General features: G+C 41.2%; 1 long non-coding RNA gene across 1 annotated transcript; it reads left to right on the top strand.

Moving 5' to 3' along the window:
• The first annotated feature begins 21639 nt into the window (after window positions 1-21639).
• On the top strand, window positions 21640-24652 carry LOC109201462 (uncharacterized). Its single transcript, XR_002061516.2, has 3 exons — window positions 21640-21811; window positions 21954-22030; window positions 24392-24652. It is a non-coding gene; the product is annotated as an uncharacterized LOC109201462 (long non-coding RNA).
• Window positions 24653-60948: the final 36296 nt, after the last annotated feature.

The following is a 60948-nucleotide window of genomic DNA, read 5'->3' as shown; positions in this document are numbered from 1 at the left end:
AAACACAATTAAAATTCCTTAAATATCACTTGTATAATCTGCATTGTTCACACTAACATTTGTTAAAGACTGAAGAATAACTCTTTGAGTTGGTTTAACTTGAGCCCAAAACACTTTCCCTCACACACAGCTTTTCATAAACAATTTAAATATATTACTTTTATTCTGCCCCTCCCCAAACTGTGGAAACATCTGAATCTAATTTAGATTCATTCATTTATATTTTGACAGTTTATGATCCCTGGTAACATATATCGGATGCCGAATTTCCACTTTAACAGCTCAATACCATGAAAATACACAGACACACAGATCATCTTACTTCCTGTTGCCTACACTGGTTTATTTTTTATTCTTTACATGGTGAAGATTATTTGAGTTTGTCCATCCTCAATTTCTTCCTCTCCTGTTCTGGTTTTCAAGTTCTTCACTTCAAGTGAAGTGAGCTCTTTCTGTCATGGTCATGGCTCAGTGACCCAGTGTTTCTGTTTGTATTGTTATTCCTTGATTTCATGTGTCATTGTGAGTCTCTTGGTTTTGGTTTCAGTATTAAGCATTCATAGCTCCTTAGCTCTTTAGTTTTTACTGAGTTCTAGTTCTTAGGTTTTGGTTCCATGTTTACCATGTGTGTATATTGTTGTGTGAGTTCTTGTGCCGTGTTTATTCTTGTGTTTGTGCCGTTATGTTTATCTGCCCCCCCCCAGCTCCTCTGTGCACTAGTCTTAAAAGTCAGTGCACTCAATTTTGCATCCTCCTTTCTCATCATGGTAAATGGTAAATGGCCTGTATTTATATAGAACCTTTACTAGTCCCTAAGGACCCCAAAGCGCTTTACATATCCAGTCATTCACCCATTCACGCACACATTCACACATTGGTGATGGCAAGCTACGTTGTAGCCACAGCCACCCTGGGGCGCACTGACAGAGGCGAGGCTGCCGGACACTGGCGTCACCGGGCCCTCTGACCACCACCAGTGGGCAACGGGTGAAGTGTCTTGCCCAAGGACACAACGACCGAGACTGTCCGAGTCGGGGCTCGAACCGGCAACCTTCTGATTACAAGGCGAACTCCCAACTCTTGAGCCACGATGCCATGGGTTTTGGGGCATCAAAAACACATGGCATCATGTGTAATTATCCTCAGCTGTGTCTCCCAGCTTCTCCCTCTTTGCCCTGTTGACCTCCTGTATTTATTGTCTGTGCTTGCCTCTGTGCTTTGTCGCATCATTAACATTCTTGCCCTCAGACCTGCCTGTGTGTTTTGGTTCTAGTTCAGTTTCTAGCCCTCCTCGTTTTGTTCTGTTTTTGACTTATGCCTGCAGTAAAGCAGTGGTCCTTGAGTTTAAGTTCTTCCTCCACAAGTTTGCATGTTGGGTCCTTTTCCTGCCTGCACACGGTCATAACACTTTCATTTCTCTCCCTGTCAAATACAGCAGCTGGACCTTTAGCTACAACACACTGTGAGACAAACTGTTTGTGTGTTTGATGATCTTTGAGTGTTGAACATTTGTTGAAACGTTACATTTGAAAGAACTTGTCATTTAAAAAATGCTACTCCCTTTATGCTCACACCTCTTCAGTCACTCTAGCCAGATGCTGAAATGTCAGCAACAACTTATGGGCAGTTTGGTACAGATTATTATTTTGATTTTTGATTTTATGTATTAATAATGAATGGTGCTGATGCTGTCTGTAAACATTTAATTTATCTGCATCCTCACCAACATCAGCTACTTCCTCCTGTTGTTTTCAGTGAGCTGACATATGAAGCTAAACTGGGATCTCTCATCACTGATGCTGATGATCGTGTGTGTATCTAGTGTGACAAAATGTGTGTTTGTTTTTTACCTTTTGGTAAAATGTATGTTCTTTTTTTCTCCTACTGTTAATAAACAGTGACCAAATATAACCAGACCACCTATTTTTCCAAAATAGAAAAAAGGTGACGATCACATCATCTTTTTCCTACATGAGAACAATAACTTTTAACACACATCCTGTACACTAACAGTGTATTTATAAGTTGTAGCATATGCAGTGATGTCCTCTGTGTGTGTTTTACTGTACAGAAAGTCATCCAGCTGTTGTCCTCTCAGCCCTGAGAACTGAAGACATCAGTTATGGACAAACAGCTGTGTGACCGAACAGGCCCTGAGGTACAGCTGCTCTTTATTCACTAATAACAAACTAAATACTTATATTTTATGTCTCCGTCTCACTGTCTAAACACTCAACAACAAGTTTCTTTTTATAACCAAGTCACTGTAATTCATTCTGCTGACACTCTCTGTGATACAAACTACCAAACTAAACTCTTTTAATTTGAATGTTGCGCTGAACAACATCAAACTGTTTGCTGTTTGATGTTTTTCAGGGAGCAGTGGGACAGCTGACGTCGCTCTTCTGATCAATTATTGATTCAGGAAACAGCAAAGCATGAAACTGAGTTTATGTCTGGAAGATGTCAGATACATAAACTTCTCCTTAACATAAAGATTTAATTTTATTCTTCTTCAGACTTTAACTGTGATGCTCTGATACTTTCACTAACATTCTCCTGTTGTCTTCATTTACTTTACATAAACATGAGTTTACAGAGCTGCTTATTCTTCTCATGTTGAACTGTGTGTGTTTGTGTTCAGACTTTAAACCAGAGCCAGACGTCGTCTACTCCTCACTGAAGTAGTCCACCAGTCCAACCACTGACATCCAGCTGCTGGTCTCTAACTGGTCCACACAGCCACACAATGTTGATTTGCATATATTCTGTAGTGTCTTCTCATTATAATATACACACTCAGTGTTTGTATGAGTGTATATAGTATAACTAAAATATAAATGTCATCTGTACAGCAGTGTCCTGCCTTCTCTGCAGCATCAATAAACTTTGCTGTCACATGTTGTTCCTGTCGTGTGGTTCTGTGGGTTTCAGAAGTATTGCTGATGGAAAATGTGAGTTGTGTTTCTAACTGATACACACCTCTATTCAGAGCAGATAACAAAGAACAGACAAACAACTTAACCTCAACCACAGATTAAAAACAGCAGGAACATCTTTCAGTGGCTGAAATGACTCTGAACAAATCGTTTGTCTGAAGAGTTGAGTATCAATTTGTGTAAAGTTAATCAAATTGGTAAGATTTTACTTCACCAAGATGTTGAATTAGTTTTAATCCTAAACAGGCACTTTTTCTGTTCACAGCTTTTCTATTTGGGGTTTCTAATGAATGTTAATCAAATCAAAACCTCAACACTAGATTAAATTTCAATCAGTGAGCTTCCTTCATGTACAGTCTGAGGGATTTTCTCATGTGTAAAATTACTCACTCTGTGACTCACACCTGTTTGTGCTAAAGTGCCCACTAGTGGAAAGTTGCTTGGCATGACATTGTTCTTTAAACATGGCTGCACAAAGGTGGTTTTCTTAGCTTTATTTGTTTGCTCAAGGCATCTTACAACAGGAATGGTCTGGAGTACAGACTTCATCTTTAAAAAGTTACTAAAATATTTTTAATGTTATTGGTGTTTAAATGTATTTAGTGAGAAAACTTTAACAAATTAAAAAAATGATTTTTTATTCCTTTCAGTGCTCTTTTACCCTGAATAAAAGCTTAAGATTTGTGTTGGCATATGTTTACATTTCTGTCATAAATGGTTTCAGGCTGCTCTCTTTCCCAGTATGTCATTTAGTGCGGCTCTACCAAAACTGCCGTCATGGCTCATTTACATTTAAGGTTTCCTTTGCGTTCCTTGACCTGAGGGGGATCCAAACTTGTTGTTTGTCAGTGAACAATGTGACTGTTGTTAAGAAATTTGTTTTAACCTAAACAACTTTTTCTAAATTTAACCAAAACCTGGTGCCAAATCCTTCTAGAGGTAAAAGAAAAAGAAAAAATGAAATATAGAACAAAAAGTTTGCATGTGCATGTAAACCATGGTCTCTTTGTTGTTAAGCCTAACACATATGCACAATGTGTGCATATAGTTATTTTTTCATCATTTGTGTGACCATCATTCTAACTAACTCCTTTAACGTTGTGTGAGAAGCAGAAACAATAAAAAGTCACACTTGTAGCTTCATAATAAAGAAAACATTAGTAAATGGAACTCTTTCACTTTCTTTTTTATTGAATGGTTACTGGAACACAGAACCAGCATGCCTACCACAGCATTCTGCAGCGACATGCCAGCCCATCCAGTTTGTGTTTAGTTGGACCATCTTTTTTTTTTCAGCAGGACAATGACCTCAAACACACCTCCAGGCTGAAGGAGAGAGATGGAGTGCTTCACCAGATGGCCTTGTTGCTTTGTTGCTGTGGCTCCCACTCCCACTTTCCATAAATACAACTTACAGTTGATCATGGACTTAGCAAACTATTATAGTTACACACTCAAATTCAGTGAGCAACCTACAGATACAGGCGTTTAGAATTGCTGCTTCCAACTGGCTGATGGTTTCCAGTTGCTGGGAGTCTCCTCTCCAATTGTAGAGTGTTACCAAGAGATGGCGCTTTCTTCACAGCAACTTTGTCTTGGACATTTACTTATACAAGTATCTAGTGCTTGCTCATTGAGGGTTATCTGACTGTTGTAATTTCTAGGGTAGGTGACTTTTGTTGTGATTTGGTGCTTTAAATTAAATTGAGTTAAGTAAATTTAAGGGAATTTCACATTTTTTTAACAGGGTTCATTTTTAAATATTTTCAACTGTTTAAAGATAAAAACTTCAACCATTCAGACATTTTGCAGTGGCTATAATGTCACCATGGATACAATGAAAGTTTTTGTTTTCTTAATAAACTAATAACAGTTTCATGAGCTAACATTAAACATAATGGTAACTTTCACTAAATTACAATAATAAGAAAGAAATCCTAAAAACAAGCTATGTACAGTAACCACTGCGGTCTGAGGACACAATTTTTATTCTTCAGTATCAAAGTAATCCACTGACAGTTACCAGTGCACCCAGCGGTATAAAGCAAAAAACAAAAAAGTTAATATTCATTCAGTGTTCTTTGTTTTCGAAACTTTACAGTATCCTTCCTCATTTCGCTCAGTGTTACCAAAACAGAGCTCAAAGAAAGTCCACATTTCGGTATCTCTTTACTCCTTCTCTGCATGACCGCTAGAGGTCACTTAATTTCAAAACATGGTTTAGTCATGAAAACGCTGGAACAGCTGGTTTAGAGATACTTTTTTTTCTTTAGGGAACAGTCTGGTGTTAAAACTTCTTTTCACTGTCTTGTGAAACTGTTAAATTATTTTGTAAAAATCCACCTACCTATATCAGAATAGGCACAAAAACAAAAATAAGCACACAGAGCCAGAGGGCAGGGATTAATTTTCTTTGTCCAGCCGACACTGTAAATGAGAAAACATCACATTACTGAGAGGAACGATGAAGGAAACATCTCTGCATTGTCTGCTCTGTAAGTAAAAGACCTCTTTAAATTACGTAAAGTTTATTTTTACAGACTTTTTGGTTGCTGATTGATGACAGATGAAAGAAAATGACATAAACAGTGAAACAGAATTTAAAGCAAGTTTAAAAAACAAAGAAGACCAATTTCAGCTGTAAAGAGAAGTTTGTGCATCTTACACACACAAAAATAACAGGATGTGAAAAACTGAATTTAGCAATTTAGTGATTTCAAAAACAGAACTATACAGTGGATATACATTTGCTATTACTTGTGATGTCTTTTAGAGAGTACATACAACAAGTCTTTAGGATGAAAACAAAGTAGAACGATATTAACAAAAATGAAAAATCTTGCTTGTTTAACAACAATCCAAAAACTCCTCCCTCCAAAAACTCCTCAGTGTTGTGGCTCCAGTCCAGTTTATTATTCAGGTGAACACCCAGGTACCTATAAGAGTCCACTATCTCAATGTCCACTCCCTGGATGTTCAGTGTGGTGGATCTGCATCTCCGGAAGTCCACCACCAACTCCTTGGTTTTCCCGGCGTTGATCAGCAGGTGGTTCTGCTGACACCAGTCAACAAAGTCCAGAGTCCACTGTCTGTACTCTGAGTCGTCCTCACCTGTGATGAGGCCAACTATGGCAGAGTCGTCAGAGAACTTCTGTAGGTGGCAGCGTGGGGAGTTGATGGAGAAGTCTGCAGTGTAGAGGGTGAAGAGGAACGGTGCCAGCACAGTTCCCTGTGGGGCCCCCGTACTGCAGACCAGCGTGTCAGAGACACAGCCCTGTGACCTCACATACTGTGGACGTTCTGTGAGGTCGTCCAGTATCCACTGGGACATGTGGTGGTCCACTCCCGATAGCTCCAGCTTGTCTCTCAGAAGTCGTGGCTGGATGGTGTTGAAAGCACTGGAGAAATCAAAGAACATGATCCTCACAGTGCTTCCAGGCTTCTCCAGGTGAGTCAGAGCTCGGTGCAGGAGGTAGATGATGGCGTCCTCCACCCCGATGCCAGGCTGGTAAGCAAACTGCAGCGGATCCAATGAAGACCTCACCAGGGGGCGCAGATGGTTTAGAACCAACGTCTCGAGCTGAGATGTTAGACTTTAACACAATCAGACAAACTCACTTCAGAGCCTGATTTTAATTTGACATCAGTTATTTACTTCTATTTACTACTTCTAATTCTAACCACTCAGCCTGAAAAGCTTGGGATATAGTTGTCAGCCCACCAGGTGGTCAGGTGTTGGGCAGGACACCCAACTTTATGAGCACTATAACTCAAGGAGGTCATGTAAGATTTCTTAATCCTATACCATAGGTGTAGTTAGTGAGGAAGAATATCACATAGGCTTCGCATACTAATAGATTAGCTGCATCTATTGATAATCTCTGACAATCTGGAATTTGGCAACTTTGACACAATGCATCATGATTTATTTTGCAGGTTTTTCAGTTGTGCAGTATAATATGTAGCTATACTAGCAGCACTGTTTCAATCTTTGACAAAATAACATTCAAAACTTTTTACCAGTTTACATTCAGTGAATTTCCAAAATGATAATAATCCTCCTGCTGGAACTGGATGGTGTCATGACTGTGTGAAGGCAGGCTGGAAAGGTGGACCCAAGAGACGGGACTCATGGAGGCATAGGTGAACTCAAAACGCTCGGCTTTATTCTGGGATTGCAGACTGAACAACGAACTAGTGATGTGTTCTGTGTGTCAAAGCTTTAAAGCCTGTGTTGGGTAATCTCAGGGGCGTTTTTGTGAAGCGCGTATCGAAGCTTGCTTTGATTAGGTATGCAGTGACATTCGAGGCCTCGCGGGCAGTCCGTACCACGATTCAGGAAATGGTTTGCCGGTTTGTGTCAGATTCCAAATAAAATGGGCAGCAAAACACAGCTGATTTCCCCATCACATTGTGTTGTTGAATTGGATTACGTATGTGCTACATAGTTACTTGAGCATTTCCTCCCTCGATGGAACCAGCAAGGAAAAGAAAATTTTCCCCGGTCTGGCAACATTTTGATCTCATCTCTCCTAATAAGGTATACACACAGTAATAAATATCACACATGATAAGTACCATAATATAAATAAACGACACCACAGATCCTATAATCGTATTTCTGTCTTTTAGTTTATTAAAAGGTGAAGTCTGTGCAGTTTGCTGTGCTCCAAAGAACTTGGATTCAGCAACAACACCTCATCTATGCTGAGGCATTACAGAGCCCTGCATGAGAACAAGGAGACTAACCAAGGTGGACCAAGCTCAGGTGAGTTTTTTTAGGTTTTAAGGATACAGTTATTTGATACATTTATATTCCCCATGTCATTCGTTTATATTTGGGTTGTAATTACTGATATCTGTAATTTCTTTTTTTTTTTTTTTCTTTTTTTTTATCAGGGGAGAGGAATGATGTGGATGAGGCCTTGCTCAACATGGTAATAGAGGATTCCCAGCCCTTCACTATTGTGGAGGACAGTGGGTTTAGGAAGCTTGTTAAAGCTTTGAACCCTAACTATGTTCTCCCCACAAGGCAGGTGTGTATCTTAAAATATGAAGGATGTTTCCATTTTGCCTTTATTTCCATATTAAGTACAGTACTTTCTTTTGTTTAGGCTTTGAAAGCTATGGTGGACCAAAGATACAAAGAGTCCAAACAAAAAGAAAAACTGACTGTGGCCAAGGCGTCTGCAGTTAGTTTGACATCTGATATGTGGACCTCCATTAACACAGAGCCTAGCCGTCACCTGCCATTTCATCGATTCAAACACTGCATTGCATTATGTAGTGTTAGGTGTTCAGCACTTCCCTCAAGCACATACTGCTGTCAATTTGTCACAAGTAACAGAAGCGCTCATGTCAGAGTGGGGCATTACAGACAAAGTTACATGATGGAGCAGCAAACATGGGTGCTTGTGCTAAGGAGCTTAGTTTGCGTCACAGTAATTGTGTGGCGCATACATTGAACCTAATGGTCAAAAAAGCTCTTGATCAACACACCGCGCTGTCTGAGATCCAGACCACCTCAAGAGAAGTATAACTGCTAATGTTTGTTCCATTATTTCATTACTGCTTTAAGGTGCTGCTGTAGTAACACAGCTTGAATTAATCAGTTTGTGTTGGCTGTTTTCTTAGGAGAGGCTGACAGAGGTGCAGGAGGAAATGGGCCGACCTGCACTGAAGTTAATTCAAGAGTTGGATACACATTGGAACAGCACATTCCAAATGCTTCAATGTGTTCATGAGCTCAGGGAACCTATTGGAGCATCGTTAGCTGGCCTGCACACTGATATTTGCCCACTATCCTCTGAACAGTATGAGCTTATGGTAAATGGCCTGTATTTGTATAGCGCTTTACTAGTCCCTAAGGACCCCAAAGCGCTTTACACATTCAGTCATCCACCCATTCACACACTGGTGATAGCAAACTATATTGTAGCCGCAGTCACCCTGGGGCGCACTGACAGAGGCGAGGCTGCCGGACACTGGCGCCACTGGGCCCTCTGACCACCACCAGTTGGCAACGGGTGAAGTGTTGAAGTGAAGCTTATGGCAGAATGTCTCAAAATACTCTCCCCATTTAATGATGCCACCACTGAGCTGTCAGAGGAAAAGCGAGTGTCTGGATCCAAAGTAATTCCACTTCTAACAATGTTGCACCATGCACTAAATGAAGAGGAAATGGGAGTTGTCCTAACTCCAGAGAGCTCCACCATGGTTGAGTGTCTAAGGAGACAATTAAAGGAGAAGCTCTACACATTGCAGTCAATGAGCATCATGTCACTGGCAACATTGCTGGATCCAAGGTTAAAAAAAAATAGGCTTCTTAAGCGCCAATAAAGCAATGGATGCCGAGAAGAGACTCATTTTTGAATGTGCTGCTATTTTGCGGCACTTGGCTCCCTCATCAGCAGCCTCATCATCAAAAGCTTCTCAGCCTGTGACTCAATGTATATGAGCACATTTTGATTGTTAAATTGTATTTAGTTACTTACATTCTGTTTGTTTTAGGTAGCAAACTGTGACATCGTTTGGACACCACTGTTATGGAGACAAAGACCCCAAATGCTACTGGTGTTGCAACAGCTGAAGTGCAGAAATACCTCCATGAACCAAACATCGGCAGACTGGAGAATCCGCTGGAGTACTGGGCTGGACACAAATTTCTTTATCCACACTTGTATAAACTTGCTGTGGTTTTTCTTGCAACCCCTGCTTCATCTGTGCCCTGTGAGAGGATATTTTCAAAAGCAGGAGAAATCCTCTCAAAAAAGAGGAACCGTCTTCAGCACTGTGGAAAAGCTGCTATTTTTGAATAAAAAACAAATGAGAACTTCTCCCTAGTGTCATAAGCACTGTTATAAAGTCACAAGCACATTCACATCACAACCCCCTCCCCTTTGTTTCCATGTACATTCCTGTGTTCAGCTGCCAATGTATTATACACAAACATTAATATAATATTAAATATAACTAATTTTAAGAGTTTAGTTATTTGTGTCATGAACAACAGTAATTTCTCTATTTATTCCACTTGAGGCGCCACACACTAGTTTGTGTCATTATTCAGATGTACATAAGCATGATTACACAGTTACACAATCATACCAAACTCTGTCCTGATAGTTTCCACTTTCTTTTTTGTATCAGACATCTTGAGACAATATCCGGGCTAAATAACCATAAAAACAATTTATTTATTCAGTTTATAGGTTTACACATCACATCATCAGAACATTAATCATAATACAGAAATATACCAAAATGATGATCGAAGCGATGGGGAGGGCCGTGAGTACTCAGACTGTACTCATTGAACACAATATGGATAAGATCTTGGAGAAGCTCACAGCTCTTCAATGGGAAATTGATAGACTTGGTGACCAGTGACAGACACTCGCTCTAAACAAAAACAACCATCATCCTCATGCGTCCTCTGTGTGTGTTTTACTGTCCAGATGGTCATCCAGTTGTTGTCCACTCAACCCTGAGAACTGAAGACATCATTGATGGATAAACAGCTGTCTGACCGAACAGGCCCAGAGATACAGCTGCTCTTTATTCACTAAAGAGTTTCGCCTGTAATAAAAATCAGGTGGATGGTGGCGGAAGGGAGGGACGTCTCCCTGGTACACAATGAAAAATATATACAAAAAATAAAACTGCTGTGTCTGTGTGCATCACAGCTCTGATGAAGGACCTTAAGATTTAAGATTCTTGTTCACCCTTTTCCAGATTTCCACACCTCTGAATATGTGAAAATTACATATTTCCGTAACTTAACAGTTACAAATACAGATATCAGTGTCACAGCAAACATCACCCTAACCTGATCTGGAAATGAATTTAACTGCTATATCAAGGCAGGAGAAAAAGCTCTTCATTTCTTCCATCTCCTCACTGAAGGTGGAAGCTGCTCTGTTTTGGTTCTCTCCTCTCCACCTCATCTAAAAACAGACTCAATGTAATGTATGTGAATCAGCACCTGAAATCTAAAGCTTACCTTTGATTTGAGATCATGTTCCTGTGGAAAGGTGAATGAGAAACTTAAACAAGTAAAATAAGTTTTGTCTCTCATCCTTGTTGAATTGATGATGTTTTTGAGCTTTTCCACCTCATAGCTGCAGATCACCCAAAAGCATGTGCAAAGATTCACTGAACCTCATAAATCTCTTTACATGCCTTTCTTATAAGAAACTTTACTCACGGTTATATATCTGTAAAAGACAAATTCACTGGGATGCAGCACTCAAAACGAGAGGACCTAATCCTTCCTGCTTGTTTCTGGTTGAGGGGCTTCAGTCACTGTAGCTTTTGCAAAGATGCAGATGAGGCTGAGATGCAGGAGCTGATGTGCATTCAAAGCTGTCCCCAAGCAGCTTCCAGTATGTTTTTGTATGAGTGTAGCTTACTCGTAAAGTGAGATACAAATGCACAGGGATAAAGAGCACAGCATTGTTGAGAAACAAAGAAAAATCAAAAAAGAGAAAATCCATATTTCCATGTTTCGTCGACATCTCCCAAAGAAAGTGGAACGCATTATTGGAACGCCATTTCGTGCATGAAAGCTCGAGGGTGGATAATTTTAAAAGGTGGTTATTTTTTATGAAAAGGTGCTTGCTCTGGGGACATTTTTTAAAGGAAGTTTCATTGTATTGCTTATTTTTTTCTTTCTTTAACAAGAAAGGTGGATTTAAAAATAATCCACCAAACTGTTTCAGAATAGATATAGAAAAAAGGATCCAGTCATAAAGAAAGACAGCGGGGATTCACTTTCTGCAAATGAAAAAAAACAAAACAAAAAAACGTTACTTCTCTGAGAGAAGCGATGAAGGAAGTTTGCTCACTAAGTAAAAGCCCTCTGTAAGTTACCTAAAGTTTATTTTTTACAGACTTTTTGGTAGCTGATTGATAACAAATAAAGGAAAATAACATGAACAAAAAGTGAAACAGAATTTAAAGCAAGTTTAAAACACAAAGAAGACGCATTTAGGATGTGAAGAGGAAGTTTGAGCTTTCTACCACAAAAAACAGGATGTGAAAAAGTGAATCTAGCAAATTCGTGATTTTAAAAAACAGAACTATATAGTGGAGAAGACAAAGTAGAAAGATGTTAACAAAAATGAAAAATCTTGGCTGTTTGACAACAATCCAAAAACTCCTCCCTCCCCAGATTAAGATAACAGTGTTTAAGTTCTGCTTGATTTTGCTCAGAAGCAGACAAATTAAATATCTACTGATAACATCAGCAGCATTCATTAATAATACAGAAATATCAAAATAATAATCTGTACCAAATTGTATGTTGCACTATTCTTTCTACACAAAGATAAATGTAAGACTGGAATCATTGATTTCAGATACATTGTTCTAAAAACGATTGAAGTTAAAGTTTAATATTAGTAGCAGACCTGCCCGGTCTCTCCATTTGTAAGTGTGCAGTACTGTGTCAGCTGCAGATGGTTTTTCTTTCAGCTGCTCGTTAATGCTTTCATCATTACTCAGGCTTTGTTGATGGTGTTGATTTAGCTCAGCAACTTTGATGAACAAAGTTTAACTAGGTTTTGTTTATGTATCCATTAGAAATCCTCTGGTTCTGATAGTCCTAAACTCTCTGCTGAGCTACACAGGTGCTGAGGCAGGTGCAACCCAGTACCAGCAAGGTGTTCCTAATACAGCGGCCAGCTGGTGTTTGCATGGTGTATAAAGACATCAGTCACAATAAGAGCCAGTAGGTGGCAGCAGAGAAGCTTCAGTTTGCCCAACATGTGATGATTTTCATCTGACCTTTGACCTTCACAGCATCTCCTCTCAGGATTGACTACTCCCTGCTTGATATGCCTGCTGCTTGTGTCTGATTTCCTTGCTGACTTGATGTAGTATTACTTATATTCTGTGTACATTCCTTGAGCCAGTATAGAAAGCACAGCTCATTTAGTTCACACAGTTTCACTCAAAAGACACACAATAGCTTTTCCACTCAAAATTATGTTGACTGAAACTAAATCTTGTATATTAAATGGACATATAAGGTAACCTAAGATTAGCATGTTAAGAATGAGATAAAATATATCGAGTGGAAGTCTGCTGACCTCTACTGGTAATGCAGGTGTACTACAGTAGAGCTGCAGATTTGTATGACAATAAGAAACTTGGAAATGATTTAAAAGTGTCCAAAATATAATATAAAAGGGTAATCATTAAATGAAATTAAAGTTACTAATAATGTTAGGTATTATTGATCTTTATTATTATATTTTTATTTATTATCTGCTATTATTATTTTACACCAAAACGTATAGCATACTTAAGGTAATAGGGAAATACGGAACCGTAGGGAAATATTATTGTTCTAATTACCATGACATTACATTGTACTTAAAACTACTTATTATATTACTTATGGTGCATCTCCTTTCAAGTAATATACTCGTAATGTCAAGTGAATTGCATTGGAATGACATTTAATTGCAGTGTAATTACGACTTGTTCACAAGCTGGGTTTTTTTGTTTGTTTTTTAAGTATAAAATGTACATGAATCACTCTCAGTCAGGAGCTTGATGCAAGATCTTGACTCATGGGGAGGTTTGCATTTGATATGAAGGCAATTAGGACCACAGTCAAACAAACACAACCAAAAACATAATGACGGTGAAGTAATGGTTAAGGAGAAACACTTTTAGGTCATGGAGTGGCCAGTTCCCAGACCTCACTGCTGTAAAAAATCTGTTGAGGGAGCTGAACCATTGAGACGCCAAACGGCAGCCAAGAAACCTAAAGAAGTAAAACAGTTTTTATAAAGAGAAGTGGGTCTAAGAAATGCCTCACCATCTGCTTGAAGAACAAATTCTTAATTCACTCAATGACTCAATTGTTTTTCTTCTTTTTTCTTGGATTTCTCACTGCAAGTGAGCAAAAATACAAAGAGGATCAAATAATTATTCCCCCCACTGTATACAGTATAAGGGCACATATGTATAAACACATGAATGAGAGAGTAGGAAGGAGAACGAAAATTTCATTTGTATTCCCTTTTTTAGTTTTTTTTGAATTAATTTTCTAAATTTACTGATTATTTAGTATCCACTAATAATACTACAAGCATTAAACATAATACATAACCTTATGTTTAATGCTTTTAGTACTATAACCAGTACTTATAAATAGAAAAATGATAATAAATACCATAAGAATAATAGCATTTATACCAATATTGTCATTACAAAATAAATTATATTAAATGAATAAATCTATACACTAATATCTAAATTAAACAGGTGCTGGGATCAGAACAGAATATTAAGATGCAGTTAGTGGAAAGAAAGTGCTTACATCTGCATGCGTATACCTCTGTTTGTAAGTTTATACAGTTTGAAGTCAAATGAAATGGTAAATGGCCTGTATTTGTATAGAGCTTTACACTACATTCAGTCATTCACCCATTCACACACACATTCACGCACTGGTGATGGCAAGCTGAACATTAAAAAAATTAAAACAGTGCAAAGCTATACACAGTCATGTGGTGGTTAATGGCTTTGCTTCACAGGAAGAAAGTCCTTGTTTTAAATCCAATGGCTGGCTGAGGTCCTTCTGTGTGGGGTCTGCATAGTTCTCCCTAAGCTAATGGCATCAGTGGTTGATTGCAGGTATGATTTTTTTGTCTGGCTGTGTTTACCCTGTGTACCCTGCCTGATGCACTGCGGCATTTGGGTCATGCTCCAGTAACAATATCTTGATGGTACATTTCTAAACAAGAACTGGGGGGGAAAAGAAAAAGCGAAAACAATAACTTGTTCATAAATTTATCTTGTCAGGCTTAAAATTCGTCTACTAAGCGTTGGTCCTCAGAGTTGGATGTCCTGATGTCCTGCAAAGAAAAAAAAAAGAAATATGAACACAATTATGCAATTAAATTAAACAGCATGATTTTGCATTTATGTAATCTAGATTTTGGTTTAGTTTATACTTTCTGTTGTAGATTCAGTTTACACTATATATGCTTCCCCTGGGGAGTATCATTAAATGGGATTTCATAGATTTTCAGTACTATGCAGGTGATACCCAGCTTTATCCATCACAATGCTTCATGTTGCAAGATAAAGAGTCGATAATAGTGACTGCAAACACAGATTACAAGTTTTTCAAGCTTACAAACAAACTGATTGTAGAACCGTACAGAACTAACAGAAGATTGTACAGTTCCTGTACTGAATCAGTGGGGGCTGAGAAAGACATGACACGACAAATGCTCCGAACTGGCTTAAAGTTGTGTCTGTGCAGGGATGTCATTCATTAAACCAAAAGTTGCGCAAAAGAAATTTGAAAGTATCCTAAAATCCATGAATCATTTTCACCTATTTAACTTTTTAAATATGTATTATTTCTAATTTAATTTCTAATAAATTCAAATTAAAGAAAATGCACATATTTGACTCAGTTTAAAGAATGAATTTAGGAACAAAAATGTGATTATCTTATCTTTATTTTCTTGCTTAAGGCATGTAACAACATGAATGTTCTGAAGTACAGACTTTATCTTTATAAAGTTAAATTAAGGTTCTTATTTTAAGTCCGTTATATTTAGTGGGAAAACTTTTACAAATAAAAAAAAATCTCATAATTTTCCTTTTCTTTTATTCACACTGAATGAAAGCTTAAGATCTGTGTTGGCATATGTTTACAATTCTGTATTAAATGGTTCCAGCCTGCTCTCTTCCTTTAGTGCATGAAGAGAGCAGGCTGGCTCGATAAGAAAGCTTTTGACATCCGTGACCTGACCGAGTGGGTTATACTGTTAGTGAGTGGTAGTGAGTTGGATTTAAACATGTCATCTATCAGTGAGCAGCATTACTGTTGTGAAGAAGTTTGTTTTAACCTAAACAATGTTTTTCTAAATCTAACCAAAACCTAGTACCAGAGTTCTTCCAGAATGAGTGTAAAATTAATTATAAGTATGTGCATGTGAAGCACCGTCTCTTTGTTGCTAAGCCTAACACACATGGAAAAAGAGTTCATGTAGTTATTTTTTGACATTTTTGTGTCCATCATTCAACTCACTCCTTCTTCTTCATCTGTCTCTGAGTTTAACATGCACGAAAGGGAAGCTTTCAGCAATAAAAATCCCCACCTGCAGACTTCATTCTCAACAAATATTAGTAATGCAACTCTTTCACTTTCTTTTTTTATCGAATGTCTTCTGGAAAACATTTGAGCTTTGTAAGATTCCACTGTCTTTGTTTCGACTTGTTCCCTTATTGTGATATCTACCTCAGAGTTTTCTGTTGACCAAGAGTCAACAGAAAAACAAATATCAAAACCAAAACATAAAAAATGCATTACATTCGAAACCAAAACCACTGCAGAAAAGATCCAACATTAATATATATATATATATATATATATATGTATAAAAATTAGTGTCCAACACTGTATTACATCTAAAGAAAATGTTATTTTTATGTCATGGCTCCAATTTGTCCTGATAATGTTAATGCTAGAGGAAGTCTGGAATCGTTCTTGAGCGTTGGCAACTTTCACACACTATGTGCATCAGCGTTTCGCAACCCTGCTGTGAAACTTTATGTGGTCTTTGTTGCTGTGGCTCCTACACTTCCACTTTGCAGTTCATCATGGACTTGGGTAAACTATTATAGTACCATACTCAAATTCAGTGAGGAGCCTATAGATACGGTCATTTAGAATTGCTGCTTCCAGCTTGCTGATGGTTTCCAGCTGCTGGGAGTCCCCCCTCCAATCGTAGAGTGTCACCAAGAGATTTTCTTCAAAATGTCCTGAAGAAAGCTGCACATGTTGTTTCATGTTTCATTTGACACAAAGTGACTAAAACAGAGTGGAGAAAATCCAGATTTCCAACCATCCTGAAGAACATGTTATTCAAATCTCTTTTGGTGCATGACTGCTAGAGATCATTTGATTTTAAAATGTTGGTTTTGTTATGAAAACGTGTTTGCACAGGTAGTTTCAATATTTTTTTAAAAAACAAGAAAAAAAAGCCCAAAAGAAATAGCAGGAGTGCAGAGAGAAAGAGGGCGGGGATTCATTTTTTTGTAAATGTCAAAAACGTCACATCACTGAGAGGAACGATGAAGGAAACATCTCTGCAATGTCTGCTCAGTAAGTAAAAACCTCTTAGGGTTACCTAAAGTTTATTTTTACAGATTTTTCGAATGTTGATTGATGACAGATGAAAGAAAATGACATAAGCAACAAGTGAAACAGAATTTAAATAAAGTTTAAAATACAAAGAAGACACATTTCAGCTGTGAAGAGGAAGTTTGAGCATCTTACACAAAAAAGGATGTGAAAAACTGAATTTAGCAATTTAGTGATTTTAAAAACAGAACTGTACTGTGGACATACATTTACTATTACTTGTGATGTCTTTTTGACAATGCATACAGAAAGTCTACAGCACGAAAACAAAGTAGAACGATATTAAAAAAGATGAAAAATTGCTTGTTTGCCTGTTTGACAATAATACAAAAATTCATCCATCCTCAGATTAAGATCAAGACTGCTTGTTTCTGTTGTCTTTGTTATAAAAATAATTGAAGTTAAAGACTTTGTCTGATCTTGAAAATAAACCTGTTTTATGTGAAGTTTTTTTTTCTGTCAGTGTTTGTGTTTATGTCTGTGGACGTGATTCATGTCTGACCAAGGTTATTATCGTTAACGAAAACTAACGAAATAACGAAAACTAGAAGTGAAAAAACATTTTCGTTAACGGAAATAAAAATAAAAACAAAAAAAGGAAACTAACTAAAACTGTAATGAGTGTTCACAAAACTAACTAAAATTAACTGAATTTATTGCAAAAATGCGTTTAGTTTTCGTTGATGTGTGCGTGTCATACACAGTGTTGGGTAAGTTACTTTAAATTAGTAACTTAGTTACATTACTAGTTACTTCTCTAAAAAAGTAACTCAGTTACTTCAAGTTACTCGTTACTTTCAAAGTAACTAGTTACTAGGGAAAGTAACTTTGGTTTTACTCAGAATTCTCTTGTTAATGTGTTGCTTCCGTAACTGGATACCCAGCAAGATTGCCAGTCTTCTAGCTTGCTTACTTGCCACAAGTGCACTGTGCCACCTACCAACAGAAAGGAAAAAATAATGTGCACATTTCCACGAGAGAAATCCCACGCCTGGACCGTCGTTGACCGCCGCCATGATTCTAGCCTGCTTTTTACATCCAACACAAAAACTGCAGTCGTGGTGCTTTTGATTGTACTCAGAACTTGGAAATTCTGCCTTCTGAATAGGAAGATGTAGGTAACACCAGACTGCAGATGAGCTGCATACAGAGCTGGACTGGGACAAAACAATCGTCCCGGGCATTTTGACTAGAGACCGGCCCACCATTATAGGAAAAATCATAAAGCCTTTGAATGAAAATAAACACTGTTGTGACAGTGATGTACACTGTTCTGATGGTATATATGTATCAATCTATCAATTGTTTGTTGTAAGACTCAGATAATTATTTTTTTTAAAGCGAGACATTTTAAATGAGAATAATAAAGAAAAGTATTTCCTTGTCCCCCCCCTTTCCCTGTTAATGCCCTACCTGGCACCCTGGCAACACTTTGCTAGACCCGCCCCTGCACAGTTACCAGCTGTCAGCTACGTAGAAAAGGATGCTGGTGTTATTTGTCTCTCAGAAACAGTTCATAACTTCCCTTCAACTCATTCATGTCACCTAAAAGGTAAACCTGTTTCTCCATCACCTGTTCAGCTCTGATGATTCAGTAAGGACATCTCCTGGTTTCATCTGCATGTTTCCCTCTCACCAGATAACCAAACCGATATCATGACCAGCAGCTTTACAGCTGTGGCTCCAGCAAACATCAGCTGATACTAGAAATTAATATTAAATAAATTCTAACAACAGCTGATCAAGCTTAAACGTGCTGCTGTTGTTTAACGCGACCTCCGCTGGTTTCCTCTTTCTGGCGCAAAGTGGGCGATAAATAAACAACAGAGAAAAGCCGATCAGCTGATCATTGATCAGTTTCGTGATTGAAGTAGAAACGGGAGAGGAGAGAATGAGAGAAGAAGAGGCAGCTGTGCAGCTTCAGCTTTGTGTCTTTTTCATTGTAGCTGAAGTCCGGGACAAACTGTGTTCCTTTTCACCTCAGTACGAAACGCGTAATATTTTCACTGAAAACGAGACGATTCTGTTTTTTAGGGGACGGTTGGCAACTCTAATAATTAACCGTATGAACAAAATAAAGTTCAGCATCAGTAACATAGCACCCACCCAGCTGTATAGAAACTCCGTCATGCTAGCACGCAGTACGAAAATGTCAGCATACCGAAAATAAACTCCACCTAAACTTGGTTTATATCTGACTCAGATAGACTGCAGGTCATAACTTCTTACCTGAAGTTCAGTTCACCTGACACGCGGACCAGCGGCCGCTTCGGGTCTCTCCTCTTGCCTCCCTTTTCCTTCATCCACCTGCTGGCCTCCACCACTTGTTAATGTTATTGAATCTGTGGAAGCTCCGCGATATCCACCACACGAAGTAACGAGTAACGAGCCTATCTAAATCCCAGTAACGAGTAACGCGTTCCTGGTTTTGGCATAATAACTAGTTACCGTGCTCGTTACCACAATAATAACGTAGTTACTGTAACGCGTTACTTAATAACGCGTTAGTCCCAACACTGGTCATACAATAGTCAAGGGTAAAAATGAAGTTTAGTTTCCAGGTTTTTTTCTTGCTGTGTCTCATTATGCCAGCAGGTGGCAGTACGTTAGTCGAGTCGTCTGTGTCGCTGCTCCGTCCACGCGCAGAATCATGTCAGGAAAAGTCTGGAGAAAGCACCAGCTTCCAATTTGGGATTACTTTGAATATGACTGTGTTTTGGATAAAGCAAGTGTCTTGTAGTGGAAAGAGACAAATTATGAGGGACATTTCTAAAAGGAAAAAAATCCCACAAACCTTAAAGTGCACTTGAAAAGCTCACACAAGAAGGCTAACCTAGCTTACCTGGAGAAGGTAAGGGAGCACGCCCAACCCTCATGCCCAGAAACAGAAGCTAACACCAGGCAAGGCAGCGTGATGCATCCCGAGACAACAGGACTGGGATATCTACATAACTGTGTGAGTCAATTGCCTTAACACCCGGTGCTGCAAGAGTTAATAGTCTCATTGGGGCCAAGATATACATTTTATAGTTGCCTGGTATCAATGGTTGTTCATCTGCCTTTATTTATTTATTTAAAGAACCCATAGGTGGGAATGTGAGTTGTCTGTCTCTGCGTGTTAGCCCTGCGACAGACAGGCGACCTGTCCAGGGTGCAGGGTATGGTAGCTGGAATAGCAACATACCCAAGGATAAGCAGAAGAGAATGACTGATATGATGAAACTGGGATTTTGTTACACTTTATTGCAAACACAACTAAAACTATAACTGAAACTAATCAAAACTAAACTGAAACTAAGGATTTTCCAAAAAATAAAAACTAAACTAAACTAGCAAACAATTAGTAAAAACTAATTAAAACTGATATAAAATTGAAAATCTGAAGTCAAAACGAAATAAAAATAAAAACTAATGAAAATTGCAAAACTATTAAAACCCTTTGTCTGACTGCAGTCAGCACATTTGACAAATCACAAGTTTCAAATTTTGACATGAAACATAAATCAGACTTTAGAGGAACATTTTAATCAATACTGACACCACAGAATCTCTTCTCTTTATTGGACACAGCAGTACAGAAGAAAATATGACTTATGACGTCACTAATTGACTGATTGATGACAAATTGATTTGTTTGTGAAAACTCAAACCAACCTTTTCTCTTTAGTTCTGATCTCACTGCTGAGCTGCACAACACACCAAGGTCAGTAACCTTCTTCTGTCACAGTTTAAACCTGATAAATGCTCACTGATATGACCTGATTGGGTTCATGTTTCAGAATGGAAAATACAACAGATCATCAGTTTTTCCTTTTAACCCTCACAGCTCGTCTGACTGTGAGTCCCAGCAGCTCTCAGTTCTTTGAAGGAGACTTTGTGTCTCTGAGCTGTGAGGAGGACGACAGCTCTGCTGGATGGACTCTGAGGAGAAACACAAGCAAACAACAGAGGACTCAGTGTGGAGATGGGTGGGGGAAACCAGCTGGTTCTTCCTGTAGCATCACTGTTTTCCTACTGGACAGTGGAGTTTACTGGTGTGAGTCCAGAGAGGGTCCCATCAGTAACATGGTTAACCTGACAGTCACTGGTAAGCTGAGTGTGTGGAGTTAGTGTTGATGAAGCTGTGTGTAAATGGATGAAATGCTGTAGTTTGTCTCTGTGTTGAGGTGGATCAGTGATCCTGCAGAGTCCTGTCCTCCCTGTGATGGAGGGAGATGACGTCACTCTGCTCTGTAAAACAAAGACCACTCCCTCCAACCTCCCAGCTGCTTTCTATAAAGATGGCTCCCTCATCAGGAAGCAGCCTACAGGTCACATGACCATCCAGCATGTTTCCAGGTCTGATGAAGGCCTCTACAAGTGTGACATCAGCGGTCATGGAGAGTCTCCATCCAGCTGGATCACTGTCACAGGTGACACACTCACCTGTCTGTGTTTCTGCAGCTTTCAACATTCACAATGTGACGACAACTTAATGACTGTGTTTGCTTTATTTTAGGGGAAGACACCACCACACCTCCTCCACCTACATCCACACCTCCACCTGCATCCACCTCTCCTCCTGACTTCTCCTGTGTCCCTCTATCACTCTTTTCTCTTGTCCTCACTGTGTCAGTTATTAGTTCAGTCTGTGTTTTGGTTCTACTGGTGTTACTGGTTCTGCTGGTGAGACAACAAGTTCAAAGGAAAACTGAAAGTGAGTCTGAGACGTTTCTCTTTCAGCTTTAGTTTCTCAGAGTAAAGTTCTGTAAATTATTTTAACGTCATATTCACAAATTATTTAAACTGTTTCCTGCTGTGATTATGAAACAGTGAATTGCTTTGCTGTTATCTGACAGGGGAGGAGTTGGAGATGATGACATCACGTACAGCAAAGGCTCAAGTCATCAACAACAGCCAATCAGAGGAAGCAGAGGTAGTTTTTAATGTGCTGTGTGTTGAGGATTCATGTTGATATTCAAAGGAAATATAAAAATTGGTTAAATGAACTCTGTGAACTGATCTTAAACTAATGTGTTAAACACAATTAAAATTCCTTAAATATCACTTGTATAATATGCATTGTTCACACTAACATTTGTTAAAGACTGAAGAATAACTCTTTGAGTTGGTTTAACTTGAGCCCAAAACACTTTCCCTCACACACAGCTTTTCATAAACAATTTAAATACATTACTTTTATTCTGCCCCTCCCCAGAACTGTGGAAACATCTGAATCTAATTTAGATTCATTCATTTATATTTTGACAGTTTGTGATCCAGAGCAACATAAATCGGATGCCGAATTTCCACTTTAACAGCTTTTTACCATTAAAATACACACACACACACACACACACACACACACATACACATCATCTTACTTCCTGTTGCCTACACTGGTTTATTTTTAATTCTTTAAACAGTCAACATTATTTGAGTTTGTCCATCCTCAATTTCTTCCTTTCAGTCTAACCTCTCTTCCTCTCCTGTTCTGGTGTTTCCAAGTGAAGAAAGCTTTTTCTGTCACGGTCCAGGCTCAGTGACCCAGTGTTTCTGTTTGTATTGTTATTCCTTGATTTCATGTGTCATTGTGGTTCTCTTTGTTTTGGTTTCAGTATTAAGCATTCCTAGCTCCTTAGTTCTTTAGTTTTTACTGAGTTCTAGTTCTTAGGTTTTCGTTCCATGTTTACCATGTGTGTATATTGTTGTGTGAGTTCTTGTGCTGTTATGTTTATCTGCCCCCCAGCTCCTCTGTGCACTAGTCTTAATAGTCAGTGTGCTCAGTTTTGCATCCTCCTTTCTCGTCATGTGTAATTATCCTCAGCCGTGTCTCCCAGCTTCTCCCTTTTTGCCCTGTTGACCTTCTGTATTTATTGTCTGTGCTTGCCTCTGTGCTTTGCCGCATCATTAACATTCTTGCCCTCAGACCTGCCTGTGTGTTTTGGTTCTAGTTCAGTTTCTAGCCCTCCTAGTTGGTTCTGTTTTTGACTTATGCCTGCCTGCACATGGTCATAACACTTTCATTTCTCTCCCTGTCAAATACAGCAGCTGAACCTTTAGCTACAACACACTGTGAGACAAACTGTTTGTGTGTTTGATGATCGTTGAGTGTTGAACGTTTGTTGAAATGTTACATTAGAAAGAAATTGTCATTTAAAAAAATCCTACTCACTTTATGTTCACACCTCTTCAGTCACACTAGCCCAGGGGTGGGCAATCTCAGGCCCCAAGGGCCGGTGTCCCTGCAGGTTTTAGATGTGTCCTCGAACCAACACAGCTGATTTAAATGGCTAAATTAGCTCCTCGACATGTCCTGAAGTTCTCCAGAGGCCTGGTAACGAACTAATCATGTGATTCAGGTGTGTTGACCCAGGGTGAGATCTAAAACCTGCAGGGACACCGGCCCTCGTGGACTGAGATTGCCCACCCCTGCACTAGCCAGATGCTGAAATATCAGCAACAACTTATGGGCAGTTTGGTACAGATTATTATTTTGATTTTTGATTTTATGTATTAATAATGAATGGTGCTGATGCTGTCTGTAAACATTTAATTTATCTGCATCCTCACCAACATCAGCTACTTCCTCCTGTTGTTTTCAGTGAGCTGACATATGAAGTTAAACTGGGATGTCTCATCACAGTGCTGATGATCGTGTGTTTCAAAGTGTGGGGCTGTTTTGTACCTTGTGGTAAAATTAGTTTTTTTTTCCTCTACTAGTGTTAATAACCAGTGACCAAATATAACTAGTGGGTGAGAAAAAAAGATGATGATCACATCATCTTTGTGCTACATGAGAACAATAACTGTTCTTTTAACACACATCCTGAACACTAACTATAAATACTTATATTTTATGTCTCCGTCTCACTGTCTAAACACTCAACAACAAGTTTCTTTCTATTACCAAGTCACTGTAATTCATTCTGCTGACACTCTCTGTGATACAAACTACCAAACTAAACTCTTTTAATTTGAATGTTGTCCTGAACAACATCAAACTGTTCGCTGTTTGATGTTTTTCAGGGAGCAGTGGGACAGCTGACGTCGCTCTTCTGATCAATTATTGATTCAGGAAACAGCAAAGCATGAAACTGAGTTTATGTCTGGAAGATGTCAGATACATAAACTTCTCCTTAACATAAAGATTTTATTTTATTCTTCTTCAGACTTTAACTGTGATGCTCTGATACTTTCACTAACATTCTCCTGTTGTGTTCATTTACTTTACATAAACATGAGTTTACAGAGCTGCTTATTCTTCTCATGTTGAACTGTGTGTGTTTGTGTTCAGACTTTAAACCAGAGCCAGACGTCGTCTACTCCTCACTGAAGTAGTCCACCAGTCCAACCACTGACGTCCAGCTGCTGGTCTCTAACTGGTCCACACAGCCACACAATGTTGATTTGCATTTATTCTGTAGTGTCTTCTCATTATAATATACACACTCAGTGTTTGTATGAGTGTATGTTGTATAACTAAAATATCAATGTCATCTGTACAGCGTTGTCCTGCCTTCTCTGCAGCATCAATAAACTTTGCTGTCACATGTTGTTCCTGTCGTGTGGTTCTGTGGGTTTCAGAAGTATTGCTGATGGAAAATGTGAATTGTGTTTCTAACTGATACACACCTCTATTCAGAGCAGATAACAAAGAACAGACAAACAACTTAACCTCAACCACAGATTAAAAACAGCAGGAACATCATTGAGTGGCTGAAATCACTCAGAAAAAGTGTTTGGCTGAAGAGTTGTGTATCAATTTGTGTAAAGTTAATCAAATTGGTAAGATTTTACTTCATTAAGACTAATGTTGAATTAGTTTTAATCCTAAACAGGCACTTTTTCTGTTCACAGCTTTTCTATTTGGGGTTTCTAATGAATGTTAATCAAATCAAAACCTCAACACTAGATTAAATTTCAATCAGTGAGCTGCCTTCATGTACAGTCTGAGGGATTTTCTCATATGTAAAATTGCTGAAACTGTCTCCTCACTCTGAGTCACACCTCTTTGTGCTAAAGTGCCCACTAGTGGAAAGTTGCTTGGCATGACATTGTTCTTTAAACATGGCTGCGTGCTGACAGTGCCATTATGCTGGACGAGTCGCTTGTGTCGTGGATGTCGCAAGCCAATTTTGACGTCCCATCCTGTGTCAAGTAACACTATCTTTGTGGCACATTGGCTGGTTGTCACTTCTGGATTTTTATAATTTGGCATGTTGAGCTGCGGTCGCTACAGCTGTGTTTAACTCACAAGTGTGCAACCATGTATGTGTTTACCATAATGTTTTATGATATTACACTACAGGGGGTCAGAGACATGCAGACATACAAAAGTTTGAAAATGGGAAGAAAACATCTTCTCCTAAAGCAGTGCTAAAGTGGCGATATTGTCTTAATGGCAACACCCATTGTTTAGGAGAATACAGCTTCCTTCACCATAACGACAAGTGTCTGTGAAACAAGTTTGCTGCAGTGACCATTACAGCGAGTATACTGAGGCTTGAGACCTTAGAGGTGTGAGAGGGAGGCAGGCGATGAGATCCCGGTGAGTTTCACAAGTTTTTATTCTAGTTATGCCATATTTATTTATTTTAGCTGCTGAGATATTAGATGAAAACAATAAAATATAAATATCCAGTCTGTATTCCCAAGATAGGTATCCCACGCAAATCAAGCCTACCTCAGTTAGTGAGAGACATATAACTGAAGCCACTGAGGTACAAGGAAGCACTGATGAAAAGTAGGTTGCTGGAACAAGAAGGCACAAGTGGGCAAGGGATGAGAATGGGACACTTGTTGGGTGCTACTACACAGAAAATCCCAAAGGAAGGTGTTACATGAAGAATGTGAGGATCTATGGAATCTTTGATACTCAACATCTAGACCAGAGGTATTAAACTAAAATTTGAGGAGGTCCAGTAGGAGAAAATCTTCTCAAACAGACATCATAATGTCTAACTTATGTTATGATTGTGATAGAGAAGCAGCCTTTTTTTAATTAATATCTGAACGTATGAAAAATAGACTGTCAAATCAATGAAAATACAAGTTAAAAACATTTCAACAAAATTTATTGTTAACACTGAAGCACACAGTAGGCCTACATTAGATACAGGGCTGCTGTTTAAAATGAATTAGAGAAAATAAATAAAATAGATAAATTGTGCATCTTAAAACAAAGTGCTTAATTTCAGAAAAACATAACAGCAGCTTGAGTTTCCCTTTTTCTTTACCTTTAACATCTCGACTTGACAGTCTCAATACATTTTCAACAGATAACATGAAAACGTTTAAAAAGTTTTTACATTTTCTCTTTCTTTCACCCCCTTATATTCCACTTCACCACTTTCTGTTGTTCAATGAAATAACTGAGCTTTAGTTTGCTCTACTAGGATTTTAAATCTAGGCTGGAATGGTGTCAGGGCCATTCTCATACACATGTGTAGGTGCTCATTGGTGAGCCTGGAACAATATTTAGTTTTTATTATGTTCATTGTGGAGAAAGCTGCCTCACAGCTGTATGTGAAGCCTAACATGGTCAAGATGTACAGGGCTACTTTCCTCAGATTTGGGAAAGCTGTCTCAGAGACCATTTGGAGCCAGAAAGTGGCAGGTTCAGTTCTTCCAAACTGCTCTTTCAGGGCCACATCTGCTTGGAGATCAACCAGTTCCATTTGAAGAGGCCCAGCATTTGCCCACTTGAAGTGCTGTGTGACTTCCTTTGAGAACCCTCTGACATCAGTGATGAGAAATGGGTTCTTTATGAACATGGTGAGCTGCTGTCCAAAGCTGAAGCTATCAAAACGTTTGCTGAAGTTTTCAGTCAGCTTATCAACAAAGTCAACAAAAGAGGAAACATCTCTCTGTCCCTGAACCTGTTCCTTCACTGTTGGGAAGTGTGCATAGTCTCCTTGCACGTCTTCTTTGAACACTTCAAGTTTCCTCTGAAAGGAGCGGACAGCTGTCATCAGTTCACAAATTGAATTGTCCTTGCCCTGCAGCTTCAGTTCATTCAGGTGTGAAGTGATATCAACCAAAAAGGCCACAAAATCCATGTTTTTCCCATCATTTAAAAAGAGAGAAAAGTTTGTTGCTTTCTGACTTTCCAGCTCTTCCAAGAAAGCTGCTACTTCACTTCTGATGGACCAAAATCGCTCCAATGCCCTGCCTTTGCTGAGCCATCTCACATTGTTGTGAAGCAGAAGATCATCAGCGTGTGCATCAACTTCTCTGAGAAATTCCCTGAGCATGCGATGCTGACAAGAAGAAGATGCCCTGAGAAAATTTATCATTTTCATCATTGTTTTCATCACCTCAGCATACTCATCTGACAGGGTGGAGCATAACACAGACTGATGAATAATGCAATGGTAAGAGATTAGCTCAGGATTGTCCTCTTTCATTCTTGCTGCAGCTCCTTTCTCTCTCCCCATCATAGCAGGGCTCCATCTGTGGTTATTGAAACCACTTGGTTTGGCTCTATTCCTCGCTTTGTTAACATTTCCTTAATGACCAATAAATATCCTCTTGTAGTGCTGTGAAGGGAAGTTACACCTAGCAGGTCTTCACAGAACTCGTTCTTATCATTATTGAAGAACCTTACATAAACTAACAGCTGAGCATTGTCAGACACATCAGTGGACTCATCTACAGCCAAACCTACACATGGTGTCTTATGAATAGCTTCTTCCAGCTGGGACATCCTGAGCTAATATTTCACTTCTCTTTGTGGCTGTTGACGCTGACATAGGTATTTGCTTTATTTTGTCACAAAGCTCTTTTGTTTACCCTCAAGTAATGTTTCTGCTACTGCACTCTTTGACAACACCTGCATCTGTGAAGGGCTTTTTGTGTTGACCTAAAATCCAAGCAACTCTGAGGGAACATTCATGAGCACGTTGCTGGCCGGAGAAAGAACTGGTTAAGATGCTTGTGGATTGATCATATTGGGCTCTGAGACTGCTAATTTTCTGGGACCTGAGTTCAGACTTGGGTGGGTGTGATTGTTCAAAGGCTTTGTGCTTTGTCTCATAGTGGCGTTTGACATTGCCACTTTTAATCAGTGCCACGGTTTCTGAACATATGAGACACACTGGTTTGCTGCTTGCGGCCGGAAGAATGAACATATATGCGTCAGTCCATTCAGTCTTGAAAGTTCTATTTTCGGGGTCTACTTTTTTCTTTTTTTGAAAGCGCCATAGTTGTTTTATCTCTTGTGACTCCCACTCACGTCTTGTCTCACTGTATCGTTAATCGTCTCGCTGTCATTCACCTCTCACCGTCTCTTTCCTCTGTCTGTCTGTGTCTCCATTCAGCGTCGCGATCGCCTTTAATGCACAGATTTGATTGGCTAAGTAGTGTCACGTGGTTGGCTTACCTTGCACACAATTGGTTTGTATGTTCCCTTGTCTAATATAATGTAACGTTACCGTTATTAAATATAATTTAATATTTTGTCCATATAGGATGGCGTCTGGGTCCGGACTTGGACCCCGGTCCGCCTGTTAGTGACCCCTGTATAGACTAATGGTGAAAAAACTAGTAAATTAGTGTTCCAACATTTTAGCACAAATGAACCATCAGCTAATAAATGGGGCACGTCTAAATTGGCTAACTGAAGCCCGGACAGTCCTAATCCCCACAGATTGCTAGAAGGGAACGGTCCAATCCAACAACCGGCTAATAACCTGGAAGCTACGATGTCAGGCATCATAGTGGCCGAGATGAACAGACACATGGTTCAGTACATGAGCTCAGATTGAAAAATTATTATTTTCCAATCTGAGCTGCAGCAGCTCATGTGTTGGATTAGACTACACAGGCCAACATTTGCTCCCCACATGCATCAGTGAGCCTTGATGACCCTGTTGCTGATTCATCACTGTTGCTTCTCGAACCACTTTTGACATACACTGACCTCTAAACACTGGGAACACTACACAAAGAAAGAGTACAACACACAAATGTATTCTTTCTTGTCTGGAAAACCAGCAGTAAGCCCTGACTTCTTGATCCTTAAAGTGTGTTAAACTTAGACCATATGGGCACAAAATGAGCATCTCTGAGCCCAGCTCTGAACATGTGAAAATTACACATTTGCATAACTTAACAATTACAAATACAGATATCAGTGTCACAGGCAAAGCCCCCCTAACCTGCTTTGGAAATGAATTTGGTTGCGATGGCAAGGCAAGAGAAAAAGCTCTTCCATCTCCTTACTGAAGGCGAAAGCTGATGTTTTGGTTCTCACCTCTCCACCTGATCAAGAAACAGACTCAATATAATGTGTGTGAATCAGCACAGCAAATCTAAAGCGGTCAATAAAATTACCTTAGATTTGATTAAATGTTCCTGTGGAAAGGTGAATAAGAAACTTAAACACATGAAATCTCTTTACATGCCTTTCGTACATATGAAATATTACTCATGGCTATATATCTGTAAAAGACAAATTCACTGGCAATTACTGGAATGCAGCACTGAACATGAGAGGACCTAATCTCAAAATATGTGAACCAACCTTCCAGTTGCTCTCTGGTCTAGAGTCACTGTAAATTTTTGCAAAGAGTCAGATGAGGCAGAGACGCAGGAGCTGTTGTGCATTCAAAGCTGTATCCGAGCAGCTTCCAATATAATTTTGTATGAGAGTAGCTTACTGAGAGGTAAGATAGAAATGCAGAGGGATGAACGGCACAACACAGCTGAGAAACAAAGAAAAATAATAATACCCCAAAAAAATGAGAAAATCCATATTTCCATATTTCTTCGACATTTACCGACGAAACATGAACATGTAATTTACATGTCCTTTCCTCTGTGACCGCTAGAGGCCGCTTAATTTCAAAACGTAGGTTCGGTCATGGAAACCTGCTGGAGCAGCTGATTTAGAGATAGTTTTTCTTCTTCTTTTTTCTTTTAAGGAGGACAAACTGGTTTTATAAAGTATTTTCCAGGCGTTGTTATATGATTAAAAAATATTTTCCGTTTTCGTTTTTTCCACCCACCTACATCGGAAAAGGTTTTGAAAAAAGGGGGGGGGGCACACAGAGCAAGAGGGAGGGGATTATGTTTCTCGTGTCTTCAGACTGTAAGTGAAAAACATGTCACACCACTGAACGATGAAATAAACTTCTCTGGGCTGTCTGCTCAGTAAGTAAAAGACGTATTTAAATTGTTTAATTGTTTAATTTTTGTTTAAATTATTTAAATTGTAGATATTTCTTTATCTTTCATTATTTTTATCCTTTACCTTTTTTTTTTATTTCATCTCGCTCTTTTAACCCTTGCCTAACTTTGTATTTGTGTATGGACAGCAAAGGAAGAATTTCATTGCACGTACAAATGGCAATCAACGTTCTGAATATTGAATCTTGAAATTTTTTATAACGGATGAAAGAAAATGACATAAACAAGAAAGTGAAATAGAATTTAAAGCAATTTTAAAACACAAAGCAGACGCATTTAAGCCGTGAAGAGCAGGTTTAGCCGTCTTAACACAAACAAACAATTTGTGAAAAACTGAATTGAGCAATTTAAAAAAGGACTGCACAGTGAACATACATTTATTAATATACATGCTGTCTTTTAGACAATGCATACAAAAAAGGCTACAGCATGAAAACAAATTAGAACAATGCAAAAACTCAAAATCTTTCCTGCTTAACAATAAACCAAAAATTCCTCTCTCCCCAGATTAAGATATAAAAGTTTCACATTTTGACATGAAGCATAAACCTACGGAGCCCCGCAGGGGACATGGGAGAAAAAAAAATTAAGACGGACTTTTGCGAGATCTCGCAAAAGTAACTCGGGATCTCGCAAAAGTAACTCGGGATCTCGCAAAACCTTTGCGAAATCTCGCAAAAGTTTTAGCTGCATTCGGAGGCCGCCAGCTCGAAGCCGACCAGGAGGTCGAGGCACGATGTGCTGGGAGAGCGGTGTTCCTCCCGGCTGTAGTAGGTCTCGACCTCCCGTTAGCTTCGAGATGGTGGGTGTCAGATCTCCGAAAACATCGGAGCACTTTTGCAAATATGTGATGTCTTGTAAACCGAGCAGATATTTGACATTTGCACAGCTACATTCACGCCTCAAAATATCTTAAAAGTTTATTTTGTGACCCAGAAAGAGTAATATTACAACTAAGTAGCTGCCGCCATTGTTGGAATTCAGCAAAAGTTTTGCGAGATCCTAGCTGTGTCCCAAAACGTCGGCTGCATCCTTCGGAGGATCTTCGCGGTCTACGTGGGCCGGGTCCTTCGAAGACCGAGAAGGCCGGAAGTGCGAGGCTGTGAAATGGGACGGTCTAGCCTTCAGATCTGCGTCACCGCTGTGTCGGTGGAGTTTAATAAACTCGGTCGTCTGCTCCTTGCGATCTAAAATATAACAGGACACTGGCGTAAATTCTCGACCGTCTCACACTTCTGTTTAATCAGTTTTCTTTTTGACGTTTATTCAGCTGTGTGAAAATCCCGGAGGAACCCACCCGATGGATTAATAAAGTTTTATTTAATCTAATAATATAATAACTTTGATCTCAGCCAACCCGATTTACTCACGAACAAATAAAACACCGAAATAAGGCAAACAATTACATTTTTAAGTTATCCGAGTGACTTATATATCATGTTTAACCTGAGTAGCGAAAGAGCGGGGGTCTGAAAACGATGACGCCGGGAGTCCGCTGCTCTCGCCGGCTCGAGCGACCATTGAATCCCCCGGTTTGCTATCGAGCGGGTGGGTAACATACGTCTCCGAAAACGTCGGCGCACTTTTGCAAATATGCGATGTCTTGATAAACCAAGCAGATATTTGAAATTTACACCGCCACTTTCTCGCCTGAAAATATGTTAAAAGTTTATTTTGTGACCCAGAAAGATTAATAAGACTAATTTTAAAACTTAGTAGCAGCCGCCATTGTTGGCAGCTGAAATTTGGCTGGACCGCGCTATGAATTCTGGGATATGATGGGCCACGAAGGACACACCTAACCCATCCTTCAAATTCGGGGAAATGAAGGACGCATTTGTCGGCTGGATTTGAAGGAGTCGACGAATTGGGACAGCCTTCGTTGCCGGGCTGTGACGTAATCGGCCTTCAAATGCGGCCTCCGGAGGATGCAGCCGACGTTTTGGGACACAGCTCCTGAGTTACTTTTGCGAGATCTCGCAAAAGTCCGTCTTAATTTTTTTTTCTCCCATGTCCCCTGCGGGGCTCCGTATAAACCCAATAGCACAGAATCTCTTCTCTTTATCGGACAAAGCAGTACAGAAGATAATATTACTTATCACTTGACTGATTGACTAATTGATGAAATATTGATTTGTTTGTGAAAACTCAAACCAACCTTTTCTCTTTAGTTTTGATCTCAGTGCTGAGCTGCACAACAAACCAAGGTCAGTAACCTTCTTCTGTCTGTTTACATCCTTTAAATGTTTAGTGATGTTTCCCATCAGGACTGAAGCTTTCAGCTGGGACAGAAAAAACAACAATAAGCTAATAATTGCATTAATGGTTGACAAAATTACACCAGATAATGTCTTTGAATACATTAAATCACCATCATGAACAAATTTCGCTGAAAACATTTTTCGCCAAAACTTGTCCCATTTCCACATCTTTGTCACATCTTTGGTTTCAGACATTGTTCCTCACACATTCCTTGAAGGACCTGCTGTTCATGTGTTGAAGTTTTTTCAACTTTAATCTAGCTGTCAGAAAAACAATCACAGAATTAGTTTCAGGTTTAGTGTTTTTTTTTAATCTATGGGTTTGTAATCATGTTGGTTTTGATAATGATAAAAAGAATAATCAGTTTTTCATTTTAACCCTCACAGCTCGTCTGACTGTGAGTCCCAGCAGCTCTCAGTTTTTTATTAGAGACTTTGTGTCTTTGAGCTGTGAGGAGGACGACAGCTCTGCTGGATGGACTCTGAGGAGAAACACAAGCACACGACAGAGGACTCAGTGTGGACTTCGGTGGGGAAGATTAGATGGTTCCTCCTGTAACATCAGCTACATCTTCACATGGGACAGTGGAGTTTACTGGTGTGAGTCCAGAGAGGGTCCCATCAGTAACATGGTTAACCTGACAGTCACTGGTAAGCTGAGTGTGTGGAGTTAGTGTTGATGAAGCTGTGTGTAAATGGATGAAATGCTGTAGTTTGTCTCTGTGTTGAGGTGGATCAGTGATCCTGCAGAGTCCTGTCCTCCCTGTGATGGAGGGAGATGACGTCACTCTGCTCTGTAAAACAAAGACCACTCCCTCCAACCTCCCAGCTGCTTTCTATAAAGATGGCTCCCTCATCAGGAAGCAGCCTACAGGTCACATGACCATCCAGCATGTTTCCAGGTCTGATGAAGGCCTCTACAAGTGTGACATCGGCGGTCATGGAGAGTCTCCATCCAGCTGGATCACTGTCACAGGTGACACACTCACCTGTCTGTGTTTCTGCAGCTTTCAACATTCACAATGTGACGACAACTTAATGACCGTGTTTGCTTTATTTTAGACAAACACACCACCACACCTCCACCTACATCCACACCTCCTCCTACATCCACACCTCCACCTAGAACTACCCCTCTACCTACATCAACAACTCCATCTTCATCCACTTCTCCTCCATCACTGTCCTCCACTGTTCTCTCTGTGTTGTCATTTCTTAAATCGATCTGTGGGTTCTTACTGGTGTTACTGGTTCTTTTGGGGGGACGATGTGTTCACAGGAAAACTGAAGGTGAGACTCACACTTTGTTTTTCATAGTAAATTATTTTGATGTGATATTCACTAATATGTTTCTCACAGTATGAAACAAAAAAATATTTCGCTTTTCATTCTGGCTCATTTCAGCTGATGGGGGAGACGTTAGAAGTGACCTGACTCACAGTTACAGAAAATCTCAAGTCATCAACAACAGCCAATCAGAGGAAGCAGAGGTAGTTTTTAAACATGCTGTGTGTTGAGGGTTCATGTTGAGATTCAGAGGAAATATAAAAGTTGGTTAAAAGAACTCTGTGAACTCACTCAGCCTAAACTAATGTGTTAAATGCAATTAAAGCTCCTTAAATATTCATTGTAAAATATGTATTGTCCACTTTACATGTGTTAAAGTTTGAGGAATAAGTCAATTTAGCTTCATCCAAAAAAGCTTTCTTCCATACTTAACTTTTAATAAGAAAATAAATGAATACATAAACACATCATTACTGTTATTACTATGACTCTCTGAATCTAAATATAAATGGATGAGTCACATTTAAAGAGCCAGAAAGTAACATGGATGAAATGCCAAGTTTCAAATTTATCAGCCTCTTATCATAGAAATTACACACATGCAGATCATATTACTTCCTGTTGGCTACACTGGTGTATTTTTTACTTTTTTCTACTATGGATTTTTTTCATTTTTAGTTTTTACATCCTCAATTTCTTCCTCTTGATTTCAAAGTGATGTTGGTTATTTATTTTTAGTTTTTACCTCTTGTTGGGCGTATTCTTGTTACCCTGCTGTGCATGAGTCACACAACTTTATGAATACAATAACTCGATACATACAAAACATCTCATACAAGTTCAAACATTGGTGACCCTAACCTCAGACTCAGATGTAAAATTGTCTGAAAAGCTTTTTAATACGAAACGTGATGGAGGTCATGTAGGATTTCTTAAAGCCATGCCATAGCTGTATTTACTCTGGAGGGATTTCATAGATTTCTCGTACTGATAAATTAGCTGCATCTACTGATTATCACTGACAATCTGGAATTTGGCAACTTTGACACAATTCATGCATTTTTAACTTTGCAGGTTTCTCGTATTATACTGCAGGTTGCAGTATAATATGTAGCTGTACTAGCAGCACTTTTTCTGTCTTTCACAAAATAACATTCAAAACGTTTTCCCAGTTCACATTCAGTGATTGTTCATAATAGTCACTCTCCTGTAACATGGACGTTTTTGTTATCGAGTTTCATTTCAACATTAAAGTCTGAAATATCTTTAAACCTGGTAAAAGATGACCTGGTAGTCCTGTCTTCTCACTGGGGTTTTGGGTCCACCTAAAGCCAGGAGAGATGAAGAGACCAACAGAGAGCAGAGAACTTGAGAAAGCTGAAAGTTGTGAGACAGGAGAAAGAAGAGCCGTGTTATGCTCAGGCCACTTTTGGCTGACAGAACAGAGTTGTATGTTCTGAGTTTCTAGGTGATATAATGAACGCTGTTCTTTGCATGTGTTTTTCAGCCTGTGGTTAGTCTGTTAACAGAAACTAACAGCTCTGTGGTCGTGATCTTTCCTCTGTCAGATAAAAATACTTCAGCTGCTCAGGTTGTACTGCAGGACTGTTAGTGTGCAAACAGAATCACACTTAGATCAGTTCCGCTCACATATATGTAACAGTTTTGTATTTCACTGGTATGATTTGAATCATTTTATAGTTTGCATGACATCCTGTTCCAGTCAGTCTGTGAGGACCCTCGTTAATGGGCTGATCTTTGTTTCATACCTACAAACATTATATTGTGGAGGTAAGCATTAACGGCACAGAGCTCTCAGTTCTCACTCCTTCTTTATTCTTCTCCAACACCAACTGCACACATCGCGCCACACAACACAGGAACACACTTCCTTAACACTGGGTGTGAGTGGAGCCCTCTAGTGGTCCACCACACATGCCCCCCCCGAACACCCAGCAGAACTAGTCCAGGACCCGGGGCTTAAGCAAACGGCCGGAACGGCTGAACTGGGGGGGTGGGAAACTGACAGAGGGCAACCCAGCCCGGGAGCGAGGCTGGCACTGGCGGTCAGAAAAAGCTGCAGACGACTCAGACTCCGTTGATTGTGGGTCGCTCCTGGGGGAAAAAACAGAATCCATCAGCCCGGTGGCAGGTGGGCGGCCGCGGCGAGGGGCCTGGGCTGGGACCACCTGATCCTCTTGCATAACATGTGCAGGCTTAAGTCTGTCAACAGAGACAACCTCCTGCCGACCGCCAAAGTCCAAAATGAAATGTTTGTTGCCTGGTTTAAGAACCCTGTATGGCCCGTCATATGGTGGACGCAGCGGAGTCCTATGGGCATCGTGCCTGACGAAAACGAAACGAGCAGAGTCCAACGAACTGGGAACAAAAGTGTCAGGCAGGCAGTGGTGCACAGGACCAGGAACAGGAAATGAGTCTCTTGGGGGGCGAAAAGGCAACAAAGAGGTATCGAAACATGGGGGAGGGCTCTCAGGTAAGAATTCCTCGGGGACCCGGAGGGGCTGGCCGAGGACCAGTTCAGCCGGGGAAACCCCGAGGTCTTCTTTGACAGCGCTACGCAATCCCAGCAAAACCCACGGAAGACGGTCGACCCAGTCACCACCTGTTAAGGAAGCCCGGAGCGCGGCCTTAAGTGACCGGTGAAACCGTTCGCACATCCCGTTAGCTTGCGGGTGGTACGCCGTGGTGCGGTGGACCTTGACCCCCAGGCCGTCAGCCATAGCAGACCAAAGCTCAGAAACAAACTGGGGGCCCCTGTCCGAGGTAATGTCAGCAGGGGGACCGAAACGTGAAACCCACGTTGACAAAAATGCTCTGGCCACCGTCACCGCTGTCGTGGACGCCAGGGGTACCGCCTCCGGCCACCTGGTGGTGCGGTCCACCACAGTCAAAAGGTGCGTGAAACCCTGTGACTGCGGCAAGGGACCAACCAGGTCCACATGAACGTGATCGAAACGCCTACCGGGGACACGGAAAGGTTCGAGGGGTGCCTGCGTGTGCCGGTGGATTTTTGAGCGTTGGCATGGGATACAAGCCGCCGCCCATTCCTTCACCGTTTTGCGAAGGCCCGGCCAAACAAACCTGGCGCTGACCAGCTTAACCGAGGCCCGGACGCCGGGATGAGAGAGGGCATGCACCGAGTCAAAAACACGCCGACGCCACGAAAGGGGAACCACTGGGCGGGGGCGGCCGGTGGAAATGTCGCAAAGAAGGGGCGGACCACCGTCCCACACCGGGGTGTCCTCCAGCACGAGGCCCGTTTTCGTTGACTGAAGGGCAAGGACGTCCGGGTCAGCACGTTGTTCAGCGGCCATGGCAGCGTAGTCGACGGCGACATACACCGGAGAAACCAACACACGTGAGAGACAGTCAGCGACATGATTGGACTTACCAGCCACATGCTGAATGTCTGTGGTAAACTCTGAAATGGCCGCCAACTGGCGCTGCTGGCGTGCGCTCCATGGGTCAGAGACCTTGGACATCGCAAACGTCAAAGGTTTGTGGTCAACGTATGCAGTAAATTTGCGACCCTCGAGGAAAAAACGAAAATGTCGTGTTGCGAGGTGCAGGGCCAGCAACTCCCTGTCAAAAACACTGTACTTGAGTTCAGCATCCCTGAGCGTACGACTGAAAAAGGCGAGCGGTTGCCAGAGACCTGAAACCCGCTGTTCCAACACCCCACCCACTGCCACGTCGGACGCGTCTGTGGTCAGCGCGATCTCCGCCGACGGAAGCGGGTGGGCCAGCAGGGCGGCGTCAGCCAGTGCAGACTTGGCTGCGGAAAACGCCTGGATGCGTTCCGGCAGCCAGTCAACAGGATCTTTGGCTGTTTTACCTTTTAAGGCAGCATAGAGTGGCTGTAGCAGGTGGGCAGCTCTGGGGAGAAAGCGGTTGTAAAAATTTATCATCCCCAAGAACTCCTGCAACGCTTTAACCGATGTAGGACACGGAAAAGCTGAAACGGCCCGGACTCTGTCGGGCAACGGAACCACACCTTCAGCGGAAATGCGGTGCCCGAGGAAATCCAGAACAGGCAACCCAAACTGGCACTTGGAAGGGTTGATGATCAGGCCGTGCGCTGCCAAACGCTGGAAAACCTGGCGCAGATGGGACTCGTGCTGGCTCGCTGAGCAGCTGGCCACCAATATATCGTCCAGATAAACAAAAACGAACGGCAGCCCACGCAAAACGGAGTCCATCAGCCGCTGAAAGGTCTGGGCGGCACCTTTCAGGCCAAACGGCATGCGCAAAAACTCGAACAAGCCGAAGAGGGTAATGACAGCGGTTTTAGGAACGTCTTCGGCGCGCACGGGAACTTGGTGATACCCCCGCACCAAGTCAATTTTAGAAAAAATCGACGTTCCAGCGAGATTGGCAGAAAAATCCTGAATGTGGGGGATGGGGTAACGGTCATTCTCTGTGGCATTATTCAAACGGCGGAAATCTCCGCATGGCCGCCACCGACCGTCCGATTTGGGCACCATGTGAAGCGGAGAGGCCCATGCACTGTTCGAACGCTGTACAATGCCAAGGCGCTCCATGGCTGCAAACTCTTCCCGAGCGACGGACAGTTTCGCGGGGTCGAGGCGGCGCGCGCGCGCGAACACCGGGGGCCCAACCGTGGGAATATAATGCTCAACCCCATGCTTCGTTACCGTGCTAGAGAAATTAGGGACAGACAGCGATGGAAACTCAGAAAGCAAACGCTGAAAAGCATCCCCGGAGGTCACTACATTAGCCCGAAACAGGGGCTCGGCAGCCCGAGTAAAACAGGGTAGCGAAGAAAACGAGAGAGCATCAATTAAACGTCTGTTAGCAACATCGACAAGCAGTCCATGAGCACACAGAAAATCAGCACCTAAAATAGGTACAGAGCTAGCGGCAACAACAAAGTTCCACTGGAAATCCCGGCCATGAAAACAAACAGTCACCAACCTTTCCCCAAACGTTTTGATGGGAGAGCCATTAGCTGCCATGAGCTGCGGTCCACAGTTCACTGCTAGTCCGTCGGCAGCGGTAGGGGGAAAGAGGCTCTTCTGTGAGCCGGAGTCCACGAGAAAACGTCTCCCGGAGCGCGAGTCCTCTATGAAGAGCAGCCTTTCTGTATTGCCAGCGGTCGCGGCTGCTACGGCGCGCTGGCGGGTCCGTTTCCCTGGGCCGTGAAAGCGCAAGGCGGCAGGCAGCGACGCGCTCTGTCGCCAAAACGCTGATGGTAGAAACAGATGCTCTTTCGGCGGTGCCGGCGTGTAGCAATCCCTGCCGTCAGCAAGGGGGCGGATGCTCCGGGGGAGGCAGGTGGAGGCGTGGAAGGCGCCGCCGGCGAGTCCGTAGCCAGGGCGTGAACGTCGAAAGTGCGGCTAGCCAGGAGAATGCGATCCGCTTCTTCAGCCAGGGAGCGATAATCCTTCGCAGGCAGAAGCGGGGAGTTTGCGAGGACAGCTCTCACGGCGGCCAGTAGTTGGCGGAGGAAGAGGTGGACGAAGAGGAATCCCCCGTCATCCGGCCCGAGCAACGATAGCATGTTCTCCATGAGCTCGAGCGCGGTACCGCCACCCAAGCCTGACAGGTTGAGGAGCTGTTCGGCTCGTTCAGCGTCGGAGAGGGCATAACGCCGAAGAAGCAGCTCTTTAAGGGCGGCGTATTTCCCTTGGGCGGGTGGGTCCCGGAGGAGCGTCATCGCGCGACGGGTGGCCAGCGGGTCGAGCGAGGCCACCACATGGTGATACTTCGTGTCGTCAGCCGAGATGCCGCGAAGGGCGAACTGAGCCTCCACGTGAACGAACCATGACGGGGGTCATGGAGCCAAAAGTCCGGCAGTTTCAGCGCCACAGCGAACGTAGCTGCAACAGGAGGCGGAGGTCCGGTGGCCGCTGATGCATCCATAGCGGAGTCAGCGTTATCTGCGGCCCCTTGCATGCTCGAGTCAGGGGTCACCAATGTGGAGGTAAGCATTAACGGCACAGAGCTCTCAGTTCTCACTCCTTCTTTGTTCTTCTCCAACACCAACTGCACACATCGCGCCACACAACACAGGAACACACTTCCTTAACACTGGGTGTGAGTGGAGCCCTCTAGTGGTCCACCACAATATATGTATTTATGAGTAAACCTGTTTTATACCTGTGATAGCTGAAGAAGATCATGAGAGTTTATGATAGGCCACAGTATCTCACATAGAGTTGTTACACTTGTGATCAGGATGTATTTATGCAGGACAGACAGTCATGAAATGGTTCAAACAGCAGCTGCACCGTGAACCAACCTCAATGCAGTAAATGTGTCATCACTGGATGATGAACATTTGTATAAAAGATAAAAAACAGAACTCTTTATTCTACTTTTTATCAAGTAAAAGACAAGATGATATTAGAACTCTGCATGAAAATAAGACTTTAAGTAAAATGTAAAGAACTGCACCTCAGCACCTCAAACTGTCCTTTAAAAACACTGCATGTCAAACCACAGCAGCTCCTCCTGCTGTTTCCACTGAGCTGAAAAATGGAGACAAACAGCAAACTTTCATCACAGTGCTGACCATAATGCAGAGTGCGAGTCTGTACCTTATGATAAAATATGTTTTTTCCTTCTCATATTGTTGAAAATCTGTGCACAAATATAACAAGTCCCCCCCCCAAAAAAATAAATAAATAATAATAAATACATAAATAAATAAATAAATAAATAAATAAATAAAATACATGAAAATAAAATTAAAAAGGGAACTATTTTGGAAATATTTTCATACATAAGAAGCAGTATTAAGTTGTTTTTTGTTTTTTTAAACACAAATCCTATTTAATAGTACCAGTTTATAACTTGTAGTATTTGCAGTGATGTCCTCTCTGTTTGTTTTATTGTGCAGACAGTCATTCAGCTGATGTCCACTCAGCCCTGAGAACTGAAAACAAAACTAGAATTTCACCTTTAAAGAATCCCAAGGTGAACAAGATGATTCCTTAAGTGTCATGTTATATATTGAATTATAACTGTTACTACAGTAATGTTTTACTGATTTAAAGATTTTGGCAATAAGGCTTCATGTTTACTGTGTACAAAAAAAAAAAAACATTTTCATAATACTTAATACTGAAACTTCTTCAAATTCCCCAAAAGTTTCAGCTTAATTTAAATTGAACTCACATAAAAAGTTTCAGCTTAAATTAAATTGAACTCACATAAATGAAATTTTGATCCTTCAGAAACAAAGTCTGGCTAAATCCCCATTCTGTCTGTTTACTTCACATAAACATAACAGAGTTACAGAGCGATATTGTCTTAATGGCAACACCCATTGTTTGTGTTCAGACTTTAAACCAGAGCCAGACGTTGCCTACTCTTCACTGAAGTAGTCCACCAGTCCCACCACTGACGCCCAGCTGCTGGTCTCTAACTGGTCCACACAGCCCATCAGACATGAGGAATTTGACTTATAATATTTAATTGTTTATATTGTGTAGCGTCTTCACATTATAATGTACACTCTCTGTGGTTGTATAAGTCTATCTGTAACTTTGCATTTTGTTCATTTCATCTATAAGCGTGGCACCATGCTGTCACTTCTACAGCAGTGTCCTGCTTCCTCTGCAGCATCAATAAACTTTGCTCTCACATGTCGTTCCTGTTGTGTGGTTCTGTGGGTTTTAGAAAGATGGGAAATTTGTTTCTAACCGATTCACACCTCTACTCAGCAGATAACAAAGAACAGACAAACAGCTTAACCTCGATCACAGACTAAAAACAGCACAAACATCATTCAGTGGCTAAAAAGAACAAAGTGTGTTTGTTTGAAGAGTTTTAATTCAAGGAAATCAAATCTGTAAGAATTTTCTTTCTGGTTAACTTGGTGTTAGCGTGCTCTTTTTGTAGATTTTTACACAGAGTTGATGTTACGATGGCGATTTGTTTTCTGTCGTTGATGCCGTTTACACTTTGCCATCACACTCTCAGCTTCTCAGTATTATCTCCACTCATCAAAGGTTGTAGATCTCACCACCATTTTCCTTCTCCCTGCAAACAAACTGACATCAGCTGATTGTAGCAGGACCCCCCCCCCCCCCCCACACACACACACACACATCTGATATATATTTAATCCATCCATTGTGCAAATGCAAGCAGCAACAACATTTTTATATTATTACTGAATTCAGTACAGTAGTGTGTTGTATTACTACATTTTTCTAATGTAAACACATCAGTGGTTTACTGATGGGATTACACATCAGTAAACCACTTACATCACTGCTCACAGTCAGTGCTGCAGTGGATTTTATTTGTTGTAACACCAACAGTGACCATTAGTACCTAAAATAACATAGACTGGTATCTGGTAACAGAAGTGACCTAAACACAGATGATAGTTTAGGTGTTAACTTGAAATATTGATTATACGTTTAGAACCACATCAGTGTGTGTGTGGTTCTGTCATGGCCTGGACAAGTTTGAGTACTTTTCCACTGCATCGGCTCCCCTCCTCTGGGTGTAGTCTTTGTTGTTCCTCACCTGATGGCAATCACACCTGCAGTATTTAGGACCAACGCACACACCTAGTCCTCGCCAGATTATAATAATAATAATGATAATAATAATAATAATAATGGATTGGATTTGTATAGCGCTTTTCAAGGCACCCAAAGCGCTTTACAATTCCATTATTCATAAACTCTCACATTCACACAGATTATCTGCTAACCTTAGTCAGTTCTCGGCCTCACGTCCTTTCTTGGTGTATCATAGTGTGTGTTGCTTACCCCATTCCTCTGTCTTCCAGCTGGAATCCGGGGCCCACCTGCCAAGCCTCACCAGTCTAACCTCTCCTGGATCCTGGTTCGCACCTGCAGGAGACTTCCCTTCCAAACTGCCAGTGTCTCCTGCCTGCCTCCCTGTATCGCACACAGTACTCACCTGGACCCCGCCTCACGCCGTTCCCCTCCAAACAACCTCCACCTGCAAACATGTAAGGCAGCTGAATGAAATTACTCTTGGATTTACTCACAACTCCCTTTTGAACCCTGCTGATTGTCCTCTCCTCTGTTTCAGTGCCCTGGCCATCCATAGCTTCTCCCGCCCAGTCTCTGCATCCAGTTGTCACAGTGACTTTTCTTACTTTAGTAATCGTTATAGCCGCCTCTGCCTCAGACGTCTAGTATATGTTTATTCTAAATAATCGTCTGAGATTTCAGTTGCTAACACAGCGTTGTAAATAAAGTTTTGTTTTGCACCGCACCTCGAGCCTCCGGTTTTGCATCTGCACTTGAGTCCATCCCATTCCCACGTGCCACTGTGCCGTGACAGGTTCAAGCTTCATTTAGCTTCCATCCAAAGATGAACACTGAAGTGTTCCAACAAACGCTCCAGCACTGTCGAGGTTAAGCAGGTGTTTTATATCTGATAAGGAGGAAAGTTGACACTAAAACATAAGTGTCACAAAATTACTCTTTAAATGTTTATCTGATGTTCCCAGTCTACCATCCAATTTCTAACAAAGCCCAGCCTGCACAGCATCTGAGTGGGGGTGCATGCTCATTTTGCTGTGGCAATGTTAGGAAAAAAAAAATCAGTCTGTGTCCCCCATAGCTTCATGGAATGCTTGCTGTATTTAAAAAAATGGGTTTTATTTGCAGTGTTTTAATGAATCGGACAACATATTTTCTTCACTGTTCTTTTGCCCCATCACTACTTCCAAGCAGTTTGCAATTTGCTATTTTGTTCTGTGCCTTTCTCTTATTTTTGTGTATAATTTTGTATATATCCCTCCTGATTGTATACATTTCTCCTGTTTGTTATTTATTCCTAATATTAATATCTAATATTTTATTTTATTCCACAGTTGGTGTTGAACACCTGCAATTTCATTGTACATGTGCACTGACTATAAACGTTTATTCTATTCGTCTATTCTAGTCAGTTATTCAGTTATTAATGCTGGGGAGCAGACCTGCTCTCTCTCATTTATAAGGTTGCAGTACTGTGCCAACTGCAGATGGTTTTTGGTTTTCATCTGACCTTTGACCTTCACAGCATCTCCTCTTAGGGTTGGTTACTACCTACTTGATACGCCTGCTCCTTTTTTCTTCTTTCCTCACTGACTTTCACGTTGTTTTATATATATTCTGTCTAAAGTGGGTATAGAAAGTATACAGCTCAGTCAGTTCACACAGTTTCACTCAAAAGACACACAATAGTTTTCCACTCCATATTATGTTGACTGAAATCAAATCTTGTATATTAAATGAATATATAAGGTAACCTAAGATTAGCAGATTGAGAATGAGATGAAATATATTGAGTTAATTGTATTAACCTCTTAACACTTACTCAAACTCTTAACTGAAAATCCTTCCATTCAGGTGTATAGCTCATGACTAAATGAACACAACGTGAGCTGAAATTATCTGTGGCAGCGTGCATGTATGCTACTCTGTTTATGTCTTTTATGAAACACAGAGTGAGCTAATACATACGTCTCCTGACACTCTGCAGGTACTTTACTGGGCTGCTGGTCAGACGAGGCTTCTCTGGAGCACTTTGTCCAGCTCGGGTGTTTCAGCACCAAGGACAGCGTGCAGCTCTCTGAGCATCAGCAGCAGAACTGAATCCACAGACTTTAGCAGCAGCACAGGAAGTGACACACACATAACTGCTCACATGCTTTTTAAATCTTCATTTATTATTGTTTGTGTTCCATTCATTCATAACCAAATTTGAATTAATCAGATGATCAGTGTTTGACTGCTATCTGTCTTCAGTGTCTCACTCAGTACTTTATCATTAAAACAGAGAGTTGAGGTGTTTTGCTGTTTGAAAAACTACAAACTCATAAACATGTGAGTCAGATTGGATTTCTGGATCATTATTTTCTCACCTGTACCTGAATCAGCACAAACCCACAGAGTTTGAAAACTCTCAGTGAACCTTTACATGACTTTGATTCACAGTGGAAATCTGCTGCCGTCTACTGGTAATGCAGGTGTACTACGGCAGAGCTGCAGATTTGTATCACAATAAGAAACTTGGAAATGGTAAATGGCCTGTATTTGTATAGTGCTTTACTAGTCCCTAAGGACCCCAAAGCACTTTACACTGCATTCAGTCATTCACCCATTCACACACTGGTGATGGCAACCTACGTTGTAGCCGCAGCCACCCTGGGGCGCACTGACAGAGGCGAGGCTGCCGGACACTGGCACCACCGGGCCCTCTGACCACCACCAGTAGGCAACGGGTGAAGTGTCTTGCCCAAGGACACAACGGCCAAGACTGTCGGAGCCAGGGCTTTTATGCATAATCCATCATATAAAATGTAATTAAATGGAAAAAGTCTCTTTTAAAAATGTGTTTTATTAGTTTGAATCTTTTAACTTTACGCACATTGTGACGTGGTGGTAAGAGACATCAGTCACTCTCAGTCAGGAGCTCGATGCAAGATCTCCTGAGTGAGGAAGTCCAAAAACATAATGACAATAAAGGCTTGGTTAAGGAGAAACACTTTTAGGTCATGAAGTAGCCAGTCTCCCAACCTCAGTGCTGTAGAAAATCTGTGAAGGGAGCTGAACCATTGAGATGCGAAACAGCAGCCAAGAAACCGAGAGAGAGTTTCTGTAAAGAGAGGTGGGCAGAAAATCCATCTTGAAATGTCTGTAAACTTAGCAACTACAAGAAATGCCTCCCCACTGTGATAGCCAACATGGGTTTCTCTACACCATGTTCTGCTTGGAGAAGAAATTGTTATTTCACTCGATGGGTAAATTATTTTTCTTCTTTTTCTCTTGGATATCTCACTGAAAGTGAGCAAACCTAACCAAAATAATTATAACCATAAAAATGATAATAATTGCCATAACTGTACCAACCAGGGAGGTTGCTATGGTCTGCCCTGAGATCCACTAACCACTGAGCATTGCCGTTATGGGTTGCGTCCTTCTCCCATATGCTCTTCCAGTATTGCTCCGTCTCCAGCCTTGGTGGTGCTGTTCTCTTATTGTTCCCCTGCCACTGAGAGTACACTTTGGCTGGCTCCATGGAGAACATTTTAATGTTGGATCATCACAGAGTTTTACTGACCAAAAATACTGATAAACAAGCAAAATTAGTGTCCAACACTGTATTACATTTAAAGAAAATGTTATTTTTAAGTCATGGATCCCATTTGTCCTGATAATGTTAATGCTAGAGGAAGTCTGGAACCGTTCTTGAGCGTTGGCAACTTTCACACACTATGTGCATCAGCGTTTCGCAACCCTGCTGTGAAACTTTATGTGGTCTTTGTTGCTGTGGCTCCTAAACACTTCCACTTTTCAGTTCATCATGGACTTGGGTAAACTATGAAAGTACCACACTCAAATTCATTGAGGAGCCTATAGATATGGCTTCTTAGAATTGCTGCTTCCAGCTTGCTGGTGGTTTCCAGCTGCTGGGAGTCCCCCCTCCAATCGTAGAGTGTCACCAAGAGACTTTCTTCAAAATGTCCTGAAGAAAGCTGCACATGTTGTTTCATGTTTCATTTGACACAAAGTGACTAAAACAGAGTGGAGAAAATCCAGATTTCCAACCATCCTGAAGAACATGTTATTCAAATCTCTTTTGGTGCATGACTGCTAGAGATCATTTGATTTTAAAATGTTGGTTTTGTCATGAAAACGTGTTTGCACAGGTAGTTTCAATATATTTTTTTTTTTAAACAAGAAAAAAAAAGCCCAAAAGAAATAGCAGGAGTGCACAGAGAAAGAGGGCGGGGATTCATTTTCCGTAAATGAAGAAGACATCACATCACTGAGAGGAACGATGAAGGAAACATCTCTGCAATGTCTGCTCAGTAAGTAAAAACCTCTTAAGGTTACTTAAAGTTTATTTTTACAGATTTTTTAAATGTTGATTGATGACAGATGAAAGAAAATGACATAAGCAACAAATGAAACAGTATTTCAAGAAAGTTTAAAACACAAAGAAGACACATTTCAGCTGTGAAGAGGAAGTTTGAGCATCTTACACAAAAAAAGGATGTGAAAAACTCAATTTAGCAATTTAGTGATTTTAAAAACAGAACTGTACTGTGGACATACATTTACTATTACTTGTGATGTCTTTTTGACAATGCATACAGAAAGTCTACAGCACGAAAACAAAGTAGAACGATATTAAAAAAATGAAAAATTGCTTGTTTGCCTGTTTGACAATAATACAAAAATTCCTCCATCCTCAGATTAAGATCAAGACTGCTTGTTTCTGTGGTCTTTGTTATAAAAATAATTGAAGTTAAAGACTTTGTCTGATCTTGAAAATAAACATGTTTTATGTGATTTTTTTTTCTATCAGTGTTTGTGTTTATGTCTGTGGACGTGATTCATGTCTGACTGCAGTCATCACATTTGACAAATCACAAGTTTAAAATTTTGACATGAAACATAAATCAGACTTTAGAGGAACATTTTAATCAACACTGACACCACAGAATCTCTTTATTGGACACAGCAGTACAGAAGAAAATATGACTCATCACTTGATTGATTGACTGATTGATGAAGAACTGATTTGTTTGTAAAAAGTCAAACCAACCTTTTCTCTTTAGTTCTGATCTCAGTGCTGAGCTGCACAACAAACCAAGGTCAGTAACCCTTTGTCACAGTTTAAACCTGATAAATGCTCACTGATATGACCTGATTGGGTTCATGTTTCACAATGTAAACTACAAGAGATCATCAGTTTTTCATTTTAACCCTCACAGCTCGTCTGACTGTGAGTCCCAGCAGCTCTCAGTTCTTTGAAGGAGACTTTGTGTCTCTGAGCTGTGAGGAGGACGACAGCTCTGCTGGATGGACTCTGAGGAGAAACACAAGCTGACGACAGAGGACTCAGTGTGGAGATGGGTGGGGAGAAGGAGCTGGTTCTTCCTGTAACATCATTGTTCTCCCAGGGGACAGTGGGGTTTACTGGTGTGAGTCCAGAGAGGGTCCCATCAGTAACATGGTTAACCTGACAGTCACTGGTAAGCTGAGTGTGTGGAGTTAGTGTTGATGAAGCTGTGTGTAAATGGATGAAATGCTGTAGTTTGTCTCTGTGTTGAGGTGGATCAGTGATCCTGCAGAGTCCTGTCCTCCCTGTGATGGAGGGAGATGACGTCACTCTGCTCTGTAAAACAAAGACCACTCCCTCCAACCTCCCAGCTGCTTTCTATAAAGATGGCTCCCTCATCAGGAAGCAGCCTACAGGTCACATGACCATCCAGCATGTTTCCAGGTCTGATGAAGGCCTCTACAAGTGTGACATCAGCGGTCATGGAGAGTCTCCATCCAGCTGGATCACTGTCACAGGTGACACACTCACCTGTCTGTGTTTCTGCAGCTTTCAACATTCACAATGTGACGACAACTTAATGACTGTGTTTGCTTTATTTTAGACAAACACACCACCACACCTCCACCTACATCCACACCTCCACCTACATCCACCTCTCCTCCTGACTTCTCCTGTGTCCCTCTATCACTCTTTTCTCTTGTCCTCACTGTGTCAGTTATTAGTTCAGTCTGTGTTTTGGTTCTACTGGTGTTACTGGTTCTGCTGGTGAGACGAGAAGTTCAAAGGAAAACTGAAAGTGAGTCTGAGACGTTTCTCTTTCAGCTTTAGTTTCTCAGAGTAAAGTTCTGTAAATTGTTTTAACGTCATATTCACAAATTATTTAAACAGTTTCCTGCTGTGATTATGAAACAGTGAATTACTTTGCTGTTATCTGACAGGGGAGGAGTTGGAGATGATGACATCACGTACAGCAAAGGCTCAAGTCATCAACAACAGCCAATCAGAGGAAGCAGAGGTAGTTATTAATGTGCTGTGTGTTGAGGGTTCATGTTGATATTCAAAGGAAATATAAAAATTGGTTAAATGAACTCTGTGAACTCACTGATCTTAAACTAATGTGTTAAACACAATTAAAATTCCTTAAATATTACTTTTATAATCTGCATTGTTCATAGTAACATTCGTTAAAGACTGAAGAATAACTCCTTGAGTTGGTTTAACTTGAGCCCAAAACTTTTTCCCTCACACACAGCTTTTCATAAACAATTTAAATACATTACTTTTATTCTGCCCCTCCCCAGAACTGTGGAAACATCTGAATCGAATTTAGATTCATTCATTTTGACAGTTTATGATCCAGAGCAACATAAATTGGATGCAGAGTTTCCACTTTAACAGCTTTGTAGCATGAAAATACACACACACAGATCATCTTACTTCCTGTTGCCTACACTGGTTTATTTTTAATTCTTTAACCCTCTACTGCATGACTTTTTAATTTTGGGGGAAAAAAATATTTCTCCCTATTTTGGGGGAGCTTTAGGGTCCCTAATAATATATCAATCATAAAATTTGACACCCTGCCCCCCCCCCCCCCCCCCCCAAACAGATATTGGTTTGTTGCTTCAAGGCAACACTGTGCGACAAGGGTAGTAAAATGCCAAGTTATTCTATAATAAGTTGTATTAGTACAACAAGGATGAACAAATAAATAAACAACAAATAAACAATGTAAGCATTTCACAGAACAATAAAACACCAAAATACATCCAACATTTGACCCTAACCCCATGCACACGCACGCACGCATGCGCGCGCACACACACACACACACACACGTTGTGTTTCCATCACTTTTGGGGACATTACATTAACTTACATTAATTTCCTGGAGACTTATCCTGACTCTACCCATCACAAGTCCCTGCCTGAACTTTACCCTAACCCTGACTCAAGCTTTCACCCTAAAATTAAATGATTTACCTTGCAATTTGTCCCCATAAAGTAGGCGAGACCTCACAATGGGAGTGTGTAAACAAATTTGTGTCCCCACAACAATAAGTAATACATGTCCACACACACACACACACACTCACACAGCAAAATTGGTATGGCAGGGATCTGGCCCACACAATGTGCTTACACATGGCCCACATACCGCAAAGAATGACGGCCCTTTGGTTGCCCAGACCTGGTTTGCCAGAGGTGGCCCACACATGGGCCAGCACAAGGCCAGTTTCAGACACACTGGTGGTCCTGTGCTGGCCCATGTGTGGGCCACCTCTGGCAAACCTGATCTGGGCCACCAAAGGGCCGTCATTCATTGCGGTATGTGGGCCATCTGTAGGTGGTGTGCAGCCACGGGCCAGTTGTAGACACACTGCTGGCCCTGTGCTGGCCCAGAACGGTTTCAGCTCTGCTCCCAGATGTCAGCCTAATGTATACCTTAATCAAGCCATGCAATAATAACATGTGCCAGAACATGCAAAACAGTGCAAAAGTAACATGCCGAAACTCTGTTCAGACAGGGAATGGACTGATTTTTATATAGCGCTTTTCTACTCTCCCAGATTACTCAAACTGCTCTATACAACATGCCACATTCACCCACTTTTGCTTAACTGAGTGCTTCCTAACTACATTCATACACATTCACACTCTTGACATGCAGACTGGAAAAGCCAGGGATCGAACCGCTAACCTTCCGATCAGTTTGTAACCTGCTCTACCACCTGAGATATGGCATGCCATTGCATAAACAGTGGCGTCATTGCCAGACCTGGCACACATCTGGTTGACATACACTCTGCCAAAACACCAGTCAGTCAGAAGTGCCAGCTTGATGCCAGAGCTGTTTTCTGTAGGCCTGGGCCACATAAACCAAGCCACAATCAAGCCAGATATGGCATGCCATCACATAGACAGTGCCATCTATGCCAGGCCTGGCCCATATCTGGATGACATACGTCTTATCATGCCAGAAGTCAGCCAGCAGTGCCGACTTGATACCAGGTCCTGGCCAGACCTGCTTGCTATGTGGGCACTAGCACACACACAGACACAGTTACTTTACCAACTGACCCCTGAGCTCCTAAGTATCCCGCAAACCTCATTCAGGGATCCCCCCTCCTCTACTTCAATGTCACTCCCAGAAAGTGCACATTCCCTTGGTTTCCTTCCATAAAAGGTATTTACATCCATGTCCTGTAATTATGAGTAGATTGTAAAGTAAAAAACATTGACTATGATCATATAAATGCACACAAACACATCTCTAGACTCATATGCAAATGCATTATATTGCCTGAAAAAAATTGGGTTAACTGCGCAGTGTTGCCTTGAGGCAACGAATGAAAATTAGCAGTTTTACTGTATAAATAAATTTGAAAAAGTAGAACAAACAATCAAATATGCTTCTTAACATATTCATGCACATACAAGTATTTTTTAATATACATTTATTTCACTATAAACATGTAAAATAGTGATCTTTATCTTGCCTCCTAATGGAGATGTCCATCATGTAGTGCAGCTTGCAGAAAGGGGTCCTCCCCCCCCAAAATGAAAGTCACACCACCTTCAACTCATCATTTTATTGGAAAGAGATGTGTCTGGTAGCATTATTTGAAAAAAAAAGTTTTTTTTTTTTTGAAGGGCCAGTGTAAGGCATGAAAATGTGGTTTGTTGCCTCAGGGCAACGCTATGCTGTATACATTACTTTTATTCTGCCCCTCCCCAGAACTGTGGAAACATCTGAATCGAATTTAGATTCATTCATTTTGACAGTTTATGATCCAGAGCAACATAAATTGGATGCAGAGTTTCCACTTTAACAGCTTTGTAGCATGAAAATACACACACAGATCATCTTACTTCCTGTTGCCTACACTGGTTTATTTTTAATTCTTTAAACGGTGAAGATTATTTGAGTTTGTCCATCCTCGATTTCTCCCTTTCAATCTAACCTCTCTTCCTCTCCTGTTCTAGTTTTTTTCCAAGTGAACAAAGCTCTTTCTGTGACGGTCATGGCTCAGTGACCCAGTGTTTCTGTTTGTATTGTTATTCCTTGATTTCATGTGTCATTGTGAGTCTCTTGGTTTTGCTTTCTGTCTTAAGTATTCCTAGCTCCGTAGCTCTTTAGTTTTTATTGAGTTCTAGTTCTTAGGTTTTGGTTGCATGTGTGTACATTGTTGTGTGAGTTCTTGTGCCGTGTTTACCCTTGTGTTTGTGCTGTTATGTGTATCTGCCCCCCAGCTCCTCTGTGCACTAGTCTTAGGCTATGTCCACACGTACCCGGGTATTTTTGAAAACGCAGATTTTTCTATGCGTTTGCACCTTTCGTCCACACGTAAACGCCGTTTTCGGTCACTGAAAACGGAGATTTCTAAAAACTCCGGCCAGGGTGGATATTTTCTAAAACTCCGTTTTTGCATTTACGTGTGTACGAGAAAAACGGAGAAAACGCAGTGTCAAAGGTGTGCGCCTTTTTTGACGTCACAGTGTGCGCCACGTTGTTGTTTCGGTGAAATGAATTTCTACAATACTGTTACTGTTAATTGTACGCTCTGCAGTGTTTAAATGCTTACATATACACACACAGTTACTGTCCCTCCACACATACAACTCGGTTCTGCTTCTATGCCCCATCTTTGTTTACTATTTCCCACCAAGGCTTCTAGACTTCTGATTGGCCAACATTTCTACACGGTTAGGAATATAGCGCCACCTGCTGCTTTGGCATGTTCCTAGCAGCGTTTTCCTTCATTTCTGCCTTTAGGTGTGGACGGGATTATTTTTTAAAACGAAAACGGAAAATCTCCATTTTCAAAAATACCCGTGTATGTGTGGACATAGCCTTAATAGTCAGTATAATCAGTTTTGCATCCTCCTTTCTCGTCATGTGTAATTATCCTCAGCTGTGTCTCCCAGCTTCTCCCTTTTTGCCCTGTTGACCTCCTGTATCTATTGTCTGTGCCTGCCTCTGTGCTTTGCCGCATCGTTGCCTTCAGACCTGCCTGTGTGTTTTGGTTCTAGTTCAGTTTCTAGCCCTCCTAGTTTGTTCTGTTTTTGACTTATGCCTGCCTTAACAGTGTATTTATAAGTTGTGGTATTTGCAGTGATGTCCTCTGTGTATGTTTTACTGTACAGAAAGTCATCCAGCTGTTGTCCACTCAGCCCTGAGAACTGACGACATCAGTTATGGACAAACAGCTGTCTGACCGAACAGGTACAGCTGCTCTTTATTCACTAATAACAAACTAAATACTTATGTTTTATGTCTCCGTCTCACTGTCTAAACACTCAACAACAAGTTTCTTTCTATTACCAAGTCACTGTAATTCATTCTGCTGACACTCTCTGTGATACAAACTACCAAACTAAACACTTTTAATTTGAATGTTGTTCTGAACAACATCAAACTGTTCGCTGTTTGATGTTTTTCAGGGAGTAGTGGAACAGCTGACGTGGCTCTTCTGATCAATTATTGATTCAGGAAACACCAAAGCATGAAACTGAGTTTATGTTTTATGTCTGGAAGATGTCAGATACATAAACTTCTCCTTAACATAAAGATTTATTTTATTCTTCTTCAGACTTTAACTGTGATGCTCTGATACTTTCACTAACATTCCCCTGTTGTGTTCATTTCCTTTACATAAACATGAGTTTGCAGAGCTGCTTATTCTTCTCATGTTGAACTGTGTGTGTTTGCATTCAGACTTTAAACCAGAGCCAGACGTCGTCTACTGCTCACTGAAGTAGTCCACCAGTCCAACCACTGATGTCCAGCTGCTGGTCTCTAACTGGTCCACAGAGCCACACAATATTGATTTGCATATATTCTGTTGTGTCTTCTCATTATAATATACACACTCAGTGTTTGTATGAGCGTACATTGTATAACTAAAACATGAATGTCATCTGTACAGCAGTGTCCTGCCTTCTCTGCAGCATCAATAAACTTTGCTGTCACATGTTGATCCTGTCGTGTGGTTCTGTGGGTTTCAGAAGTATTGCTGATGGAAAAATGTGAGTTGTGTTTCTAATCGATACACACCTCTATTTACAGCAGATAAGAAAGAACAGAGACACAACTTAACCGCAACTACAGATTAAAAACAGCAGGAACATCTTTCAGTGGCTGAAATAACTCCGTACAAATAGTTTGTCTGAACAGTTGTGTAACAATTTGTGTAAAGTCTATTAAATTGGTAAGATTTTACTTCACCAAGACTAATGTTGAATTAGTTTTAATCCTAAACAGGTACTTTTCTGTTCACAGCTTTTCTATTTGGGGTTTCTAATGAATGTTAATCAAATCAAAACCTCAACAATAGATTAAATTTCAATCAGTGAGCTGCCTTCATGTACAGTTTGAGGGATTTTCTCATGTGTAAAATTGCCTCCTCACTCTGTGACTCACACCTGTTTGTACTAAAGTGCCCACTAGTGGAAAGTTGCTTGGCATGACATTGTTCTTTAAACATGGCTGCGTGCTGACAGTGCCATTATGCTGGACGAGACACTTGTGCCGTGGATGTCGCAAGCCAATTTTGACGTCACATACTGCGTCGTGTAACACAATCTTTGTGGCACATTGGCTGGTTGTCACTTCTGGATTTTTATAACTTGTTGAGCTGCGGTCGCCACAGCTGTGTTTAACTCACAAGTGTGCAACCATGTCAGTGTTTACCATAATTTTTATGATATTCCACTACAGGGGGTCAGAGACATGCAGACATACAAAAGTTTGAAAATGGGAAGAAAACATCTTCTGCTAAAGCAGTGCTAAAGTGGCGATATTGTCTTAATGGCAACACCCATTGTTTAGGAGGATACGGCTTTCTCCGCCCTAACGACAAGTGAAACAAGGTTGCTGCAGTGAGAGACCATTACAGCCTGTATACTGAGGCCTTGAGGCCTGAGAGGTGTGAGAGGGAGGTAGGCGATGAGATCCCGGTGAGTTTCATAAGTTTTTATTCCAGGTATGCCATATTTATTTATTTTAGCTGCTGAGATATTAGATGACAACAATAAAATATAAATATCCAGTCTGTATCTCCAGGATAGGTATCCCACGCAAATCAAGACTACCTCAGATAGCGAGAGACATAACTGAAGCCACTGAATCTTGGGAGTCACCCGGTGTTGAGGCACAAGGAAGCACTGATGAGAAGTAGGTTGCTGGAACAAGAAGGCACAACTGGGCAAAGTATGAGAATAGGGCACTTGTTGGGTGCTACTACACAGATAATCCCAAAGAAAGGTATTACATGAAGAATGTGAGGATTTATGGAATCTTTGATACTCAACATGTAGACTAATGGTGGAAAAAAAACTAGTAATTCAGTGTTCCAACATTTCAGCACAAATGAACCAGCAGCTAATAAATGGGGCACGTCTAAATTGGCTAACAGAAGGCCGGACAGTCCTAATCCCCACTGATTGCTAGATGGGAACGGTCCAATCCAACAACCGGCTAATATCCTGGAAGCTATGATGTCAGGCATCATAGTGGCTGAGATGAACAGCCACGTGGTTCAGTACATGAGCTCAGATTGGAAAATGATTATTTTCCAATCTGAGCTACAGCAGCTCATGTGTTGGATTAGACTACACAGGCCAACATTTGCTCCCCACATGCATCAGTGAGCCTTGATGACCCTGTTGCTGATTCATCACTGTTGCTTCTCGAACCACTTTTGACAGACACTGACCTCTACACACTGGGAACAATGCACAAAGAAAGAGTACAACACACACATGTATTCTTTCTTGTCTGGAAAACCAGCAGTAAGCCCTGACTTCTTGATCCTTAAAGCGTGTTCAACTCAGACTACATGGGCACCAAATAAGCATCTCTGAGCCCAGCTCTGAACATGTGCTGTGTTTGTGTGCTATCACAGCTCTGATGAAGGATTTTAAGATTCTCCTTCACTCTTTGTTTTAGATTTTCACACATCTGAACATGTAAAAATTACACACTTTGTCATGGTCCTGGGCCATGTTGGCCCAGCATTCTTAGTTTTCATGTGTTTCGTATTTTGTTCTTTATTTATGCCTTGGTTCCTACACTGTAAAATCTAATTAGTTCCCAGAACTCAAACAAATTGAGGAAACGCGTTGCCTCAAAAAAATTGAGTAAAGCTTAGCTAAAAATGACTAAGTTAGGACAACTTATTTATTTTGAGTACTCTGTACAAGCTCATTTGTTCCCAGAACCCCAGAAAATTGGATCAAGTTTACATAAGATGACCAAGTTAGGGCAACTTACTCATTTTGAGTACACTGTACAGCCGTGTTAGTTCCCAGAACTCAAAAAAATTGAGGAAACTTGTTGCCTCAAAAAAAAACTAAGTAAAGCTTACTTAAGATGACTGTTAGGACACCTTATACATTGCAAGTCTGCAGTATTAAGAATAACTTGATATTTCTGACTCTACAATACTAATTGTTTACCTACTGACAAACATTTCAAGTTCAACTACATGAAAAAAACTATTTGAGGTAACCTGATTATGATTAAAAATAATTAACAACACTTTTTGTAATGATGTTAAAATCAGCCCAACGTTTATTTTCAAACACAACAAAGTATAACAGCCAACATACTGGACACTGTTTTGCTGAACAACAAACAATTATATTGCCATCACTGTTATAATCTTACAATGAAACAAAGTCTCAGATGTAATTATTCTGAAAATAAGTTTAGGCCTACCACAAGTTTGTTTTGTACTTACATTACTTATATAATCAAAATAAAATATTTATTGTTCTGTCACAAGTGCAGTCTCTAATTTAAACAACACATTTGTTTTCCATTCCAACACATGAGCTGGAATGTTGTATTATTTTAAGGATGCTTGTTTCCAGTCCAGGCATTACTGCCTGAATGACTGTCATGGATCGAGGTGATCCAAATGTAGGTGCAGAAGAAAGTCTTTAACTTCCCTTAAGTACAGTGGCAGTGGATGTGGGTTGGAGATGCAATGAGCTTGAACCTGCAGGCGACCATCTTCACTGACCACACCATCTGTGACGGAGGACTCATCTCTCCTGGTGTCCTGCAACCAAACAATCATATTTTTTGGAACATGAACTTAATTGCTTTCTTAAAACATTTTTTACTGCATTTGGTATAAAACAGACTCCAATTTAGACGATCTCAGGCTCCCTCCCCACCAGAGAGGTGACATTCAATGTCCCAATTGTCAGTCTGGATAGCCCTGACCACCACCCAACACACAATAATGTCATGAAAGCATCATTTTAAAAAAGGGCTATGCAAACATGGCCAATAACTTTCATTCTAATGATGTGCAAAATGATTTTGGGCACAAAACAAATTTTGCTGTTAGAAAACTTGCAGACTTCACTATATACAGTGTAGACCCTCTAAACTAAGTTTGGGGGATGTGATCTTTCAAGAAATGCAGACCAAACTGTTGTTGTTTGTTTACTTACACAGCATGTCTTGTAGAATTAACTGGAGTCACAGCAACAGCATAGTGCAGTCATATCTCAAGTCTAATAACAGAAGACAGGAAAAGAAATAACTTCGCCAAACCAAAGCACAAATAAAACAATAAGTAAAACAGGCTGATCTAAAGTATGATTAAAGTTCAGCCTGATTAATATAAATGTCACTGACTAATATTGTCATGATCCTGAGTCTGTGACTCAGTGATTTTGGGTTTGGGGTATTTATTGTTATTATTTGTGGGCTGTTTTGGGATGGTTTGTGTTTTGGGATTTTAGATACTGGGTTTCTGGGTTTGCTAACTCTGGACCCCTGGAGGCCAAGTTGCCAGCTGTGGACTGCACCCGGCTGTCACTGCCTGAGCAGGGTCAGGGCTCTGTGCAGCTACAGCCCTCCTCGTGTGTGCCAGAGGCCCATGTGCCTACTGGTTTTGTGTCACGTGTACCAGAGGCCCACAAGCCTTCTGGTTTTGTTTTGTGTGTGCCCGGGGCTTCCATGCCTACTGGTTTCGAGCCTGTTTTCGCTGGGGGGACCGAGGAACCCGTCTAGCCTTCACTGTCATCAGCAGCTTCAACTGAGGGGTCTCAGGGACCGCTTCAGCCTGCTGCTTTCGCTGGGGGACCGAGGAGCCCATCCAGCTACCACCACCGCCTGCACCAGCAGCTGCAGCGGCTCCATCACTGTCTGCACCAGCAGCTGCAGCAGCTCCATCACCGGCTGCACCGGCAGCTGCAGCAGCTCCATCACCAGCTGCACCACCTGCAGCTGCTCCATCATTATCTGCACCAGCTGCACCACCTGCAGCAGCTCCATCACCAGCTGCACCACCTGCAGCAGCAGCTTCATCACCACCGGCAGCAGCGGCTCCATCACTGTCTGCACCAGCAGCTGCAGCAGCGCCTCCGTCTCCGGCTTCCACGCCGCCGCCTGCAGCGCCTTCGTCTACGGCTTCCACGCCGCCGTCTGCAGCCTCTTCTTCCTCGCCGCCTGCAGCCTCTTCTTCCTCACCCACGCCTGCAGCCTCTTCTTCCTCACCCACGCCTGCAGCGTCATCATCGTCTGGCCCAGCCTCCTCATCGGCTTCATCATTCTCATCATCACCTGCTGCTTCAGCTTCGCCTGGTTCGGCTTTGGCCTCACCCTTCTCCTCGTCCTTGCCTGGTTCTGCTGGCACGCCGCCATCCGGTCCATGTCTGGCACCTTTTCTTCACTGGCCATTTTCTAGGCCGCTGGCTGATCGTCGTCGCCGTCATGGACGCCCTCCTGATCGAGGTTGTCGCCGCCAGCGCCTTCCGCGTGGACGGCCTCCTGAACTGTTTGCGCGCCGCCACGGCCTTCTTCGTGGATGGCCTCCTGAACTTTTTGCGTGCCGCCACGGCCTTCTTCGTGGCCGGCCTCCTGAACTGCCCCATCCTGGCCTTCTCTGTTATCGGGCCCCAGGCCGGCCACCTGAACTATGTTTCAGACTCTGCTCCCCTGTGAGTTTTGTGAACGTTTTGTTTGGAACTCTAGGGCCTCCATTTTGGTCATGGTCCATGATATATATATATATATTTAGTTAGTTAGTTATGGCTATGGATTGAAAATATCCCCAACACCCCACCCCACCCTACCCCTAACGGCTGCACCTCCTGAAGAATTTTGTCTGGGCTCTTATCTCACTCACACAGAGACAGAAAACCATTCACACTCACATTTCCACATTCAAATTTAGCATTACCAATTAACGTAAACCCATTAACTTCATGTCTGTGGACTGTGGGAGGAAGCCAGAGTACCTGTGCGGGGGTGCAGGTTTCATTTAAACATACTGTGTAAATACAGAAAGTCTTCAGTGCTCAGGTTTGATGTCAGCAGTTTTTGGACAGGTTTTTAATCTGTAGGCAGAACTTTGTTGAACTGGTAACTGGCGTAAAGTCTGATTTTTGGTCATTTTTATTTTAAGATATAAATAAAATATAACAGAAGTGTGTGCTCAGCATTTGATTTCTAATTTTAAAAAAAGATCAGCTGTGAGAAAAAAACTGATGCCCTTTTTTAAGCCTTCAGTGCTGCAGCTTCTCTCTGAGATCTGGAGCTGAGCTCAGGTGGTTTGTCCTTCTCTCTGGAACTGGATGAGCAGGATTCCAGTGAGTTTGCTGTGATCATGGGCAATGCTGCAAACCTTTATCACATTTTCACAGAAAAGAAACTAAACATATATCCTCATGAGAAAAAAACCTTAACACAAACAGACATGCTTATTTCTGATAAGATCTACAGCGAGAACAAAGTACATACACATGGTAGCATTTATAAGAAAAGATTAAGAATATAATATTTATATGCTAAAATAAAATCCTTTTCTGGAAGAGTGACATAGAAGGTTTTACCTTTAGTTACACATTTACAGGACACCAGAGTGCTGCAGTCATTACTGCGTGTAATATGTAGCATGTAGCCAACACGTTCTCACTCCTACCTCGTCTTTATAATCGTGTGAATAGTCACCCAGTTGCTAGCTGTGCCATTACCCAGCATACATACTCCATCCATCAATGCAATAAACGACACAAAAGTAATTATTTTATCTGCTGTTTCTCAGGTAGTTGTTTACATTATATAATGTATTGTGTATGTGTAATGTTGATCAGTTTTGAGGGAAATCAAGAAAACTATTGACCATTATTTATCCAAGCCAGAACACCTCAGAGATCACTGGATTTCAAATGAAAATTTCTGTGTGTGTGTGTTCTGAGTTTTCATCAGAGCCAGAGGTCATCTACTCTTCACTGAAGTACTCCTCCAGTCCCACCACATTACACAATATGACACACATCAGCTAGTTCAGTGTTTAAATGCTGTAGCCCACAAATGATGCATGTAGTGGAGTTGGAACTCAGTCACTGGTTTACTTACAGTACACAGTTATGACTGAGGACATGATCAAATGTTCAAATAAACAGATAACAAAGTCGTCTGTCTCATCTTCATCTCAGTAAGTGATGAAAAAAGGTTTAACATGAAGTGTGAGGAGAAGAAAGATATTTTACTGCTATTATTTGTGGCTATTTTTATAATCAGTATTACCAGTCCATTTATTATTATTATTGATATTGCATTCAGATGTTTAAACAGTGTGTGTGTCTTTCGGTGAGTGAGAAGCTGAGTTGCAGGCTGACAGGAAGTTACATGTGTTTGAAGTTGCATGCTTTGCAGGAAGTGAAACCGAAAGCAGAGTCTGAGTGCAAGTATTTTGAGCAGGCTGTTTTATTAGGCATTAAGATCTCTGAGTAAGCTTTGAGTAAAGCTTTAAGAGGTTCTTGATTGAAATATTTGTTTTATACATTTTATATATAAGCCAAGATCAGTACACACAGGATGGCCTAGCCTGGTGGCCTAAGTTGAGATTAGACATACAGACACATATAGTTTCAGCTGTGTACGTGCGCAGGCCGTGTCAGAGGAGGATAGAGGTGTGAGGTTAACTGGGGCTCAGGAGAGGTCACGACATGAGCCTCGCGCACTCACCCACGCACACATACACGTACACACACATTGTAGATTCATATAGCAGGTAAAAGGTTAAGATGTGTTTTTGCTACAGCTGCAAATTGTGCCGGCGTACTGTCAGTGTGTTACAGGAAGCGCACCAGATGGTCTGGAAGATAAGAACGAGTTCGTGGTTCGACACTTGGATGGAGACGGGGAGACGTGATGCTCTCTAAACTATGTTAAAAGTTAGCGGAACATGTTGTGGTTAAGATTGACGTAACTACTGTGTATGTTTTGCAAAAGAGGGGGCACTTGTTGTTTTACCCCTATATATAATCTTTG

Source organism: Oreochromis niloticus, linkage group LG3 (assembly GCF_001858045.2).
Source record: "Oreochromis niloticus isolate F11D_XX linkage group LG3, O_niloticus_UMD_NMBU, whole genome shotgun sequence".
Lineage (NCBI taxonomy): Eukaryota > Metazoa > Chordata > Actinopteri > Cichliformes > Cichlidae > Oreochromis > Oreochromis niloticus.
The sequence above is the reverse complement of the archived record's forward strand: the minus strand, read 5'-3'. Positions and strand labels throughout refer to the sequence as shown.